Genomic DNA, 72,089 nt, shown 5'->3' on the forward strand with positions numbered 1-72,089 from the left:
AAATATCAGAACTTACAAGTGGCCTTGGTGGCTTGGACTGAAATCAACCCGTTTCACTATGCGTAGATTCTACCTCTTGCTCCTCCCAGTGGGCCATGTATTTCTCCATGAACAATGTCATGATTATGCAAACTTCTGGCACCCCAAAATCATGGCAACACTTTAAACTGCTCTCAGTATATATCCCAGTTTTGTAGTCAGTAGCTATCGCAGACTGTGGCCATTTCAAACTCTTTACCCCCACCTTCTCTCAGCCTCAGCAGCTAATCTCCCCCATCCCCTAACAGGTAATAAAGCATTAGACAGGAGTCCCCCATTGCACACCCTTACATACAACCCTTCCTCACCTCTTTCTTGTGCTTGTCCTGCCCAACACAAATCCCTTCCATGCCCTCAGTCCCTCTCCTTTGATCAGATGCCTTGCTCAATCTAGCTACAGCTTCTCACTCCTGGCACGTACAGCTCTGCATTTGAACATGTTTAAAGATTCCCTCTTGAAACGAAAATACCCTTTGACTACCACTAAAATACTGCCCTCACTTACACTTCCTGTTCATTAATTCTCAGTCCACTGAAGCATTGGTTTTTAGCCCTGGCTGCACATTAGGACCACCTGGGGAGATTTTAAAGAATCCTAATTCCCTCAACTGAACTACAGACCAATTACATCAGAATGGGGAGGTGGGACAGGCTTCATTCTTTTTAAAACAGTGGTGCAGCTGGGGCTGAGAACGACCATGCCAAAACCTGGTTGCTATACTCATCACCATTAAAGTTGTTTTTGCTGGGTTCACCAGTGATTTCCCGTTGTCAAAATTCACCCCTTTGGTTGATGGTTATGACTTCATACTATATAACCACTTCCTTTTTGGAATTCTGCCTGTTCTGACCCTGCTCTCCTGATTTTTTCCTCCACTTCTTTGCTTTTTCAGTCTCCACAGGTGGGCAGATTGGTTAGTAGGTCAGTCCCAACACAGACTGAATGTCCCTTTCTTCACCTCCAATACTTCAGTTAACACCTATGTACTAATGAGTTCCTTTGCCATACCACCTAATGCACTGACTTAAAGCCTGGACTTAGAGTGAAGCATTTACATTCCTTAATCATTGTAGACGTACGGGAAAACATGCTCAAGGTCTCTGCTTCTTCCTTTGTTTCTCTTTGTGTCTGTTTGTCCCTCCTCTAGGCCCACTGAGGTAGGAAGGTTGCTAACCACATTAGATTCTAAGATGGATCACCCCTATGTACTCTTGGGGTTGCCATTCATAAGAAGTCAGGCTTGAACTGTGGTCCCTCTTCTGCTTTCTCCTATCCAGGATCTTGGACTGGTAAGGAGACCTGGGCCCACTTCTACATACAAGGAGGCTACTACCCCCATCTAGTGCTCGCTTCAGTTTTTTACTTTCTGCTGCTGGTAAGAGTTTAGTTTGGGTTTAGGGGGTGAGACAGACTCATTTCCTCACCAATTTTTGACCTTTGGTACCATGTTGGATCTTACTTTATTAGAGAATATTTACTGGGGTTTCAAGCCCTAGCTCTAATACTAAGGTGGAACTTGATTTTCTACTTTATTACTATCATTACATGGTACCTCTGGAACTATATGTAGGGGTTCCACCCTCACCAGAAGGGATCCTGTGTGTTCCTGACTTCCCTGAATCACTAATTTCTGTTTCAGAGTCTGGGATGAATGGATCTGATTAGTACTCATGTGCTTATGTCCGAGCTGCAGGAAGTGAGAATGAGGTTATCTGGAATGTGTAGCTTCTGTTGGGGTTGGATGAAATCCTCAAACATAGAAGAACAGTTCAGGTGCTGGACAGCTGATAAGAATAACAAAGGTCCATGAGGGCCATTGTCCTATTTACTGATTCAACAAACGTGTATTAAGCACTCACTAAGCCAGTCTTCCTCAGGGACCTTTTGGGGAAGGTGGCCGCTGCCTAAGGTCCTTACATACACTCTGTATGAAACCAGTCTGACCCTTTCCAGAGCCCCTAATGACAGTAATAATGACTAAACGGAGTGCTTATTATTATATGCCATTTGTCAACAGCATCTCAATCTTCAACAACTCTAAGGTAGGTAAATTTATATCTGTTTTAAAGCAATGAAATATGCTTATAGTTAGAGATTAACTTGCTCAAAGTTACAAAGCTAATCAGTGTAAGCCAGCATTTAAACTCCAAGTCTGTTTGGTGGTAGACTTTCTGTTCCTAGTAACACCCTGTGCTGCCCTTTTCACAATATAAATGAACTGTTGGTGGCCATCTATATCTGAAATAAACTGGGTGCCACTGGGCCTGGAACTGGGTGTCTTGTGACACCCTTTTACTCCATTTACCTGTAGCTCCTGGTGAGCTGTTTCTCTATCAAAGCAACTATGAATGGGCTCATCTCTTCTTTGTGCCTACATCACTGAAAGATCGGCAGTTTCTGTGGCATCTTCTTAAAATGACCTATTCTTGGTTTTGGAAGTGACCACAGCAAAAGTCAATAAAGTCTTCCAAATCTATGGCAATAAACAGATATGGTCCTTTGTAGGCCAATACAAAATGGATCCCTAAGCCAGAAGGACATGTACTTTGGATTGTTAATGTTAGTGATGAACTGTGCTGAACATCTTGCTAAACATCTTACAGAGCTGCCAGCAAGATAGCCGTCTTAATGGTTTTGACCTTTATAAATGTCCCTTCACTCAGTAGATGTGAGTAGAACACATTTTATGTCAAGCACCCTGCTAGCTGCTGAATGTACAAAGAGGAAGGGCATTCCTGTTGTCATGATATTCATGGTCTTCTGAGGAAGAGACAAAGCAAATATTACAATGTAGAATGATAAACTTTGAGAAAGAATACCGGGGTATCTTGGTGGCAAGGAGTAAAGCACCCCAACTCAAACTGGGTAGAGGGAGGACTTAAAAAATACTGGACCGGGTCTTGGAGGATGAACAGAAGTTAAGTGAAGAAGAGAGGATGAGGCCACCCAGCATAAAGAGCATGGTTTGTACAGGGCACTGCAAGTATTTTGGTATGGCTGACAGCATATAGGAGCAGGGAGAAGTAGGCAGGAGACAAAGTGAAGGACCCTGTGTAAACTGGCTTGCTTGCTGATTAGGAGAGCTGGCACAGTATTCCTCTGCTGTATAGTCCTGGAAAGCCTCCTGCAACTGGCCCATTTTGCAGACAAAGCTGGAACTGAGATGTGAACAGGTTTCCAGCTCCTTGATCACCTCCCTGGGAAATACAACCAGATCTGTCTCTTTGTAGGAGCTACTGACATGCTTAGGAGTAGCTTAAGCTGAAATGGAAATAATCAGTTTGCACCATGGCTGACTGAATTCTTCATGCGTGCTATCATGATGCCAGTCTGAGGTTATTCCCCTTAAACTGCCTTATCTTGGTAGAATTTAATGCACAATGTGGTAGTCTTAATCCCTAGTACTGTTCTTCAGTAGCAAAGCCGCCACTCTAAAATATGCATTTGGGGCTTTTTTCCCTCAGTGGCCACAGTAAATTTGTGTTGATGAATCTACACTCTTTAGATGGGGGAACTTTGCAATCTTTGCAATCTCAATGCTGCAGAAAGTGTCCATAGGATAAATGCAGCTGTCCCATACAAAGCATTGATCCCATGATTTTGGTCTCATTAATACCATGCTATATGTAGCTGAACTCTGTAAAATGGAACGAATGTAGTGGTTTGGGCCAACAGTGGTAATGTATGGCCCTTTTTCTGGTGTTCCACATTAGTGTGACTCAGAGCCTCTTCACCACATTCTTTGGAGCTCTTGATTTAAAACCTTTTTTTAAAAAAATCTTTTAGTTTGAAATAAGTTTAGACTTCCAAGAAAGTTGCAAAAATAGTATAGAAAGTCGCCATATGTCCTTCTCTCAGCTTCTCATGTTAACAGCTTACATAACCATGGTACAATTATCAAAACCAGGAAATTAACATTGACACAATCCTATTAACTAAACTACCTACTTAGTTCAGTGTCACCCGTTTTCCCTGTAATGTCCTTTTTCTGGTTAAGGATTCAATCCAGGATCCATGTGTACTTGGGTCTGTTTCTGAGCCTTCAATTCTATTCACTGGCTATTTGCTTGTGCACAGTGGCACATTGTTTTCAATAACTGAAACTTTATAGTATGTTTAAATGTCTGATAGAGCTAGTCCTCTGACAATTTTTCTTCTCCAGTGTTTTCCTGGCTCTTCTTACATGTTTGTTTTTCCATATAAACTTTAGTATCAACATGTCTAACTGAGATTGCATTACATTTACTAGCTCACTTAGGGAGAACTGACATCTTTACAATGTTGAGTTATCCAAATTATCCACGAGTGGGGGATATATTTCCATTTGTTCATGTCTATTTTTGTGCTTTTTCAGGACTGTTTCAAATTTTTCCTTGGATAGATATGCATTTCTTGTTAAGTTTATCCCCTAGTATTCCATCTTCTTTGTTGCTACTAATGGGGTTTTCTCTGCCATTATGTCTTCTACTTGGTTATTGTTCTTATATAGGAAGACTTTTGACTTTTGTATACTAATTTTATATCCTGCTACCTTACTGAATTCTTTTACTTTTTGGGTGAGTTTTATCATTGATCCTCAAGGGTAAAAAAAAATTCTAAATGCACTGAACAGTAACAAGGAATGAAAGAACCTATGGAGGTCAAAAGTACTGTGAAAGCTCAACTTTGGGCAACAAGTGAGATGAAAGCCATTATTCACTCTGAAAGTATCTGCAGAGACCTGGCCCCCTTGGGCCTTCGTCATGGTGACTGTGATGAGTGTAGGAGATAAAGCTGGGCCTGCTCAATGCAGGGAATTTAGCCTAAGATCTCCCACAAAGTGGGGCCCCTCAAAGTGCAACACTCACAGCGTAAGCATCAATCCTAAGTAAACCCACCAAGCAGAAATAACAGCAAGGCCTTTCTTGACCTTGGCCGTGGGTGGAGGAAAAGTTTGTTTTAACCTAAAAATGTTTAACAAGTTGTCCCTTATAGAGGCTTATGGCCTAAGTTTATTCTACTGGTGTGGTCCAAAATACTGCAAATGGGAATTTAATTTACACTGGACCCAGGTCAGTAGTAACCTTAGATGACTAGCAGATGCAAACACAAATTCTCTCAGGAGGAACAAAACTTAAGTCACGGTATCAAAGAACTACCACAGATAGTTATAAAGAATATGGGTAGCTCACAGGTCAAAACCACAAATGAAAGAAGGAAACAAGAAACTATGAGTGAGAATCATTAGAAACAACATGCAGGAGAATCAGACTCAAACACATTAGATATTGTACTTATTGGCACACAGTATAAACTAAATGTTTTAAATATATTTCAAGAAATAAAAGAAAGGCTTCAAAACACCAGGAAACAAAAACACATAATTTTGAAAAGGGGTGATGAGAGTTACAGTGTTCTATTGCCCTTCAGTTGTTCAGGAGGAGTTAAAGAATCTTATTAATTTGGGGCCTTAGGTAAGTAGACATGTTAAAATATTTGGGGCAAGCATTAAAAGAATAAATATAGAGAATACAGTATTTAAGCTAATATGGGGGAAAAGAAATGGTAAAAAGACAATAAACTGGGAAGGTGAGAAAAAGCACAAAATAAGATGGTAAAAGAATTCAAATTTATTAGTTATAAGCGTTAATGAACTAGACCCTCCAGTTGAAAGATAAGGTCAATAATGCTAGATTTTAAATATCCACTTATATGCTGTTTATAAGAGATACATCCAAAACTTAGTCACAGGAAGACTGAAAGTAAAAGGATGGAAAAAATATAAGAGGAAGATAATCAGAGAAAGTAAAGATAATCTCTACGAAATAACAAACGTTGGCTCAATAACTGATAAGTGGTTCAATTTGCCAGAAAGACATACTAATTTTCAACTAAGCTTGGTAACAGAGCCTCAGTATACATAAACAAAAATGGGCAAAACTAAGTTTAAAATGTCTTCTTTAGTTGTTGATAATGACAAGTGGACAGAAATTGTTATGAATACAGAATATTTAAATAGTATAATAAGCTTATGGTCTAGCAGACATGAAAAGAATATCACACCCAACAATTTGAAGAATTATACATTATTTTCAAGCACCGATTGAACATTACAAAAATTGACTCTTAAGCCATAAAGCAAACTTCAGTGAATTCCAAAGGTTAGAGACACGCAGACCACACTCTGTAATCATGATGAAAAATTTAAGTCAGTAACAAAAAATGAATTTGCTAACATATTTGGAAATTTCATAGCATATCTAAACTAATGAACCAATGAAAAAGTCTTAACAGATATTGGAAAAAAGAACTGAATTGTATGAAAATTCTATTTTCATTAACCCTCTTGAGATGCAGCTAAAGGGGTAATTTGAGGAAAACATATGGTCTGAAATGTTTAAGTCAGAGAAGAAGAAAGGACTGAAAATTGATGAGTTAAACATTCTACTTACAGTTAGTAAAAGAATAACAGAATAAACCCAGAGAAGGCAAAATTAATAAAATAATAGTGATAAGATCTAAATTTAATGAAATGAAATAAACATATGATTGAAAAATCAACAAAAATTATGACAAATAAAATAAGCAAAACTTTAACAGCATTAAGAAAAGATGGAGAAGGCACTAACAATATTAGGAAAGAAAAGGGACACATAGTTATAAATACAGAAGAGATCTAGGAGATAGTAAAGTAATACCATGAAAAACTTTAGCCAGTAAATTTGAAAGCTTAAACAAAACTGACACGTTTCCAGAAAGATAATTTATCAAAACTCAATCAGGAGAAATGGAAAACTCAATTGGTCCTGTAACACTAATCATCTAGTCAGTAGTTTGAAATCTGAGACTGTATATTCTTCGTAGAAAGATTTTGTGTGACCCACCAAAATGGTGGAAATGTCTCGGGCTTATAAAGTTTATTTGGAAGACCAAATGAGCAAGACTAGCCTAAGAAAACTGGAAGGGAAAGGATATTAAAGCATATAGCCTTTAATACTGAAAGTGTGGTACAGGTACATGAATAGACAGACTGACCAATGGAACACAGTAGAAAATTCAGAAATAGGCCCAACTGCATACAGAAATTCAGGATACAATTAAGGTAGTGTCTCAAGTCAGTGGGGGGGGAAAGATGGACTATAAAAATGAATGGTGTGGAGGGGCACCTGGCTGGCTCAGTCAAAAGAGCATTTGACTTTTGATCTTGGGGTTGGGAGTTTGAGCCCCATGTTGGAGGTAGAGTTTACTTTAAAAATTTTTTTTTTAATTTTCAGAATGAATGGTGTTGGGATAACTGGATAGCCATATGAAAAAACAAATTTGATCTGTTCCTCACACTATATATCAGGATAATTTTTAAATTGATCATAGGTTTAATTGTACGATATTAAACCAGTAGCACAGTAGCACTGTGGAAAGATGCTCAACTTCTTGTTTTTGATTTTCACAACAACCTAATGCGATAGTTATTCTTATCATCCCCATTTTTCAGAGAAGGAAACTGAGTCGAAAGGAGAGTATTCTGCCTGAACTCAAATGCTAATCAGTTATGGTTCTAGGATTTGAATCCAGTCAGGCTTGCTCCAGAAAAGAGTAATTTACCTTGACTAAGTGAGGTTTATTTTAGGAACACAAGGATCATTTAATATTAAGACTAGCTGGGTGTTTCCTTAATATGATAAAATATATTTATCTCAATCCAAAGCCACCACCATGCTTAATTGAGAATTAGAGAAACAATTTCATTAAAGTCAGAAACAAGACAAGGATGTCCACTAATCATCACCATTATTTAAAATTGTTCTTCAGGACATAGACAAAACAATTAGACAAGAGAAAGAAATTAAAGGTAAAGAAATTAAGAAGAGAGGATAAAATTATAACTTGCTGAAGATAATTGGATTGTCAGCCTAGAAACTAAAAAGGACTAACCAAAAACTTAGAAACAAAATAAGAATTTAATAAATTAGATGGCTACCAAATTAATTTTCAGAATCAACAGCCTTTGTATACACAATGTCTGATTACAGCTATAAGGAAAGAAAAGACCTGCTTTATAAACATAAGATATAAAATCTTTAGGAATAAACTCAAGAAATATTATTTGTTGAAAATTCTAAAATACTAATGAGGGACACAAAACAAGACCTGAACAATTGTAAAGACATACCATGTTCATACATAAGAACAATCAGCATCCTAAAGATGTCACCTCTTGCTAGTTAATCTATAAATTTAATGTGATATCCAATAAAAATATAATCAGATTTTTTTTTTTTTTAAAGATTTTATTTATTTATTTAAGACAGAGAGAATGAGAGAGAGAGAGAGAGCACATGAGAGGGGGGAGGGTCAGAGGGTGAAGCAGGCTCCCTGCCGAGCAGGGAGCCCGATGCGGGACTCGATCCAGGGACTCCAGGATCATGACCTGAGCCGAAGGCAGTCGCTTAACCAACTGAGCCATCCAGGCGCCCTATAATCAGATTTTTAAAAAAGATTTACACAAACTGATTCTGAAGTTCATATGGAAAACCAAGAATATATAAGAAAGAAAGGGATGTTGTTAGAGGGAGATTAACTATAGATACTTAAAATTTATAAATCTACAGCAATTAAAACTGGTAATAATTTGTGAATAGTCAGATCAGTATAGCAGAACAGTTCAGAAACAGATCTAAATACATATGGGAATTGAGTGTATGATAAAGGTGGCTTTTCAATCAATGGGAAAAAGATTATTCAGAAAGTAGAGATAGATTACTGGGTAGTGTTCTGGAAAAAAATTAAGTTGGATACTTACTTAATTTACTTCACTGCTATATCGGATAACTTGCAGACAGTTCTAAGACTTAAACATAAAAAATAAAACTCTGTACTAGAAAAAAAAGGAAAATCTTCTTATGACTTAAGAGTGGGGAAGGCCTTTCTGAGTCTGCCACAAAACCCAAAAGCTTTAAAAGAAATGATTGCTAGATGAGACTTTGTAGAGATAAAGAATTTCTTCATGACAGTAGCATCATAAGCAAATGCAAATGAGAACCTGAGTGAGATATGTTTAACTCCATCAAGATAAGGGCTAATTTATCTAATGTAAAAGGATCCCCTCAAATAAAAAAGAAATAGATCAGCAATCCAATATAAAAATGGGCAAAAGAAATTAACAGACATTTCATAGAAGAGAAAATACAAATGACTTTTAAGCATATGAAAATATGCTGAACCTCACTTGTAATAAGATAAATTTTTCACCTATGAAAAATAATAAAGCTTGATAACACACTATAATGGTGAGCATGTGGTTAAATAGGCACTTTCACACATTGCATAAATTAGTACAAACTGTGGAGTCTGGCAATATCTATCAAAATTACAAAGGTACATTACATCTTTTAACCCAACAATCCTAGGAATTTTTCATATAGATAAACTTGTATTACATACAAAATGACCTATGAACGTGGCTGATCATTAGAATTCACTAGAGGTGAGTTAGTTTCAGTGTACACTCGGGGAAGAGATTATATAAGGGCTCGAATACAGAAGGCAGGGATCATTTGGGATCATCTTAAAGAGGCTGCTTACCACATGGAAAAATATTTTTCAAAACCTAACTATATATTGCTTTCAGGAGGCACACTTTATCTATTTTTAAAGATTTATTTGACACAGAGAGAGACAGTGAGAGAGGGAATACAAGCAGGGGGAATAGGAGAGGGAGAAGCAGGCTTCCTGCTGAGTAGGGAGCCTGAGCAGGGAGCCTGATGCGGGGAGCCCGATGTGGGGAGCTCAATGTGGGGAGCCCGATGTGGGGCTCGATCACAGGATCCTGGGATCATGACCTGAGCCAAAGGCAGATGCTTAACGACTGAGCCACCCAGGCGCCCCAAGGAGGCACACTTTTTAAGTGTAAAGACAAAGATTGAAAGTAAAAGAATGGAAAAATGTACACCAACCAAGGGCTAACCTAAAGGAGGCAGATGTAGCTATGCAATATCAGTCAAAGTAAATGTAAGTCAAGAAGCATTACTAAAGATACAGAAGGACAGTTCCTAAAAATAAAAAAATCTACCAGGAAGGCATAATAATTTTGTATTTTGATGCACCTAGTTCTATAGTTTCAAAACAGCAAAAATACAGAACTGTAACTAATTGATAATACAGTGAAAAAATCATTAACAATATGGAAGATTTAAACATAAGTAATACCTTTAATCTAACTGATGCACATAGCATACTACAACCAGCATTGTCAGGATATGTGTTCTTTCCAAGTGCCTGTGGAACATTTACCAAAATTTGCCATATGCTAGTCCTTAAAACAAGTCCCAACACATTCCAACGAGTGAAATCATCCAAAATATGTTCTCTGACCAAAGTGGGATTAAGGTAGAAATCAATAACAAAAAGATAACCAGAAACTCCTCAAATATTTGGAAATTAAGCAATATACTTCCATATAACCAATAATTCAAAAAAAATCACATTGGCAATATTTTGAACTAAATTATAATAAAAATAATGATATATCAAAACTTGAAGAGCAAAGCTAAAGCTATACTTAAAGGGAAATTTGTTTCTTTAAATCTGCATATAATAAAAGAAAAGAAAGGCTAAAAATCAATCTAAGTTTCTATCTGAAAAAGTAGAGAAAGAATAGGAAATTAAATCTGAAAATGGAAGAGTAAAGAAAATAATAAAGGTAATAGCAGAACTTAATGAAAAAGAAAAGAGTATATAAGAAAAATCAAATCTAGAGCTGGGTTTTTTGAAAAGACTAATAAAATTGATAAACTGCTAGCAAGAAAAAAACTACTAGATGAAAAAAAATAAGAAAAAAGGTACAAGTTACCAATATTCTAAGTAGATATTATGAAGAACTTTATACCAATAAATCTGAAAATCTACATGAAATGGAATTTCTATGAAAACAGTTTCCCAGCTGAAGAGGAAATTGAAAATCTGAATGTTTTATAGCTAAGAAATTGAATCTGTAACTAAAACTTTCCCATAAAGAAATCTCCAGGTCCAGATTTCTTCACTAAGCAAATTCTTCTAAACATTTAATGGAATGAAACTAATCTTACACAAACTCTTTCAAATCATAGAAAAAGAACAAACAATTCCCAACTCATGTTGAGGCCACCATAATTTTAATGCCAAAGGGTGACAAGTACATTATAAGAAATGAAAATTATAGACCAATACCTCTCTTGAGCATACTTAACAAATACCCTAAACAGAGTATTAGTAAGTAGAGTCCAATGATGTAATTTATTTCAGGAATAAAATGTTGGCTTAATATTACAAAATCAAGCAGTGTTTTCAACAGGTGGTTCTGGGACAGCTGGATATCTACATGCAAGAAAATGAAGTTGGATCTCTTCATATTCCACATGCAAAAATTTAAAATGGATAAAAAACCTAAATGTAAGAACTAAAATATAAAACTATTAGGAGAAAATACAAGTATAAATCTTCATGATCTTTCATTAGGCAATGATTTCTTACTTATGACACCAAAAGCACAAGCAACCAAAATAAAAATAGATAAACTGAACTTCATCAAAAATGTAAACTTTTGTGCTTCAAAAGACCGTAACAAGAAAAAGAAAAAACAACCCACAGAGTAGGAGAAAATATTTGTAACTCATATACCTGATAAGAGTCTAATATCCAGAATATATGAATAATTTTTAGAACTAAACAACAAAAAGATAAACAACCCAACTAAAAAATAGGCAGAGGGAGGAGCGCCTGGGTGGCTCAGCCAGTTAAGCATACAACTCTTTAATTTTGGCTCAGGTCATGATCTTCGGATCCTGGGATCCAGCCTCATGTCAGTCTTTGCCCTCAGCGGGGCATCTGCTTGAGGATTCTCTCTCTCCGTCTTTCTCTGCCCCTCTTCCTGACTGCGCGCACACGCATGCACGCATGCATGCATGCATATGTACGTGCGTGCGCGCTGCCTCTCTTAAATAAATCTTTTTAAAAATGTAGGCAAAGGATTTGAATAAACATTTCTCCAAAGAAGAGATACAGATGGCCAATAAGCACATGAAAAGATGTTCAACGTCCTTACTCATTAGGGAAATGCAAATCAAAATCACAATGAAATACTACTTCACAGCCACAAAGAAGACAATAATAGAACCATAAGAGACTATTAACTCTAGGAAACAAACTTAGGGTTGCTGGAGGGGAGGAGAGTGGGGGGATGGGGTAACTGGGTGATGGGCATTAAGGAGGGCACTTGATGTAATGAGCACTGGGTGTATACACAACTGATGAATCATTACATTCTACCCTTAAACTAAAAAAAAAAAAAAAAAAGGAAACTGAAAAAAACAAGAAAAAATACAGGGATGCCTGTCTGGCTTGGTCAGTGGAGCATGCAATATTTAATCTCAGGGTTATAAATTTGAGCCACACATTGAGTATAGAGATTACTTAAAAAAAAAAAAATCCTTAAAAAAATACAGACAATAACAAGTGGTGACAAGGATGTCAAGAAATTGGAGCTTTCATAAATTGCTGTTGGGAATGTAAAATGGTATAGCCACTTGGGAAAACAGGAGAAGATAAACTGTCTTTATTTACAGATGATATGATTGTTTAGGTAGAAAATCCTGAAGAATCTGTTTATTAGGAGTATTAGAAATATATAAATATAGCAAAGTCCCCAAATTCAAGGTATATATATTACTATATATATATATATATATATACTATAATACTGTATTCTGTAAATACTGTGAACAGAATATGAATAAACAATAAACAGAATAAAATTTTAAAATACCATTTACAATAGCATTAAAGCTATAAAACACCTGAGAATATATCTAATGAAAGATGTGTAAGGCCTACACAGAGAAAACATTATTGAGAGAAAATTAAAAAGACCTAAATAAATGGAGAGATTTGCTGTGTTCATGAATTGAAAAGCTCAAATGTCAATTCCTTCCAAATTAGTCTATAGAAGGAATGCAATCCCAGTCAAAATCACAGCATTTTGGGTTTCTTTTGGGGTAGCGGGGGGGGGGTGCAACTAACAAGCTAGTTGTAACATTTATGTAAAAAGGTTAAAGACCAGGGCACCTGGCTGGCTCAGTTAGTAGAGCATGGGACTCTTGATCTTGGGGTGGTGAGTTCAAGCCCCACATTGGGCATAGAGGTTACTTAAAAAAAAAAAAAGAAAAAAGAAAAAAAACGTTAAAGACCAAGAATAGAGCAGACATTCTTGAAGGAACAAAGCTGGAAGACTTACACCACTAGGTATCAAGATTTCTTATAAAGCTATAGTACTATGTCATATTATTGGTGCAGACATAGACAGATACACCAATGGCACAAAATAGATCAGAAGCAGATTCATACACATACACATAGAGTCATTTGGCTAAGGACAAAGGTGACTCGATTATGCAGTAAGGAGTAGATGACCTTTTCAGTAAATGGTGCTTACTCAGTTGGATATTCATTTGCAATATAAATCTTAATCCCTATTTTCACTACTTAAATGAAACCAGTTCCATAAAGATTGCATCATAAAGGGGAAAGGGTGGGGTGCCTGGGTGGTGCGGTTGGTTAAGCAACCGACTTGGTTTTGGCTGAGAGTGTGATCTCAGGGTCGTGAGATCAAGCCCCGAATCAGGCTCCGTGCTCAGTACGGAGTCTGCTTAAGACTCTCTCTCCCTCTCTTTCTGCCCCTCCACCCTGCTCTCTTCCTCGCTCTCAAATAAATAAATAATCTTTTTTAAAAAATAAAAGTGAAAAGGTAAAACAATAAAACATCCAGAAAAAAAAAGGAAAATATCTCTGATACCTTGAAGTAGGGTAAGATTTCTTGAAATATAAAAAGTCTTACCCAGAAAGATAAAGATTGATGCATTGGATTACATTAAAGTCAAAAGACCCCATTGAGAATAAAAAAGCCAGCCACGGGTAGGAGATTATACCTGCAATGCAAAGATCTGACAAGGGACTTGCCTCCAGAATCTGTTTTTAAAACTGCTACAAATCAATCAAAACAAACAGATAATCCAACAGAATAATGGGGAAATGACTTGGACAAAACATCACAGAAGAGGATATCCAAATGGCCGATAAATATATGACAAAGTGTTAAATGTCATTAGTCATTTGTGAACTGCAGATTGAAACCACAATGCCATACCATGACACACTCAACAGAATGGCTGAAAATTAAAAAGATTGACCAAACCAAGTACTGGTAAGGATGTGGAGCAACAGGTACTCCCCTAAACCTGGCAAGATGTACATTGGTACAGCCGCCTCGGAAAGTTATTTGACACTATCCTTTAAAGCTGAACAGGTGCAAACCCAACCACCTAGCAGTTTCACTCTTAGGTATATATTCAATAGAAATGTAAACCTCTGTGCACCAAAATAAGTGCACATAGCAGCTCTATACACAGCAGACCAAACTAAAAATATACAACTGTCCATCAACAGAATGAATTCATAAATTGTGATATATGCATACAATGGAATGCTGTATAGAAATGAGGATTAACAAACCACATGCAACAACATGGATGAATCTCAGAAACATAAGGTTGAGCAAAGCAGCTGGATACATGAGAACATATTGTGTGATTCCATTTATATGAGGTTAAGAACAAGCAAAATGAAATTTGCTGTTAGAAGTAAGGAGCATGCTTGCCTGTAGGTGTGAGTGATTAACTGAAGGAGACAGAGGGCCCCTGGAAGTTTTGGTAATCTTCTTGCCTTTGTTTAGTGGGTATGTTCTCTTTATGAAGATTCGTTGAGCTGTATATTTATGACTGTGCATTTCTCTGGAAGTATGTTGTATTCAATAAAAACAACACAAAACAATCAAACAAAAATGTATGTGAACATAGGTGTTTTTGTGTGTCTGAGGGGTATGTCTGAGAGCCCAGAGCAGGGCATGTATCGATCTCATTTCCCCATTAAGCTCAGGACCTGGGCACGAAGTACTGGACAAGGCCCTCGCTCCTAGGCTCTCTGAAGTGTCCTCCCTCCCTGTGGTTTGGGGATCCTTGAGGACTCCTGGCATTTCCTTTCAGAATAGGCCATGGGGCCATACATAATTTGCCACATTGTTTGAAAAGGAACTTCCACAGCAAAGGCCGCAGTGGGACCCTGCCCCTGAGTCTTCTGGCCAGTATCTGTTCTGATGAGGATATGTCTCTCCCTGCAGGATATCCCTGGTATGGGACTAATTGACTGCTCAAAGATGTCTTTACCACCCCTCCCCCCAAACTCAAAGGTCCTGGGCACTTGTCTGATCAATGTGGAGTAGAGGAATGAGCCCTGGTGGCAGGGAAGTGAGGCTGATGGAGCCCCAGAGGAGCCGGGGACAAGGACCCAGGTGCAAATGACTGTGACCAGCTGAGGGGGGTAGAGTCCAAGGCATGAAGCAGATCCCTCATGGGGAGAAGAATGTATAGAGACACTGCCTCAAGACTCTTCTAGGATGTTCACGTTCCCCAGCCTCACTGGTAGCATAGTTTATAAGTCATTTGTGAAACGAGTAACAGAATTAATCCTGTTTCTGCTAGGATACAAGCTTTTCCTCTAAGTTATGAAAAAGTAGCTCATGTTTTGTTTGTTTTGTTTTATGTATTTGTTTATTTTTTCTTTTTTAGCTCATGTTTTTAACACATACAATCCTATACATATAGCAATGCACTGCTACAACTCTAGTGGAATTGGTTATCCACATTGTGTAGGTATGCAAAACACGAGCTGCTCCATTCTCCCTACAAGCAGAAAACAGACCCTCTGTCCCACCACTCTGGTCTGTACCACAGGGACCTGACACGGAATCAGAGAGTTGAAAAGCCCACTGGAGGTCACCTGGTCCAGCCGTTCCCAGGCAGAGAGCTCAGCTCATGATTCTCGGCCCCAGGGAGTAAGGTAAGTAGAGAAAAGTCAGTTCACTTCTCCTGGGGTAACTCCTACGTGAAGGGGAAAAACAGCAATAGATAATCCTAGAGCTTTCCAGAAGCAACACCACTTTGTGGGTCTATGGGGCTGCAATACTGAGGAGGTTAAATGCTAATAAAATGCCCTGTCTGGAACCAAAAGGTGAGTATAGCTCTAGGTATCAGGATATTACTGGTTGCATCCCCACTTCTAAGACAATAAAGTAGTATTGCTTTAACTTTATCCTGAGACCCCAGAGGGAACAAAAATTCCCCTTTCTGTTAAATCCAAGATCCTCAAGCATTTTGTTTCAAATGTTGGGCTCCTTTTGGGGAGCGAGGAGCATAAACACTTTCGGTGTTTGATTTGTGTGTGTGTGTGTGTGTGTGTACACAAAGAAAGGTTGCTTCCTGCCTCTCACCTCCCTGCAATACAAGTCTTTGCCTCTTTCTCTGAACTTGTAACTTTCAGCATTGTGCCAGGGGGCATGCAGTTTCTAGGTTGTCGGTTTTCCAAGGTCATCCTTTGAGATGAGCTGACTGCTGGATGCATCTGTAATAAGTCAGACAAGGGTTTCTTTGGCTGACTTAGTAGGCTCTTCCCCTCTGATCTGAACCTGCTGAGGAAGTCTCTGTGCATCCTGTAGCCTGTTAGTGACTGTAAATTCCTGAAAGAGAATGAAAGCAGAGTTTAATAATTCTGAGCACCTGGTCCTTCTCTCCTGTCCTCTCTTCTCCCTCCCCGTCCTTTGGTGAGTGTAAGAGGATGTGACAATGTCTGGAGGAGTTGGTGGGGAGAGAAACAGTGGCCTGTGGGTTGGCATTCAGAGAAAGAGGTTATCCTAGGATGAAATACAAACCATATCATTGATTTTCCCTTTGGGGGGCCCGGATATCACATCCTTCCATTTCCCTCTAGTCCCTGCCCGCCATCGACAGGGAAGCATTAACAGGGAATAATCAATGGTGTTCTGTCCTGAAAATAAAAGGCTTGTCATGTCTCTCCATTTGGTGGAATGGATGTGGGACCAGGGGTCATGTGGCCAGCTTCCATCTGTCTCCTGACAGAGGCACTGACTCAGACATGCTTTCCATCCAGAGGGCTGCAACCCACAGCCAGGTGATTGTAAACTCTCCATGGGCATCAAGAAAAAAACAAGACTTCAGTGTCTTTGAACTCTTGTGTCAGGAGCTTGGCTAACTATCAACATGGCAGCTTAGTAGCAGTTTTACTGAACTTTAATTTCTGGGTTACATAATGGATTGATGTTCCCTAACATGATGGATGCTATGCTTGCAGTCAAAAGAAGGCTATGTATTTACTGTTTTGCAATAGAATCACAGAAATTCAGAACTAACAGGGACTTAAATCTGTGGTCCAGTCCTATTCCCCATCTGATGTGTGAATTTGTTACAATTTTCCCGGTAAACTCAATGGCTGCCTGAATGCTGTTGCCTACCAATATTGTTCATCCATTGTCAGAAAGCTCAGCTCTTAGAAGGCATTTCCTTACATTAACCGAAATCTGTTATGGTGCTCATGGCCATTACCCTAGTATCCTCTCCATATGCTCCCACTTCTTTCACTTAGACCCAGTTTCCACTTGGTTCCCATCTGCTGATTCTCTGCTATTCACAATCCTGTTAAGTCCCTTTAGATTTAACCCTTATATTTGGTTATTCATCAAAGGCTCTGGCTTAGAAGCATGCCAGTGGCCCTTCCCCTTTCAAACTCCTTGAGTAGCCTCCCTGTCCCTGCCCAATCCCCCACCCTTCACCTCAGAAATAAGTGGGAAACATCCACTTCCATTTTCTGTACTTGTGTCCACTTAGCCAAAGACTCATTTTGCTGGCTTCAGAAGACATCCCTTGGACTTATTTTAAAATAACGCTTTTAAAATAAAAAGCAGCAGGATTCACTGTCCCAAACTTCTAATCTTGAGTAGATTGGTGTTAGGACAGCCTCCAACAGCAAGAGACAACATCAAATGCACACATTCCAGGGGGAGTGCCCTGACAAGACCGTTCTTCTAGCCGGCTAAGTCCTGCCCATCCTTGCCCTGCCACTCCTCCTTCCTGTCAGTTCTTCGAGTTCACTGATACTTTCCCAGGAAAGTCCACTGTTTCCCATCAATGGATGAAGAGTCTATTGCTTATAGCAATATAACTATAAGAAAAATGAGATACAAATTTTAAGAGTTACCAGGCTCTGACCCAGCCTATCCTGACTCAGGTTCTAGCTCCATGAACACAATTTTCCGGGTTTCCTGGTTGGCACCTCTTCTGACATCCTTGTTCCATCCATTAAGGAACAGCCCAACATTGTGCCAGATGGGAGGGGATTTGGAAATCCTTTGCTGAATTACAGATATACCATATCCAAGAGTCTAATAATCATGGCAAAGATAGAAATGATGTCAAGTGTGTGTGTTTTGTAAGTGAATCCATATAACATCCTAGTGTTTGCCATTTTGTTTTCTGAGTGCTTTTGGAGGTTATTTAGAATTTAAAACTCTTACATGGATGTCAATAATAAGCCCCTGTATTTGCAAAATGAACTAGTAATGGGACCTTGGGCAAGTCTATTTGAATCTTAATGTCTTCATCTATAAGATGGATGGAATAATTGTATCTATCCTACTATAAGTCCAAACCTCTGTTTGGGGCTTTACCATTTAGCATTTATTCTCTAATTTGATCCAACCATACTGTTTATTGCAAAGAACAAACAAGAATTTGTGTGAAAATGCTTAGTGAAATGTAATGCATTATATCTAGGCTGCAGTTTGTTATAAAAGCCCCAACCTCCATCTTCTAGAATCTTCTATTCTCCTGGCTGCCTCTAAGATCCCTGACAATAATTTAGCAATCCCATTTGCAAGGGTTATCAGCATCCTGGAAAGTAATTCATTGAGGTAAGCAACTTTAATTCATTAGAGTAGCTAGGGAACAGGTGCACTTTTTATAATCTCTTCACTCAGGGCTTTAATTCACTCTTATCAACATTTGTGTTACCCATTTCATGGTAGAAGATGTTATTTGACAGAAAAAAATGGAAGTAAATTAGGGGTGTAGAAGTTCTGCCTTCTTTCTGATAAAAATCACCACCATTCCTAAACAGTGGCTCCTGTCATCTTTGTTTTCCAACTGGCCCTAAACTTAACTTTAAAAAGCAGAAGGCATTTTTGATGCTTTTGGCTCTTTTTTTTTTGCAAATTTCAACTCATTGCTGGCTTCAGCCTTCTGACACTCTTTAAACCAAAACCCATCTTGTTTATTAGTTTTTGTTCACATTCCACTCTGCCAAGATTTTGAAGAACAGAATCCCATGAGAATAGGTGCATTATTTGGGGAAGTGTCTTGAGCACTCTATCAATTCAAGATCCCTTTGCCTCGATCAAGGACTGAAGCCTTAGTTAGTACTAACCTGGAAGTGATCCGAAGGGTTTGCCAGGCCATATGAACTGTTAGAGACTCACATGAACTACTATCATGAACATCTCTTCCCTAGCACTGCCTGTCACTGTTCTCTGCGCTTCATGCTTCCTGCTCTGTAGGTCCTTGGTTCTGTGTTTCTTCTCTCCACCCTCTATATTTGTGCTTGTCAGAACACCTGCAGCTGCTTAGATCTCCTTACATTGCATCTCCCTTTCCTTTTGGTGACATCTTTAGTTTCATAGGTCTGTGCTTTTGAGAGTGGTCCAATCAAGAGCTGTCTTTCTTATGCTATGGAACCATCGCTGCTAATATGGCTAAAATTTAGAAACTAAATACACACACACACACATACACACACATTTCTGATTATCAAAGTAAGTTATACATATTGGCATACTGTAGACCATTTGAAAAGTTTAGAAATATACAAATTTTTTTTTAATTTTAGCACCCCAAAATAGCTACTCATTGGCATTTTGGTATAATTCATTTAGACATTATTCTACATGTATTTCAATATTGACATACATATAGTAATAATACTATGCATCAAATATTTTGCACTGGACATGTTACATAGCCTCCCCCCATCAATATATAAATTCTTTATAAGTGCTGTATTTAATGCCTGCATAATATTGCATATGTGAAACACATAGTGCTGCTAATATTAAACTATTATTCTGTTGTTCCCAGGAATTTTTTTTATTTTGTAAATAACCCGTGCAAAGTTAGAGGGGGCACAATCCATAAGACTGCCCTCATTTCTTTTTAAGCTTTTTTTTTTTTTTTTTTGAGAGAGAGAGAGCGGGGCAAGGGGGAAGGGCAGAGGGAGAGGGGCAGTGGGAAAGGGAGAGAGAGAGAAAATCTTAAGCAGGCTCCATAGCCAGTGTGCATTCCGACTTGGGGCTTGATTTCACAACCCTGAGATCATGACCTGGGCTGAAATCAAAAGTCAGACGCTTAACTGACTGAGCCACCCAGGTGCCCCTGCCCTCATTTCTGATTCCAACTGCAAAGTTAGGAACAGTTTACAAGAGTACCTTCACTTGTGACACCACTTGTAAGTTTGGGAGTTCCCAAGACTGCCCTGAATTTTGATAATTCACTAGAGGGACTCACAGAACTCATTGGTAGCTATCATATTCATGGCTATGATTTATTACAGTTAAAAGATACAGATGAAAACAGCCATGGGAAGAGATTTCAGGAAAGTTCCAGACATGGAGTTGTTCTTTTCCCATGGAGTCATAGACAGCATTACTTTTCCAGCAATAATGTGTGACAACATGTGTGGAGTAAGTATGGCCAACCATGGAAGCTCTCCTAAGCCTCGATGTCCAAAGTTTTTATTGGAGTTCCATGGTTGACTGCCTGTGTGGCTGATCTTTAGCCTCCAGCCCCTCCAGATATAGATTGGATACAAACATGGCCCAACACCCCCATCATAAATCACAATGTTAGACTGTCTAGTGGCCGAGGACCCCAGGTAAACAAAGACACTCTTATCAGGCAGGACATTCCAAGCACCTAGGGATCACCTCCCAAAGCTGAGGGCAAAGACCAGACTGTTCTTTGGGTAAGGTGAATTCTCTATTATACATTCTATAATAAATATCTTTGTGCATAAGCTGTTCACTTTGAAGGCTATTTCTTTAGAGTACATTTCCAGAAATGGAATTATTGGATCAAAGGGTATGAACATTTTTAAGACTCTTGACATGTATCAGAATGCTTTCTGAAGAGCATATCAATTTATATCCTACCCCTTCCCCACCCCCTTCCAACAATGCATCAGAATATCTTTTTATCACATTCTCACTTGCAATGGATATCGTCACTAAAAAAAAAAAAATTTTCTGGCAATTTGATAGACACAAAGTGGTATCACATGGTTTTCACTTGCATTTCTATGATTACTATTAAGGGTATATACGAATATGTTTATTTTTAAAGCTTTTGTTATACAGGATTTTGAGCACCCACAAAAATTGACAGAATAGCTTATGAACTCCCATATGCCCATCATCCCAACCCCACCATCATGAATCCCTGGGAATTCTACCTCATTGATATCTCCACCTTCTCTCACTCCCATAGTTTTTTTTGTTTGTTTGTTAGAGAGAACAGGGGGATTGGGGTGGGCGGGAAGGGGCAGAGAGAGAAGGAGGAGAGAATCTTAAGCAGGCTCCACGCCCAGTGCAGAGCCCAATGCAGGGCTCTATCTCACAACCCCTGGGATCATGACCTGAGCTGAAATCAAGAGTCAGATGTTTAACTGACTGAGCCACTCAAGCACCCCTCACTCCCATAGTTTTTTAAAGAAAATCTCCTAGACATATTATTTTCTCTTTATTATTTCAATAGGAAATTCTAAAAACTAAGGACTCTTTATTAAAAGACCACAAATATAATTATTATACAGTTAAAACTAACAATAATTTCTTAATGTCATCAAATATCCAGTTAATATTCAGATTTCCAATGGTTTCATAATTATCAGAGACTTTTTTACATTAAAAAGATCAGAATCCAGGGATGCCTGGGTGGCTCAGTCAGTTTAGCATCTGCCTTCAGCTCAGGTTATGATCCCAGGGTCCTGGGATCGTGCCCCACATCAGACTCCTTCCTCAGCGGGGAGCCTGCTTCTCCCTCTGCCTGCCGCTCCCCCTGCTTGTGCTCTCTCTCTCTCTCAAATAAATAAATAAAATCTTTAAAAAAAAATCAGACGGGGTGGGGGGTTGGGTTAGCCTGGTGATGGGTATTAAAGAGGGCACGTATTGAATGGAGCACTGGGTGTTATACGCAAACAATGAATCATGGAACACTACATCAAAAACTAATGATGTATGGTGATTAGCATAACAATAAAATTTTAAAAATTAAAAAAAAATCAGAATCCAAATGAGGTCCAGATATTGAGATGTGTAGATATATCTTTTAATCTAACATGTGACCTTTAATTTACAGATAGATTCCCCCTCTCCCTCCCTCCCTTCCTTCCCTGCCCCTCACCACTTCCTTCTTAAGATAGGACTTGTTCACTGCTGTACGCCTGGTGCCTAAAACTGAGTCTGGCTCACAGTAGATGTGGTAGACAGGCTCTAAGATGTTCCCATGACCCCTGCCTCCTGGTGTCTGCCTCTTTATGTAATCCCCTCCTCTTGACTATGACTTCCTTCTAACCAATAGAATATGGCAAAGGTGATGAGATGTCACATCCGTGATTGTATTATATAGGACTCCATCTTGCTAGCAGCCTTTCTCTCCCCCTCTCCCTCTTCCTTTTGCTGGCTTTGAAGAAACAGGCTGCTATGAAGTAAGTGACCTGGTTAGAGAAGCTCATGTGGCAAGGAACTATGAGTGAGGACTCTCTAGAAGCTGAGGGTAGATTCCAGCAAGAACCTGAAACCTGGGGCATCTAGGTGGCTCAGTTGGTTAAGCATCTGCCTTCAGCTCAGGTCATGATCCCAGGGTGCTGGGATTGAGCCCCGCATTGCGCTCCTTGCTTACTTAGAAGGGAGCCTTCTTCTCCCTCTGCCTGCCACTCCCCCTGCTTGTGCTCTTTTTCTCTCAGTGAAATAAATAAAATCTTAAAAAAAAAAAAAGAAGAACTTGAAACCCTCATCTGGCAAATACAAGGAAAATCGGTGGGACCTTGAAAGCAGATCTTAGTGAAGCGTCTGATGAGACTGCAGCCCCAGCCAACACCTGGATTATGAGATCCTTAAGCAGAGAACTCAGCCAGCCTGTGTGCAGCCTTCTAACCTACAGAAACTACAGATTATGAATGTATGTTGTTTAGGGTTGCTGAGCTTGTGGTAATTAATTAAGTAGCATAGAAATGAGGGCAGCAGCTGTGCACTAAACCCATGTTGAATTGATTGAGTGACTATATAAGAAGGCTAGTTAGGCACTGGTCAGATACTCTGCTTTTAGTTGAGTAGGTCTTCCAGCCACTGACCAGATGGCCAAACTCCACCACCACCCCGATGCCTCTTGAGATGGTTTGTGCCCACATCTGCATTGCATGAGTTGGTCAGGCCCTCCGTCTAGCCAGGCAACTGTGGTATACTCCAGCATCACCTCAAGCCATTCCTGAGCCTTCCCACATCATCTCCTCTCAGCTTGCTTACACTGACCTCAGGGTGAGTTTCTGGCGGGTAAGTCCCCTCATGGGAGCCCTCCTAAGGGTCTGAATCTTCTCAGTAGACCTAGTAGTTCCTTCTGTAATGTGGACAACACTGAACAGATGGCTTTTGGGTGTCTGTCTCCACATTATTTGCCCCATGGCTGTTTCTGCCTTTGATAAAATTTACCTTCTCCTCTAGACACAGCATCCCCAGTATGTATACTGGATGGTTGTAAATTGCTCCAAACAAAAAACTTTTGAGTGGGACATAACCATGAAGCCTTTTTCTGACCCTGTGTGGTCACCAGGCAGAGAGGCCACCCTGGGAAACTTCCTTGTCCTTCCACCCAGCAGGGGCCATTCTCCTCTGTCTCCACAGCCCAGGGCTCCACAAACCCTCTGTTCTCATGTTCTCTCTACCACCTCCTTTATTCCAGCCTGGGTGTTTAAAAGCAATCATTGTCAGAATATGCCATTTAATCTGTTTTCATTTTTTATTGTAAAAAGAGGAAACAAGGGCTAGTGGTAAGATTGCAGATGAATAATGAAAGAATTCCTCACAGCTGTTCAGGGATATATATTTTTCCTGCAATGAAGCGAGACTGATTCCCATCACAGCTCAGAGACTTGTTCCATGAAGCCCCTCATCTGTCATGTTCTGAGGGGAAGGGGAAGGTGGAGAAGTGTCATTATGGATGTAACTGGGCTCAGAAGTGACTGGTCAAGGTTGACACTGCAGTCCTGATGGAGCTATTTATGGAAATTTTCCTGGGAGGCACTGCTGATTGGTGGCATGGGCAGCTCCACACAGCCCCTGCTCTGTGGCTGATTCCCAATTCCTTTCTAATAAGCCTGCCTTGAAGCTGACGGAAGTCCCTCCAAAGTAGCTACCTAAGAATACCCTTGATCTGTTCCAAACTAGATAGATAGGAAATCGAAACAGTAAATATTCTCTGACTTTTGCAATGAGCCTGCACCAGATGCCCCTAACTATCTCTATAATTTCCTGGCCCCAAACTGCTGGCCTGTCTCCCTGGCAACTCTGAGCAGAGTGGAATCAGGGTGGTCTCTATCTGTAGCTTGTGCATTATTACACGTAAAGCGAGAGATGCCTGGGATCTGGGTGCCCTGCATCAGGTTTGCCAATCCTGTGTGGATGCTGATTTCATCTTAAAATGAGAAGACTGCGGACAGAAATAGGTCCAACTTATAAGACAGAGAAGCCAGACCTCAATTTCCTCCCCCGCCTCCTTTCCTAACCTCAGGAAACAACTTGTGCAAAGAGCTTTTCTGCCATGAACAGCTGTTCTTACCCTCTCCGCTCCTGCTTTTTCAGAAGCTGACCCTTACTGCACTGCCTACCCCACCTCGGTTGTGGTTCAGCAGAGAAGGCCCCATCGGACCGATGGCTGTCACTCTGCCTCTGCTCTCAGGTTTTCAGTTTGCTTGAGGAAAGAAACTATACCCCCCCACCCCCCCACACACACTTTAAATGTATTTTCTTATTGCCAGCCTCATTCCTAAAAGGATTTGAAATATCTGACAAAAATATGAATGGTACAGCAAGGTAGATGGTAAGGAGGAATGCCAGGCAGAGGAAATAAAAGTAGGAAAAATAGCCTCGTGAGGCTCTTATGCTGAAGGCTGATTTATGATCACTTGCTAATTTGGCTCTGAGTCCTCTGGAAGAAGGAAGCATAGGCAACAATTCCCTTCATGGTGTGTACAAGTTAGAAAGAAAACCGCAGAGATCCTTCAACTTATGATGGGGTTATATCCCAATAAACCCTTCATAAGTTCAAAATATTGTAAGTTGAAAATGCATTTAATCCACCCAACCTACCAAAGATCATAGCTCAGCCTAGCCTGCCTTAAATGTGCTCAGAACAGTTACATTAGCCTGCAGTTGGGCAAAATCATGTAACACAATGCCTATTTTATAACAAGGTGTTGAATATCTCATGTAATTTTTTTAAGATTTATTTATTTGAGAGAGAGAGAGAGTGAGGGTGGTGGGGGAAGAAGGCAGGGGCAGAAGGAGAGGGAGAGAAGCAGACTCCCCACTGAGCGTGGAGCCCATTGCGGGGCTCGACCTCACATGAGCTGAGCTGAAATCAAGTCACAAGCTCAACTGACTGAGCCACCCAGGTTCCCCAAATATCTCACGTAATTTATTGAACAATGAACTGAAGGTGCAACACAGAATGGTGTGTGGTTATAGAATGCTGTCAGTCTGTTGCTTGTAACCCTAAGGACCCTGTGGCTGACCGGGAGCTACGGCTCGCGGCCACTGCTCAGCATCACAAGGAAGTGTTGCTAGCCTGGGAAAAGATCAAAATTCAAAATTTGAAGCATGGTTTCTACTGAATACATATCACTTTCTCACCTTCGTTGTCAAAAAAATTATAAGTTGAACCATCCTAAGTTGGGTACCATCTATAGTTTGGTAGAAAGTTCTGAAGTACCAGACATATCTCTGTTGGGATGTTTATTCTCTTAAACATGTGAACAATGCCATCAATAATGTTGAGTTTTATGGCACATAATATTATTTAAAATGTTTAACTTTCTTAAGGCTGCTGTGAAGATCACTGGTGTTTGTGTTCTGTGATTGTAGAAAGAATTGATGTCTTATGGACTCAAGTTTAAAAATACACAATTTTTTTCTCCTCCTCCCCCTCCTCCTCTTCCTTCTCCCTCACCCTTACTCTTCTTCTTGAAAGAACTCTAGACATTTTCCATTTTCTGGAGTCAAGGAACCTGGGCTCTTGCAGCTGACTCAGCGGTTATTGGCATCATTGTGCTGTGTGTGTTCTGATCTCTCTGTGTGTGTTTCTGCGATTGTGTGTTTGTGCATGAACAAGAATAAATGAAAGTGTCCAGCCAACTACTTTACCAATGTCAACCTTAAATAAACGGTAATTTAATTAAACAAAGATGAGTTTATTTGGGAATAGCAAGGGAATTGCAATTCAGGACAAGCAAACTATGGTGAACCATAGGCACATCCAAAGAGACAAAGGAGAGGGGGAGAGGCTAGCTTTCATTAGGTTCTGGAAGGAGATTGGGGAGGGTTGTTTTGAAGATAAGTTCACTGGAGGAGAATGAGTTTGAGGTTGTGATGGTTTCTCTCAGCTGCAAGTGGTGGGCAGTTTGCTGTTATTGAGGCATGTGGAAATCTTCCTTTTTCCTGCTGGTCATGTTAGTTGAAATGAATGATATGTGTGTGGGAGCTCTCCCTTCATAGCTTCTTGACTCCATTTTTTTTTTTTTTTGAGAGACTGAGAAAGTGTTGCACATGGGGTGGAGGGGTGAGGCAGAGGGAGAGGGAGAGAGAGAATCTTAAATTGGGTGTGGAGCCTGATTCAGGGCTCAATCCCACAACCCTGAGGTCATGACCTGAGCTGAAATCAAGAGTCAGATGATTAACTGACTGAGCCACCCAGGTGCCCCATTGACTCCACTTTAAATCAGGTTTCCTTTATTCATTTTCACACCAAGTTACCATTAAATTAAATGCAGTGAGTTGGGCATAGGATTTTTCTAAGAAGTGATTTTCAAATTTAAGCATGCATAAAAATCTCCTAAAAGCCTTGTTAAGACAGCTGGGCCCCACCTCCAGAGTTTCTGACTGAGCAGGTCTGGGATGGGTCCGAGACTTTGTGTTTCTTACAGGTTTCTAGGTGGTGCTGTCGCTGTTTGTCTAGGGAGCACACTTTGAGAACCACTGTTTTAAAGAAACTTCCTTTCATTTCCTTTCCCCTAAACCATCCTAGGTTGAGGAACCAGTTGTGGTCCATCTGGGAGTTCCCATCTGATTCTTCATCCCAAGCCAGGCAGAAGTAGCCATTGTCTTTTGGCTAATAATCTGAATAATCTGAACCCAAACTAGAAATCTGGCTGGGTGGGGTTCAGAGGAGCTCCCACTGGAGTTATAAGGAAGCAAAAGTTTAGACTGTGAGTGTGCACATACTATTCTATTCTATACCATCCCATACCACACTGTACCATTCTATACTAAACTATACTATTCTGTACTATTCCCTACACTATACTATACCATACTATTCTATACGGACTACTATTGGGTTTTTCCACAGTTCTCATTTGGGCAAAGTAACATGTGGTGCCACTCAAATGCTTGAGAATGTCCTGAAAATTAGAGAGATAACATTATTCATGTGTGTGTTAAAAATAAGTATATTAAGGCAGGTAGCAGACTAAAAAATCTATTTTGTTGGGTAAAGATTCAGGCTCCTTTCCCAACACTGTCATCTGAAACTAAAATCACTTGCTAGTCAGAGTCCATTTTGGACAGAGTCTGGCCACTGTCACCAACCAAATAGGGTTTCAGGAGGACAAAGAGCAAGCAGGGATGAAATTTCTTAGCCCCATAACACCTTGCAGTCTTTGGACTACTTGGCCATCTTTACTGATATATCTTCTGTGGTTCTGCTACTCGTGCCAGTCAAGTCAAGAGCAGGGAATCAATACCTACCTGTGGTGGTTTTAAAATATGTCCACTAAATTCTTTGATACTCCTCCCTTCAGAGAGTGAAGCTTAATTTGCCATTCTTTGGGTGTAGGCTCTACGTAGTGACTCTCTTATAATGAGCAGAACATGGCAGAAGTAATATTTTACCTGAAACTTGATAACTTTTGAAGGTGAATTATAAAAACTTTGCAGCTTCCTTCCTCCTTCCCCACCTCCTAGGATCATTCAGTCTGGGGGAAGCCAGCTGCCATGTTGTGAGGACCCTCAAGCAGCCTTATGTGGCAAGGAACTCAAGCCTCCTGCCAACAGCCTGTGAGTGAGCCACCATGAAAATGGGCCCTCCAGCCCCAGTCAAACCTTCAAATGACTACAATTGCGGAAAATGTTTTGACTGCAACCTCATGAGAGACCACAAGACACAACTGCCCAGGTAAGCTCTTTCCAAATTCTTGACCCACAGAAACTGTGAGATAATAAAAGTTTGTTTGTGAATATCTTCTCCCCTTTAATAGGTTGCCTTTTCATTTTGTTGATGGTTTCCTTCACTGTGCAAAAGCTTTTTATTTTGTTGTAGTCCCATAGTTTATGTTTGCTTCTGTTTCCCTTGCTCAAGGAGACATATCTAAAAAAATGTTGCAAGGCCAATGTCAAAGAAATTTCTGCCTATGTTTTCTTCTAGGAGTTTTATGGCTTCAGGTCTCACATTTAGGCCTTAAATCGATTTTGAGTTTATTTTTGTGTGTGGTATAGGAAAGTCCAGTTTCATTCTTTTACATGTAGCTGTCCAATTTTCCAACACCATTTGTTGAAGAGACTCTCTTTTCCTCATTGTATATTCTTGCCTCCTTTGTTATAGATTAATTGACCATATAAGCATAGGTTTATTTCTGGGTTTCTATTTTGTTCCATTGATCTTCGTGTCTGTTTTTGCACCAGTACAATACTGTTTGATTACTACAACTTTGAAGTATATCTCGAAATCTGGGATTGTGATACCTCCAGTTTTGTCCTTCTTTCTCAAGATTGCATTGGCTATTTGGAGTCTTGTGGTTCCATACAAATTTTAGGATTATTTGTTCTAATTCTGTGAAAAATGCTGTTGGTATTTTGATAGGGATTACATTGAATCTATAGATTGCTCTGGGTAGTATGCAAAAGTTTGTTATTTTAAGGTACTACAGTTTGAGGTAATTTGTTACACAATAATGTAAAACTAATACATTACAATAAGGCAGACCTTTATAACACCACTGCTGAGATTCTGATCCTGTCACATTCCTTAAAAGAAACTTTCAGTGACTCTTCATTACCTCATATTAAGTTCTCACTGCTCAGTTAGGTGACCAAGACCCTTCTACATTATCTCCCACAAATTTCCTAAACAGACCCAACTGAACTATTTGCTGTGCCTCAAACACCCCTCAGACTTCCATACCTTTGCCAACTAGTCTGAAATTATTCCCTGGCTCTTATCTCCACCTTTAAAAGTCCTTGTATCCTCCAGGTCCTATCCCTAAAGTCACCTTCTTCATGAAACTATTTTTTAGTCTCAACCAGATGTTTCTCCCATCATCCAAACCTCCATTGTGCTTTGTGCCTGTTTGCTGCCTACCCGGGAGTCTTTCCTCTTCGCTCATGCTGGCAGAGTCCTGGTTTAGTTTCCCTTATCATTCCTCATTTTGACTCTTGCAAACCCTGATTAGTTGAAGCCATCCATAGTGGTCCCAATGCCCTTTTCAGTGACTGATGCAGGAGTAGTCAGGTTATCGATATAATTCTGGCCAACGAATAAGGAGGCAATGTCTGCATTCTGGGAAAGGCTTTTTAAAATAAAGATTAAAATAAATATTTTAAAATAAAAAGATATTATGGAAGGAACAGTTCTGCCGGACATTATCGGTATGGGTATGATTTCCAGAATCATGGCAACTATCTTATAAACATAAAGGGAGCTAGCCCAAGGATGGATGAACACAAGATAGGAAGAACCTGGGTCCTTTATGATTTTGTCAGACCATGAATTAGCCATCTTGTTATTGCCCTATCTCTGAACTTCATGGTATGTGAAGTCCTCTTTTAGATATTCTAGATTAAATCAGTTAGATTGGTTTTGTTGTCACTTGCAGCTGAAAATGCCCTGATTAGCACAAAAACTTGGTGATGATACTCTTTAAGACTGATATTAAAATTATCACTGTACTCATTTTTCCTTGTATTCTGTTATAATTTGGAGTGAAAGGATTATATTTTTATTGAAGTAAGACATACATACAGAAAAAGATAAAAAGCCCCTTGGGAACCACAGAGAAAATACCTATAGAAGTTACACAAAAGAAAAAGAAGAAGGAATTGAAACCTATCAGTAATAATAATAATAATAATAATAATAATAAAAAATATTTTGCTTTAAAAGGAAGGCAGCATGAGAGAAAGAGGGACAAAAGAACTATAAGACAAACAGAAAATTGTTTTAAAAATAGCAATAGTAGGGGCAGCTGGGTGGCTCAGTTGGTTGGGCGACTGCCTTCAGCTCAGGTCATGATCCTGGAGTCCCAGGATCAAGTCCCGCACTGGGTTCTCTGCTCGGCGGGGAGCCTGCTTCTCCCTCTGACCCTCCCCCCTCTTGTGCTCTCGCTCTCTCTCTCTCTCATTTGCTCTCTCTCAAATAAATAAATAAAATGTTTAGAACAATAAAAAAATAAAAATGGCAATAGTAAATCCTTTCTTATCACTAATTACTTTAAATGGAAATGGACTAAACTCCTCAATAAAAAGATACAGAATGTTTGAATAGATAAAAAACCAATATCCAACTGTATACTGTTTATAAGAAACTCACTTTAGATCTAAAGACACACATAAACTGAAAGTGAAGGAATAGAAAGGATAGTCCACGCAGCAGTAACCAAAAGTAAGCAGGAGTGGTTATACTTATATCAGACAAAGTAGGGACACAAACCATAAGAGACTCTTAATCTCAGGAAACAAACTGAGGGTTGCTGGAGTGGAGGGGGGTGGGAGGGATGGGGTGGCTGGGTGATGGACATGGGGGAGGGTAGGTACTATGGTGAGCGCTGTGAATTGTGTAAGACTGATGAATCACAGCCCTGTAGCCCTGAAACAAATAATACATTATATGTTAATTAAAAAAATTAAAAGTTAAAAAAAAACAAAAATTGTCTCTAGAGGAAAAGAAGGCCATTATAAAATGACAAAAGGATCATTTCAACAGAGAAATATAACAATTATAAATATATATATACACCCAACATCAGAGCACCTAAGTGTATAAAAACAAATATTGATAGATCTGAAAAGAGAAATTGACAGCAGTACAATAATAATAAGAGACTTCAATACCCCACTTTCAATAATGCACAGAATATCAAGACAGAAAATCAAGAATGAAACAATGGACTTGAACAACACTATAGACCAAATGGACCTAACAGACATATACAGAACTTTTCTTCCAGCAGCAGAATACACATTCCTGCTCCCAACAAAGAAAAACCCAGGGCTAGATGGCTTCATGGCTGAATTCTACCAAACATTCAAAGAATGAATACTAATCCTTCTTAAACTCTTCTAAAAAATAGAAGTAGAGGGAATGCTATCAAACTCATTTTATGAGGCCAGCATCACTCTGATACCAAAGCCAGATGAAGACACCACAAGAAAAATGCACTATAGACCACTATCTCTGATGAATATAGATGTAAAATACTCAATAAAACACTAGCAAACCAAATTTAACAACGCATAAAAAAGATTATAAACATGACCAAGTGAGATTTATCCCTGAGATGCAAGATTTGTTTAACATATGCAAATCAAATGATGTGATATACCACATTAACAGAATGAAAGATAAAAACCACATGGTCATCTCAGTAGGTAAAGAAAAAAACATTTGGCAAAATTCAGCATCCAATTATGATAAAAACTCTCAACAAAATAGATATAGAAGGAAATTTTCCTCAACATAATAAAGGCCATTTATGAAAAGCCCACAACTGACATCATAAGCAATGGGGAAAACTGAAAACTTTTCTTCTAAGTTCCAGTACAAGGCAAGGATGCACTCTTGCCATTTTTATTCAACACAACACTGGAAGTACTAGCAAGAGCAATCAAACAAGAAAAAGAAATAAAAGGCATCTGGGTCGGAAAGGAAAAATTAAAACTGCTTTTATTTGCAGATGACATGATCCTATATGTAGAAAACCCTGAAGACCCCATAAAAAAAACAACGGCTAGAACTAATAAATAAATTCAGTAAAATTACAGAATACAAAATCAACATACAAAAATCAGTTGCATTTCTATATGCCAACAATGATCTAGAAAGGAAATCAAGAAAATAATCCCATTTATGATAGCATCAAAGATGGGTATCAAGGAGGGCATGTGTTGTGATGAACACTGGGTGTTATATACAACTAATGAATCGCTGAACACTACATCAAAACTGATGATGTACTATATGTTAACTAACTGAACATAATTTAAAAAAAAAAGCAAAAGAAAGAGTAAAATACTTAGGAACAAATTTAACCAAGGCAGTAAAAGATCTGTACACTGAAAACTATAAAATGATGAAAGAAACTGAAGTCATAGATAAATGGAAAGATATCCTGGGTTCATGGATTGGAAGAATTAATATTGTTAAAATGCCTGTACCACCCAAAGTGATACAAACATTCAGTGCAATCCCTATCAAAATTCCAGTGACATTTTTCACAGAAATAGAAAAACAATTCTAAAATTTGTATGGAATCACAAAAGGCCCTGAATAGCTGAAACAATCTTAAGAAAGAAGAACTAAGTTGGTGGCAGCATACTTCCTGATTTCAAATTATACTACAGAACTATAGTAATCCAGACAATATGGTACTGGCATAACACTGGACACATAGACCATTGGAACAGACTAGAGAGCCCAGAAATAAACCCAAGTTTTATGGTCAACTGATTTTTGACAAGGCCACAATGGGGAAAGGATGGTTTCTTCAACAAATGGTGTTGGAAAAACTGGCTATCCACATGCAAAAGAATGAAATTGGACCCTCATCTTACACCATACACAAAAATAAACTCAAAATAGATTAAAGACTTAAATATAAGACCTGAAACCATAAAACTTCTAAAAGAAAATATAGGGAAAAATTTCTTTGACATCGGCCTTGGTAATGATTTTTTGGACATGACACCTAAATCTCAGGCAACATAGGCAACAATAAACAAGTGGGACTACCTCAAACTAACATGTGTCTGCCCAGCAAAGGAAACAATCAACAAAATGAAAAGGCAACATATAGATTGAAAGGAAGTATTTACAAATCATATATCTATTTTTTTAAGTAGGCTCCATGTCCAACATGGGGCTTGAACTCATGACCCTGAGGTTGAGAGCCACATGCTCTACTGATTGAGTCAGCCAGGCACCCCACAAATCATATATCTAATACGGGGTTAATATCTCAAATTTATAAAGAACTCATACAACTCAGTAGCAAAAAACCCCAACTTGATTAAAAAAATGGGCAAGGGACCTTAATAGACATTTTTCCAAAGAAGACATGCAAATGGCCAACAGACATTTGAAAAGATTCTTAACATCACTGATCATCAGGGAAATTTGAATAAAAAACAATGAAATATCACCTCACATCTGTTAGGAAGGCTGTTATGAAAAAAAAAGATAGTAAGTACTGGTGCAGATGTGGAGAAAAGGGAATGCTTGTGCACTGTTGGTGGGAATGTAAATTAGTACAGCCATTATTGAAAACTTTATGGAGATTCCTCAAAAATTTAAAATAGAACTACAATATGATCAGCAGTCCCTCTTTAGGGCATGTACCAAAAGTAAATGAAATCGGTACCTTGGAGAGATACCTGCACCCCCATGTTTATTGCAGCATTATTCACAATAGCCAAGATATGGAAACAACCTAAGTGCTCATCAACAGTTGAGTAAAGAAATTATCACACACACACACACGATGGAATATTATGCAGCCTTAAAAAGAAGATTTTTCTTTTGCAACATTTGCAACAACATATATGAAACTGAAGGACATTATGCTAAGTGAAATAAGCCAGACACGGAAAGACAAATGCCTCATGATCTCACTTCTAAGTGGAATCTTTTAGTTCAAATATATTGAGGTAGAGAGTAGAACCATGGTTATCAGGAGTGGGAAGATGGGGGAAAGGGAGAGATATTGATCAAAGGATACAAAGCTTCAGTTATAAAAGATGAATAAGTTTAGAGATCTAGTGTACAGCATGATGACTATACTTAATAATACTGTATTATATACTAGAAATTTGGTAAGACAATAGATTTCAGATGCTTTCACCACACGTTAAAAAATGGTAACTGTGAGGAGATGAATATGTTGATTAGCTTAGCTAGTAATCATTTCACTATGGATATGCATATCAAACATCATGTTGTACATCTTAGATGTATACTATTTTTATTTTAAAAAGTAAAAACATAAAATCTTTTTAATAAAAATACGTGAAGTCCAAGTTCTAGCTTAATGAATGTTCACAAAGTAACACCTCTGAATAACTAGCATCCAGATCAAGAAACGGTACATTGGAGATGGGAACTCCAGATGTGTGCATTGACACCAGGCTCGACAAAGCTGTCTGGGCCAAAGGAATAAGGAATGTTCCATACCGTATCCGCATGCGGTTGTCCAGAAAACGTAACGAGGATGATGATTCACCAAACAAGCTCTACACACTGGTTACCTATGTACCTGTCACCACTTTCAAAAATCTACAGACAGTTAATGTGGATGAGAACTAATCGCTGATTGTCAAATAAAGGTATAAAACCACACAAAAAAAAAAAAAAAAAAAAAGAAACGGGACATTATCAGCACCCCGGAAACCATTCTTGTGCCTGCTCCAATTTAATCCCTCATCCCTTCCTCCCAGGGTAACCACTGTCCTTATTTCTGACAACATGGAACAGTTTTGCCTGTTTTTAAACTTTGTGCAAATGGAAACATAGCACATACTCTTTTAGTCTGGCTTCTTTTGCTTATTATTATGTCTGTGAGATTCGTCCAGTTTGTTGTATGTATCAGTTGTTCACCACTGAGATATATATTCTATTGTATAATAGCCCACAATTAATATGTTCATTATACTGTTGATGGACATCTAGGTTGTGTACAGTTTGTGGCTATTACAAACAGTGTAGCTATTTGAACATTTTCGTACATTCTTTTAGTGAATATATGTACACATATCTAGGGGTTGGAGTGATGGGTCATAGCGGGGGGTATGTACTCAATTTTGATATATATATTGCCAAATGGTTTTTCAGCTGTTGTCTTTTTTTTAAGTTTTATTTATTTATTTTTAAGTAATCTCTACACCCAGTGTGGGGCTCGAACTTACAACCCCGAGATCAAGAGTTGCAGGCTCCTCCAACTGAGCCAGCCAGCCCCACAGCTGTTGTCTTTTAAATTCGTCTTTGTATCCCTACTCTTATGCTCATATTCTCTTGTATGCTCTCTTGTCCCTGTCCTCTCCTACTTTGCACATAATGGGTACTTAACAAATAGTCATTATATAATTACATGTATATACATACACATACACACATGTGTGTGTACTTAAATATCTCCGTACTGTATGTAATGGAATTAAATACAGCAAGCCTACCCTAGCAGGCCAACTGTCAAACATGCTATGCTGGGGTCACAAAGGGTATGAGGTCAGCTGGGAGTGGCTGGGGATCCCCACTCCCATTTGGAATTTGGGTCAACAATGGATTCATCCATAGGTGTAGTTCAGTTGCCCTTGGTCTGAATTCTGGAAGTTCTGGAATTCTTTCTCGTGGTAGTTGACAAAATGGAAGCAGGCCTTTGTAAGGAAGAGTCCTTAATAAAGAAAGGGCTTTCTTTCTTCCATAGTGCTGGAATGGGGGAAGATGAGCCAGGTTAGGATGATTGGAGAAGAAAAACAAATTTTTGTGTGAGAACAGTCCAGTAAAAGCTGCCAGGCCAAGGCTCTTAGATGTGGTATTGATTTTCTTAGAATCATTTCTGTTTTCAACAAACTACCTTTTCCTGAATGCTTTTCCTCATTCAAACTTTAGAAAGAAATTGGTTTGCAAAGTGATATTAATGCTGCTCTTCTGTGAACTGTCTCCCCAAACTAGAAACAAATTTCGGAATTTCTGTAAAGGGAAACATTACAGTGTTGGGGAATTTATTTTTGTTTGTTTGGTGTTTCATTTTTTAAATTAATTACCTAATTTAATTAATTTAAAACTAATTAACTAAGTTAAACTAATTAAGTTAAAACTAATTAACTAACTGATTAATTAGTTAACCTACTAATGCTCGGTGGGCTCCACACCGAGCGTGGGGCTTGAACTCACAACCCTGAGATGAAGAGTCGCAAAGCTCCACTGAAATGGAGGCAGCCAGGCACCACAGGGAAAAAAAAAATTTTTTTTTTTATCACAGGAGTACGCACTAAAATGTGTACTACAGTTTGTTTCAATCTTGATTGGTCCTAAGAAGGTTATTAAGGATTACTGAAATTTCATATTCATGAGCTTCCATTAGCACATTCCCAGGGTTCACTGGGGACTTCTAGTCCAGGGCCTAGAAGTGCTAAGCTATCTGGTATCTGCACAGTCCTTGGCCACATTGCAGGGTAACTCCTGAACACGCATGCACAGAGTCAAGATTCCCACAGCTTTGGGAAAGGACGATTTATTATCAGTGTGCCATCAGTCATCAGTGTTGAGTTGGTCAGCGTTTTCAATACTTGTCATATGAAAAAATTCTTTGTGGTTGCTCATCATCTGCCTTGAAGAACCAAGAAAGGACTCTTGCTAGTTCTTGGCCCAAGAGTGGAACTATAGTTGCTAAGAAGCAGAGTCCTGTACTACTTGAGTAAATAGGAATAGAAGTCCTACTCCTCTTTGTGTGGATGTTTAAATCTTCCTGCAGGACTTGTGTTGTATGGTAAGAGTTAAAGACATACCCCAAAGGAGCAACCACAGAGTGTAGCACTGGTCATGGCTACGCAGACCCGGGAGTATTAGTAGTTAATGAGTTTGGTTGAGAGGATCAAGTACCAAGGATGTTGCAGTGGGGGCTAGGTGTGGGTGTTGGAGGTGGCTGAGGTTGGAAAAGGCCAGGTCAATACATTGTTTTATCATGTCTTCTTTTTTACTACAGAAAGATTTTCAATCACCTCCTACAGCTTATATATACCCCTGTCAGATAATTTCCTTAAAAAGTAATCACTAAGCCAGGAATTGATTTATAGCTGAAGTCAGTTTCTATGTATGTTGCTTGTTTCCAAATATATATTTCAAAGCCCTATGTGATATCTAGAACCATACAGAGATCAGAAAACATACAAAGATCAGATCCTGTCATTTGTGAATTTGGTGATTTATGCCATTTGAATCATCACTTGAAGGTGTGTTGTCCTACAAATCTTATGCACTTCTCAAAATAAAGGTGGTCTTCAGATAGCCAGCTGTCCAATTGCCTCTTTATTTTAGCTACTTAATATATTTTGTATTAATCTCCACTTTGCCTTTCTTTAGTCCTCAATAGCTAAGCATTACTCTAACCAGAGTCCCAGTTGATTATTTTTTAAACAAGTGTGCTTGTGAAGGTTGCTTATAAAGATAGTTGCACATCCTGAGCTCCTGCCGGGCATCAAAAGACAGAATTAGACATGAGCCTCCCCTTCTGTGCTCACCATGAAAATATTAAATAGGGTAGAGGCCTGAGGAAGGCACAAGAACATGCACCTTTGTAGTTGGGTTTTTCCACTGGAACCTGCAGATCAGTCTTCATTTTGTGGAATATTTTTACAAATGTGTTTATTGACTGAGTTTTAGAGAGGTAGGTATACCTGTGGTTTATCCTATGTTAGCTACCAGTAGGTTTAGGATTTCCTGCCCAATGTGTTAACTAGGTGTCATGAACCTGTCATGCCCCGTAAGCAATAAAAGGCCACCAGGACCTGAGGAAATGCCTAGTGCATGGATCATAATTGACATATCTAGTTTGGTCTTGGATCAAAAGTAGACAAATTTAGAAAGTCCGCTTTATTTCTGTGGTTGATATGTCTTTATTCTTTACTCTAAACTGCTAAAGAATGTTCTACCAAACACCAATTTTTAGCATTCCAACCTGTGGTAGCGGCATTAGAAGTTGCCAAATACCGTGCAATTATTCTTTCTGCCCTATGAATGGAACTTTTAAACAGAGTCACTTTCTATACTGGCAGGGGGAAATATGAACTTGGCTATAATTACTGCTCTAATATCTTCTACTCTCCTAAATGTTTGGGGTCACCCAAAGCTCGATTGAAAGATACACTTGGTGAATATGAGAGTCTACTGGGAATGACTGGTGGGAATGAGAGTGTTTGGATTTGAAGAAGGAAGACAGAGAATCGAGTAGAGGATATAGCTGTCTCAGTGATGGATTCAAGTCCTCAGGAAACTGGAGGACTAGCTCAGAGAACAAGCACCAATGTGCTGACACACTTTAGGCAGGAAGAACCTTGGGACTAAGAGTTCTTGGTAAAAGCCTTCCCCTTACTGTGCGTAATGTCACACACCCAATGGCCAGGGTGCCTTTGCAGTCTGGGGAAAGGAGAGATCATGGGATAAGCAATCAGAGCTGCTGTCTCCTCCTCCAAAGGGACTTTTCTACCTGAAGGAAGATGGCCCTCTTCTTGGATTCTTGGAGCTCACTGCTCAGAGTTGGTTACAGTTGGAGAAAGGGAAAGAGGGGGAGGGAGTGTCACTGTTTCTATATTCACCCCAAATGTCCTAATACCATCTGTTCCCGTCATCTGAGTGACTCCTTTTGTTTTTATAAAGTGTGTTTGTTTCATGGAAGGTCTTTATCTTCATGCTCCTTGCAGATAGAGCTTTCTACTTGTTTCTAACCACACTTCAGTGGCAAATAATCCAAGAAAGATGATGAATTAATTAGTGTTATTGACTTCCTAAAAGGGTGAGCAGTTCAACTTAGAGTCCAGTAATTTTCTAAAGTGAGAGGAAAGGGTTTGTGCACATAGAGATGTGCATATATAATGAACTTTCAGATGTATAGAATGTAACACACACTAGAACCATTCTTAAAAAATTAAACAGACCCTCATTTAGTTTTGTCACATATCCAACCAAGTCTGGAAAATGGCTGATATGACTGGTCAGTTAAGCAAGCTCTAGTCCTGGTTCCAGAGTCAATGTTAGGGTGGCCCTTTTAACATACGTGAGACAAACACACAAACAATTCAACAACACGCATCATTTTAGCTAACAGATTGAACCTCTTCTTCCCCCCCCCCCCCAGCCTCCCTACCCCAGGCAATATCTCCCAACTCTTCAATTCAAGGCACTACAATAACATTAACACATTTTGGCCTCATTTCCCTCTTTTTTCTATCATTCTTAAATGGATATTCTGGGGAGTATGGAAGCAGTGAAAAAAAATATTGTGGGTGATTTTTGGAGGAAAAAAAGATCTAAACAGAGTAGGAGTGCCTTTTATGTTGGGATTAGTTATATGGACTCAGGAAGTATGGGGCCAATCCCTCACCTCCCTCCTTCTCCTTTCTCCCCTAAATCCAATTCCGTTCTCCCAGCCCTATCCCCAGACTTATTCACTGTTGGTCATCTTAAAGTAGAAATTGTGAGTGGGGAGGAGAGAGCCCACCTGCACACATAACTAGTCTTGACCTTGTTTGTTTATGGCGTATGTGTTAGTGCGTGCATCTGCACGTGCGTATTTCTTTATTCTCTTTGCATGTACCTCTAATTGATCTTGAAAAGAAGGGACAGTTAAAGAAGACGTTAAGGTGAAATGAAGCCATAACTGCAGCTGGAGACTTTTATTAAGTGTGGCAAAGTTCCCTGGGCTGCGCTGAAATTGTTTATTGATTTTGGTATGGCTGGGTGCTCGGGAGTAATCGCCCAGAATGCCACTAGAGAGAGCGTCTTGTTAGCTCACGCTCGGCGTCTCCTCAGCACAGCGCAAGCTCTGGAGCTTGCCTCTTTAACCTGTAAATAAATACCCCTGGTTAACTCCTGAGATGCCTCTGCCTGAGACCAAGCTGCTTCTGACCTGAACATGCACACCCCCAGCAGCATTTAAAGACCAAGAGGGTTTAATTTCTTCTATTGGGAAGGGTTGCCTTGCCGAGGAGGGAAAACAGGATTCGGTTTGATATTAAAGACGCATATCATTTTCCATTTTTATTGTGTATTTGGCTTGTTTCTTCTCATTTGACTTTTAGTATTAAGGGGGAAGTTTGAAGAAACAAAATAAATTGAGATTTTTCAGCAGTGGTTTCACTGTCCCATCCCTGTGTCTTTCCTTTGTGTTTGTCAGTTTCATGGGTGTTGCCCATGCCTGGATCTTCCTGTTTTCCCCTCACTATAGCTAAACTTTCCCAGGGTCTCAATAGGGCAGGGGTGCCACGGCTGCTGTCCAAGCAAGCAATCCTGCAAAGGGCAGTTGTGTGGCAAGAGCAGGTGTGCACCAGGTCCCGTGGTCCGTGCCCTCAAACTGGCTTCCAGGATCATCGAGGGAAGGGATCGGATTGTGGGAGGAGAATGAGGATGTCTGGGGGAGGTGAGAGAGGGCTGGCTTACCCTGAGGACATCCTGACTCCCAAGATAGGTAAGGTTAGTGTCTCTTGGGGACGCCAGGTTGACTCTGAACAGAGTCACATTCCTAAAGGTATTTTGCTTCAGAATTAGGGTCGGCGGTGATCGGGAGTTGCAATGATGGATATTATTCCACACCATCCAATGAAATACCCCCACGGTTGTTCTCTCCTGACCTTTGCGATCCGTCTGCAATTCCTAAGCACTATTTTTTTGCAAGCTCCATGACCATGCTACTTGCAGCATTGTACATATGGCTCTAAAATAACAGACCTACAGAGCACCTGGGACCAGAGACTTACAGTGGAATTCTTTGGAACCAGTAGCTATTCAAAAATCACATTCTGCGGGTTGCTCCTTTCCTAGTTATCCTTAAGCAATCTCTCTCAAGATGCTGATGTAATGTCATCACCTTTGTAAATCCCTTTATATTTCTCTCTGTCCCCTACTTAGCAATTATTTCTTCCTGAAATCAAATAGTAGTGTATATCTTCATTCCGTTCTGACCACAATGAGGTTTTTTTTTTTTTCCCTCAGAGTTATCAGTTACCTGTTCCTATCAGTTATCCAGTGATCTGAGAGAAACAGAGATTCTTTGGAAAGCACCACATTCTGAATATTTTTAGTTTTGCCACCTCCCTCATCCTGAGTATTGTGTTAGCTAGGCCAAGTGTCTGAGGGGATGACTCTGCTTCCAAGGAAAGGAGTGACATGAAACACAAAGCATAGAACACGTGGGTTCTACCCCTCAACCACTACTGGTTAATGCTTGTCCCTGCTTTCTCATGCCTCTATGGAGCGCCCTGTAAGAAAGGGTTCATATTTATTCCCCATCCAACTTGTCAGTGTTGGTCAAGACGAAGGAGGTAGTTGAAGCTATGAAGATGATATGGACCAAAAGTTAATTCAATGACAAGAGCCATCACCCTGAAATCTCAGTATAATCCAAAGGTTTCTAAGCCTAAGATGATATCTTCCTTAACCTCAACAGCTTCTCAACTAATGACATTCTGGTGACACAGTGGGGTTTGAACAATCCTTGGGCCAAGTTTAACTTGTATAGACATATGATTTAATTAGCTATTTGACTTATGCAGATGGCATTATTCAGAGTGAACATAGTATCTTCTCCTTCTCCGCACACACACGTCAAGGGGAAGATTTTGTGCATCAAGCAGACTTGTATTCAAATCCCAGCACCATTTTTTTTTTTTAAAGATTTTATTTGTCAGAGAGAGAGGGAGAGAGAGCACAAGCAGGGGGAGTGTAAGGCAGAGGGAGAAGCAGGCTCCTCGCTGAGCAAGGAGCCCGATGCCAAACTCGATCCCAGGACCCTGGGATCATGACCTGAGCTGAAGACAGACGCTTAACACCTGAGCCACCCAGGCATCCCAACCAGCACCATTTTTAAATCTAATCCTGAGGAAGTTATTCAGCCCTTAAGAATTAAAGTTTACTTATATAAAATGGAGATGTGAGAATTAACTAAGATCCTAGAAACTTTTTCTGCCACAGGCCAGATGGTAAGTACAGCTTTGCAGGCTACACGATCTCTGCAGCCTCTACTCAACTCTACCGCTGTAGCAAAACAGTCATAGACAATACATAAATGTTCCGGTAAAACTTTATTTACAGAAACAGCCAGTGGTTGGATTTGGTCACAGTTCGCTGACCCCTGCAGTAGACGAAGTATTTGGTGGATGATCTGGTCTTCATATACATGAAATGCCTTCCCTTTCACTGATCATAGAATAGCTGGCTAACACTTAAACTGGATTCAGCAAATTGGTCTGGCCAGTATGAAAAACTAATTTTTAAAAATCTTCCATAAGCACTTTTTCATGTGTCTGTTGGCCATTTGGATGTCTTCTTTGCAGAAATGTCTGTTGACTGATGAATCACAGACCTGTACCCCTGAAACATAATACATTATGTTAATTAAAAAAAAATCTTCCATTAGCTTGTGCTAGGTGTCAATCCTGAATTGTAATCCATTTTATCTTCCTAGTTAATTTTTTCTTGTCTCCCTAAGCTTGTATGTCACAGACCTCATCCTGACCCTCCCTCCCCAAAGTCTCCAATTTGGCGTTGGGCTACCTCGGTCTTCCATTACTTCCCCAGCCCACACCTTTTAGAGAATTTAGAATTCCTGTTAGAATTCCTCAGTCTGTTGCCTCCTTTGGAAAGAGTTATTTTTGACCTACCCTGACCCCGTCTTGAACAACAATAAAATGGGGATTGGGAGAAACGTGACACAAATCAATAGGTTATCCCAACAGACGTGATCTTTGAAGCTGTTTTTTCCCGGACACTTGCAGCAGTAACAAAGATAAATAGCAACTCCCTCACATTGCCATCTGAGCAGTAGGTGGCTCGGCAGATCACAGCGTGACCTCTAGTCTGGGTGAGCAGCAGGTCTGAGCAGGATGAGGGACGGGGGGAACAAAGATTCTGGCCAAAGGGAAGAGAAAGGGGGGACAGCCAAAGGACAACTGGTACCTCAGTGTCTCGTTACAGTTGTTGGTGCCCATGGGTTTCCTACCTGCTTTTCAGTTTGTTCTGCTCCCCCACTTTCTCATTTATCCCCACCCCCTTATTTTACAGCCATTCAATGAACACTTATTGAGCACCTACTGTGTACAGGGCACTGACATGATCACTCGGGCATCATAGTAGCTGTAGTGTTTCTTTGCCTGATTCTTAGCAAAGTGAGGTTGAGAATTGATTGTTCGTGGCTGATTCCAGGACACTGTGGAGAGGGAAGGGGAGAGGAGAATCACCCAGTGCCTTCCTCTTCCACCTTTCTGGCTACATTAGCTGGCTGGAGAGTGGTCACGAGCAGGCAGAACAGATGCAGGAAACTACTGCTCCTTGTATGGGTTGTGTGCCTGCCCCCCAAGCCCCGTTGTACTAGTAGTTGTGGAACTAGCAGAGGTGCTACTACTAGCAGGGATGGTAATAGGTGACAAAAGTAGTGATCGATGACTTTATACCAGGGATAGCCTAGTCTTATTACCTCTATTTACTCATCTAGTTCTCGCAACACCACCATGGGGCAAGTATGGTTATCATTCCATTTTATGACAGAGTTGAAGGCACCTGTCATCGCGTGGCTAGGCGTTGGGAGTGCTGGGAGGGGAAGCCAGGCAGTCTGACTCGCCATCACATTTGTCTTGTTGTGTCATAAGCACCTGTGTGTTCCTGCTTCCCCAACTTGACTGTGAGTTTGTTGGTGGTATGAGCATCAACCTTTTTTTAAAAAAAAAAATTTTATATTGTAAAGCAAAGCAAAAATATTTTATATTGTAAAGCAAAGCAAAAATATTTTATATTGTAAAGCAAATATACAGAAAATTGCATAAAACTAAATTGCTGTGAAACAAACATCTCTTGTATTCACTGCCTATATATTACCAGCACCCCAGAAAATCCCCCCAGTCCCCCTCTTGTTACACCTCCACTTTCCCCCCAAGTAACAGCTCCCCTGCTCTCTGGCATCACAGTTAGTTTTGTCTGTTTCTGAAGGAGAGCTAAATGGGGCCATAATGCAAATTCTCTTTTGTGTCTGGCCTCTTTTGCTCAACTTGATTTTGTCCCATGTGGCTGTAATTCATTTGTTTTCATTTTGGTATAGTGTTACATTGTAGGAACATATCACATTTGATTTATTGGGTCTATTGTTGAGGGACATTGGGGTGGTTTCTAGCTTTGGGGTGTTATGAAACACCATGTCCTTTGGTGTTCCTGTGCACATATTTCTCTTGGATGTAGATCGAAGAGTGGACTTTCTGAGTCAAAGTGTATCTCTAGGTTCACTATTGTTTTACAAATTTCTCTTCCTCCGCAGCATGTGAGAGTCCCTATTGCATCGTGCCTCCTTAGCACTAAGGATGTCAGGTTTTTAAAGTAGATAGTGGTAACTCATTCTGACCTTAATTTCCATCTTCCTGATTTGTAATGTGATGGACATTTTCATATGTTTATTGGCTCTTTCAAATCCTCTTTTTGAATTGCCTGTTCAAGCCTCTTACCCATTTTTCTTTTTCATGTTTGCCTTTTAAAAAAAAAACTGATTTGAGGGAGTTATATATTCTGAATACAAGTCTTATGCTGGTTATACGTTTGGCACATAATCTTCTCTTAATCCATTGCTTGCTTTTCACTCTCTTGATGGTGTCTTTTGATGGACTGAGGTTCTTAATTTTAGTAAAGTTAAATATATTGATCTCTTCCTTTGTGAGTAGTGCTTTTTGTCTTATTATCCTCTAGAAGCTTTATTGTTCTGTTTTCTTTATAGAGCTGTAGTCTACTTGGAATCAGTTTTTGTGTATGGTATGAGATAGGGGTTGTCTTTCTTTTTCTTTTCTTTATTGATATTGAATTGGCTCAGTACCATTTATTCAAACAACCATCCTTTCCCCACTGCTTTTCGGTGTCACTTTTGTTGTAAATCAAGTGACCCTATATGTGTTCTGTTTATGGACTCTATTTTGTTCCAAAAGTCCATTTTCCTATACTTGTGCCAATACCGTACTGTCTTAATTACCGTAGCTTCATACTAAGTCTTATATTCAGCAAAGGAACTCCCACCTAGATCTTATTTAAATCCTACCTTTGTGTCCCCAGGGCCAAACATAGTGCTTGGCACATTATAGATGCTCAATAAATACTCGTTGGATGAAAGGGCCTCTGGTGCTGGTTTCTGTGGATTTACCATTGCAGAAGGTGGTCAGAGGAGGGCGACTTCACTCTTCTCCAAAGATGGAGGTTGGATTTGGAGGGTGTTTTGGACACGTGGATGGTTTTTTTGGGGTAGCAAGACCTCAGTGTCTCCATTAGGCATATTCAAAGAGGCCATAGGGGTTAATGGAGCTGGGAAGCTCTGACAGAAATTGGCATTAGGGGTGGGGCAGAAATGATGGGGTGGGTTAGCTGGATGCCCTTAGCGGTGACAGTGGCATCCAGCTGTGTCTCTGGCAGGAGGCAGAGGCTTATAGGGGAAATGCAGGAAGCATTAGCAAACTGAAGCTTCCACCAAATCTAACCCTAAAGCCTTCCATCAGCCTCCCCGCCACCTATGGAGACTTTTCCTTTGCCTGGAACTAGACTTTGTCTCAGACAAATTGGTTGGTTGCCTCCCCCTCTCTTCATGTCCCTGTGAGATTCTGGCAGGGATCCATATTTCAGAGATGGGTTCCCTGACTCTGGTCTCCCCTGTTTCCACAGGCAGCTAAGCTTCCTCAAACACCACCTTCAAGCTGTCACCTCTCTACCCCAAGACCAACAATGAACTCTGTCATTTACAGCATATATTCCAAACTCCTCAGTTTGGACTTTAAGACCCTCCATACTCTAACCCCTAAATACCCAGTCTTCCTTTTCTCTCCCAACCATTCCCTGGTTAGTTTGTTGAATTATTTTATTTCCCGTACATAAAATGCTCATTCCCAGCTGAGTTGTTCCTTCTACTTAAATGCTTTTATCTTTTCTTCTATTTATTCTAGTGATTCTCTAAAATCCAACCCAGGTTTTATCTTTTTCCTCAAGTCCTTTCTGACTACTTTAGCTCCCTATTCTCTCCTATCTCTGAAACTCCTGGCATATTCATATCCAGTATTAAAAGGTTGCTATTTATGGTTCTCTTCATAGACTGCAAGAAAGGAAAGATGTATTAGTCAAGATTCTTCTGGTAACTATATTATCTTGCTAGAGCTACTATATTAACCAGGGTTCTCCAGAGAAATAGAACCAATAGGATAGATAGATGATAGATAGATAGGTAGGTAGGTAGGTAGGTAGATAGATAGATAGATAGATAGATAGATAGATAGATAAAGAGATTTATTACAGGAATTGGTTCACATTGTTACGGAGGCTGAGAAGTCCCACAATCTGCCATATGCAAGCTGGAGAACGAGGAAAGCTTGTGGTATAATTCAGTCCAAGTCCATGGGCCTGAGAAACAGGGGAGCTGATGGTGTAACTCCCAGGCCTAAGTCAAAACCCTAGAGACGGAAGTCCTGAAAACCAGGAGCTCTGATGTCTGAGGGCAGAAAATGGTGGACATTCCAGTTCAAGAAGACAGAGAGAATTCGCCTTCCTTTGCCTTTCGGTTTCATCCAGGTGTCCCCACATAGTGGAACGTGCTGCCCGTACTGGCGAGGGCAGATCTCTTTACTCAGCCCACAGAACTGAATGCTAATCTGTTCCAGAAACACCCTCAAGGATACACCCAGAAATTATATTTTACCAACTATCTGGGCATCCCATAGGCCAGTCCAGTTGACACATAAAATTAACTATCACAGCTGCCATAATAAAATACCACAGACTGGTGGCTTAAACAACAGAAATTTATTTTCTTATGGTTCTGGAGGCTAGAAGTCTTAGGTCAAGGTGTCAGGTTTGGTTCTTCTGACGCCTCCTCCTTGACGTGCAGATGATCATCTTCACTCTGTGTCCTCACATGGCCTTTCCTTTGTGTGTGCCTGTGGTGTCTCTGTATGTCCAATTTTCTCTTATGAGGATACCAATCATATTGGATTGGGGTCCACCCTAATGGCTCCATTTTAACTTTATTACCTCTTTAAAAGTCCTTATCTCTAAATCCAGTCATATTCTCAGGTACTGGGGATTAGGGCTTCAACATATGAATTTGGGAGAGACACATTTCAGTCTGTAACAGGAGCCAACTCACAGTGGATAAAGCCAAAGAGAGAATTTATCATCTTCAGTATCTGAAAAGTTGAGGTTGATTAAATTGTTAGAGCCGGATCCTATCCTATGTTGTCTAGAACCTTGTGCTCTCCCTTACTCATCTCCACTTTTTTCTGTGTTGAAATCATTCTAAATAGGCTTCCCTTCACTTGTGGTAAGATGGCTGCCGGAGTTCTTGGCTTGTTATTATACCAACTCATCAACTCTAGGAAAAAGAAAGCTTCTATCCCAGTGGTCCTGGGAAAAGTCCTGGGGCCAATTCTCATTGGCCCAGACTCAGTCATGTGTGTATAACTGAACCAATCAGTGAAATTCTAATTAGCTGGATTTTGGCCTATAACACCGCCTCCCTCACTGCCCATTCTAGACAAAAGGTAGAATCAGCTCAATCAAATCATATAGCCTAAGAGTGGGGACAGTGGTTCCCTAAAGAAAAACCAAGGCATTGTTATAGAAGAAGGGGAACAGCATGCAGAGCAAGGAAAATAAATATCCATTCCAGCTGCTTTCCTATTCATCTTATTTTGATCCACACATTAACCCTGAGAGGTAGGTTTTGTTATTCTCATTTCATAATTTAGAAATGGAGGCTCAGGGAGGATAAATCAATCAAATAGCTGGTATATTGAGAGCTAGATTTAAGTACCAATCTGTGTGACTCCAAAACCCCCATCCTTTCCCCTACTATACCATCTCCTTCAACTTCTAGGCAGGGATTTAGCTTCTAGCTTCATCAACAACTGGCCCAGCTGTAAGAAATCATAGGAGCTCAGTAGATGATAGAGGCCAGAGGTTGATTATAGTTGGTTGCATATTGGACATGCTGCAAAGTGTGTTAAGCCTCAGGGTCTGAGGTGGGGGCAGGTAAGGCTCAGGGCTGAGTACCGAGGGTGTGTGAACAGGGAATTCTGGAGTGAGAGAGTGTGGGGAATGGGGAGGAGAAAACTGGGAAGGACATACAAATAGCAAGTTGGTGGATGGAACAGGTACAGTTTTTCTTCCTATGGCTTTGCCTGGACACATGTGGCTCTTCTGGAAGACTCCCCTGCTTTTTCTCCCCTCTCCCATTTCTCCCCTCTAAGACTTGAGTTCTGCTTATGAGTAAGTAAGGATGGGTCTGCCTGGCTCCTTCAGGTCTTTCCCTTTGTTCTTCTTTGCAGACACCTTTCCAGAATTCCAAACCCAAGAACATGAAATTCAGAGATTGCACAGTTCATTGCAGTGGAATGGGGTGAGATACCAGCCTAGAGGTGGTCTGCTTGGCTCTCTGCCACTTAGCTGTTGTGTGACCTTGGGCAAGTTATTGAGCTCTCTGGGCTTCAGTTTCTGTATGTGTAAGATAGGGAGAGGAAGAGGTTGGTGTTTGAGAGCAGAAACAATATTCCAAAATTTCTCAGGACAGTGTGCCACTCTGTACACTCAGAAATAAAAATATCAGGCATTACTGACTCAAGGCTGAGAAGCCTGGGTGGACAGGGGGCTGCTCAGCCCAGAGCAAAGACCCTGAGCAGAGGTGAGCTGGCTCCTTGGTCAGAATGTTCCCACAAACTCAACTCAGAGTTTCTGTGTCCTTTGGGAGAGGGCTCGTGGGCAGGCAGGCAGGGTTACATCTGAGTTTGCTTTCCTTAAAGAAGGCTTAGAATAGGCTTCTCAGAAGAAGTGAGTCATAGGGAATGATTTTAAGAAAGGGGAGGTGCAGATGAATGGAGTGGCATGAAACTTCAAAAGCTGACCTCCAGAAAAATTTAGCCAGTAAAACGGAACAATTTTACACCCCCCCCCCACCAACTGAGGGCTCCTTTGCCATGGAAATCTATATCCACTGATAATCCCAAATGCACCTTTGATTTCAGAATACATTTATATATAGATTTGGCAGTAGATCTACTTCCTAATCATGTTTATAGCTTAAATTAGTATGGAAATTAACCCTGAAACCCCAGACCATTTCAAAGCACTGGATTTTACAGACCTTGAGCTACTTTAAAATAAATGTTGAAAATGTGCACTGCATAAAAAATAAGAGCTGATAGTATTAATTTAATTTCATCTCCATTAAAGATATCACGAATTATTTATTGAGCTTTTAAAAGTAAAAAGGCAGGGACGCCTGGGTGGCTCAGTCGGTTAAGCATCTGCCTTCGGCTCAGGTCATGATCCCGGGGTCCTGGGATCGAGTCCCGCATCGGTCTCCCCGCTCTGTGGGGAGCCTGCTTCTCCCTCTGCCTCTGCCTCTCTCTCTCTCTGTCTCTCATGAATAAATAAATAAAATCTTAAAAAAAAATAATAAAAGTAAAAAGGCATATGCTCTGTTATGGGTACATGCCACTTAGAGCTGCAGGTTGTTTGAATGAAAAATAATGCTTTTGCCAGATGCTAGCTTGTGGCTGGATCCCAATTGGAAATAAAATTCTGTGGGTTTCACTGTAATGATAATGTCTATGAACATATCTTTGTGCAGAAACATCTCCTATCTTTAGCAATATATAGCTACATACCATGTTTCATCACATTCCTGGTTCTGGGGAGAGTAAGTTTCAAACCATCTTTCTTGTGATTATGAATTTGTTCATTCACAAAGATGTACTGAACACTCACTATGTGCCCTGGTCTGTGTTATGTGTTTACTGAAAATAGTGGGTAAAGAGAGCAGATGTGGTCTCTGCCTTCCTGGAACTAGCAGCCTGGGGACCATGTGTTAGCATGTGTTAGCTCAGGGTGAGGGTGGGTAGGGACTTCATAGGTAGGAGTCGAAGCGGGCATCATTCCCAGCTCAGAGAGGCTGTCACCTGCTCCCAGCCACGCTCCTGGTAAGTGGCATAGCTGACATCTGAGCCCGCATCTCGGCCTCAAAGCATGTGTTCTTTCTTCACAAGACAAGGCCTCTCAGGAGAGAGGGGGCCCCCCACCCCCTTAAATTCCAAATACTTCATCAAGTGCTTCCCTGCGGGCGGTTGGAATTTCAGCTGCCTTCTTCAGTTTAGGCCGAGACAAATGGGTCTTTTTCCCTTAAGAGCCGCCCTGGACCAGAAGACCCGAGCTGTGGCCTCACCCTCTGAGGCTGTGTCTGCTGGCGCAGTCCAGATGGATGGGCAGCCTCCATGGAACAACTGTAACCGAAGCCGAGGAGCTCCTTTGGATGTTGAGAGGTTTCTGTAGTCCTTCTCTTTCCCACTAGAAGCCTGCGAGATAATTGGATCATTCAGGGTGATGAGGCTGGAGGCTCAGGATAACTGGACTTGCCTGAGGGTGGAGAGCAGGTCTGGGGAGTGCCGGGTGTCACCTGTAGGTCGGCCACACCTGTGGGGGAGGGGAGACACGTGGCATTCTAAGCCCCAGAGAAGAGCAGCTCCTGGACTTCTCTTCTTTTTTTTTAAACTGACACCAAAAATAACAATTCAGTTATAATGCACACATGATAAAATGCACAGATCAGTTCAGTTCCACGGATTATGACAAGGGGTACACCTATGAAATTGCCACCCCAAACAAGGTATGGAATATTTCCATCACCCCAGAAAGTTCTCTTGTCCCCCTTTCCAGTCAGTCCCCTGGCCCCACCCCAGCATAGACAACCAGTGTTCTGACTTCCTTCACCATACGTTAGTCTGGTCTGGTCTTGGATTTCACTTACGTGGAATCACACTGTATGTAGTCTCTAGTATCTGGCTGCTGTCTCTCACCTCATGTTTACGGGGTTCATCCAACTTGTTGCCCATATCAGTAGCTTGTTCCTTTTGTTTTTTGTTTTTGCTTTTTTTTTTATTTTTTATTTATTTATTTATTTTTTTTTTTTTTAAGATTTTATTTATTTATTTGACAGAGAGAGACACAGCGAGAGAGGGAACACAAGCAGGGGGAGTGGGAGAGGGAGAAGCAAGCTTCCCGCGGAGCAGGGAGCCCGATGCGGGGCTCGATCCCAGGACCCTGGGATCATGACCTGAGCCGAAGGCAGACGATTAACGACTGAGCCACCCAGGCGCCCCATGTTTTTGCTTTTTTTTTTTAATTTAATTTTATTATGTTATGTTCCTTTTGCTTGCCAAATAAAATTCCACGGTATGGCTATACCATAATTTGTTTATCCAGTTTTAGTTGGTAGATATCTGGGTTGTTTTTGGTTTGGGGTTATGATGAATAAAACTGCTATGAACATTTATGTTGAAATATTTTTATAGACATACGTTTTTATTTCTCTTGGGTAATCTAAGAGTAGAATTGCTGGGTCATAGGGAAGTTGTATTTTATGTACCTTTCTTTACTCTAGCTTATATTGGAAAGAGAAGCAGCAGGGAGATGGAATCTCATGTGCTCATGGCTTTGCTGTCTTATCCGATGAACCTCAGTAGGTACAGTGTATTTATGACCAACCCCCACTCCAATGCTGATCAGACAGCCTTGAACAAATGCCTGTGGACTCTGGTCAGCAGGTGCCACAGACTGGAAGGGCCTGCGCTCACCCTAAAATCATCTTTCCTTGGCTTCACTCTCTGTCCATTCTTGGTTCTTTAACCCCAGTAGCTAGGCCCATGTCCATGTGTCTGCTGTTCTTGCCGTAGGAAGGCAGCGCTGTGTCATTGGAAAGTTCTGGAGTCAGGCAGATTTGGTCTGTCTTCTGGCTCTGCTATTCGCTAGCTGAGCAAAATGAGTAAGTTACTTAATGTCTCTGGGCCTTGGTTTCCTAGAAACAGTGGAAAACACCTGTTCTGAAGAGTAGTTATAGGAATTGCATCAACGCTGCCAGGTACACCTTGTGGAGGTTGCTCTTGCCCAAAGGACCCACCACATGCTGTGCTGCTGAGCCCCGTGGCTTCCATGTGCAGCTGTCTCAGCAGAGAGGAAGGGGCATCTTTTACAATTTATCTGCCAGAGGGGGAAAGTTTTTCAAATTTTTCCAGCCCACATAGGATGTCTCCTTGTCATTCATACAAAGGCAGTTGTAGTCATACCACGAGATGTACAATGTTCCACATTCAGAAAGCACTAAATACATGGTAGCTATTATAATGCAAATTGTATCAGGCAGGATTCTTGGTTGCAAGCAATAGAAATTGGCTCTGGCTCTCTTACAGATAAAGGGGAATTTTCTAAAGAGACACTGAGGACTCACAAATTTATTAGGAGAGGGGAGAGCCAGGCTTGGGAATGTCAGGAACCAGGGGCAGGGGGCTGTTTTGAGGATTGAACAGCAGGAACTTCAACCAGAGCCAGCTAAACAGGAACCGGCTGGTCTGTGCCCTGCAGTGTTTTTGCTGAGATAAATGTGGCCTCCAGCTGTCCTACATCTTTGTCTTACTTGCTCCGGGAAAGCGTATCTGATTGGCCAGTTCAGACTCACATTCTTGCCCACTCTTGGAGATGGACTGAAAGAGTCAGAATTGAACTCCAGCTTCCTTAATAATGGGCAGGCGCCCACTACCCTGAAGATATCACCCCCTGGGAAATCCCCATAGGTGCTCCCTACCCCCAAGATGTCACCCTATGGGGGATTCTCCATTGTGATGGGCAGGGGCTCTCTTTCCTAAGAAGGTACCCCATGGGGGATTCCCTGTAAATGATGGGCAGATGCTCCCAAGAAGGTACCCAATGGGGACTTTCCACACTGGGATGGTAACAGGTAGGGGGATTATATGCTGGACAGCCAACAAAATGATGAATCCACTACTTAGGTATATTTTGAGAAATGAAAGATGTTCTGATTTATTGCCAGGAGTCGTCATCACTTGGTAAACCAAGCCTTAAAAATGCAGGATCCCATTAAGCCAAGCATTCTCTTAAGTTGATAGAGGGATAATGACCCTCAGACAGAGCAGGACACAAAGCCTCAGCCTTTCCACTTTCATTTTTGGAAAACATATTCATTCATTGTTATTTTTTTTTTAAAGGCAGAATCACCTGAAAAGATACCATTTGAGTTCTTGGAGAGCTGCCTGCTGACTTCTAGAAGATTTATTCCTCACATTAACGACTGTTAGCATAGCAGAGAGAAATGTGCCTGAGAAGCTGTGAAAATAGTAATGATCATGGTGGTGATCAAGGCTGATAGCAGGATGCTCTTGGGGAGAGTTGAGGATTTGATTTACAGCCTTAGCGTCAAGGAGTCACGAGCATCACCATTGCAAGCCACCTGATATTAATCATGGGACAGGGTGGAGTCTTGCATCTAGAAGGTTGCAAGATGACTAAGTTTTTGGAGGGGCACAGATGCCAAGGAAAATGTATTATACATTCTATGCTGGGGTGACAGTGTGGTGGGGTAGGAGGATAAAGGTAGGGTGAGCTTCATGGTCTCAGTTCCTAGAGAAAGAAAGCCAGCCTTGTGGAGCAGGGGAAAAGAAGATGCTAATAATAGTTGGCCATTGTGCCTGGCACTTCACCCATGTCAGCTTGTTTACCCTCTCCACAACTGGGAATAATAAGTATTATTATTATTCCCATTATACATATAAGGAAACTGAGGCTCAGAGAAGCCATGTAAATTGCAGTATGGTCTGATTTATGTGGAGTGATATGTGACTAGAAATTCTGAAGGAAGTCTTAGAACACTGCCCCACGGTTTAGATCTGGAAATAGTGGGAGGAAAGGATATTCTAAACTGCCACATCAGCCAGAAGAGAAGACACCTTCATCACCTCTGCATTTTGATGACTTTTCATGGTCATTAACGTATCCTAGTGGCCCTCAACACAGGTTTTCAAGGCAGATCTCCCCTGGTGGCGGGAGAGAGCATGGAGCCCTCCCCACCACTGATGGCCTCTCCTACCCGGAAGGCCCAGCTGCTGCTTGTCAAGGAGAGATGGAAGATGGGGGAGGGAGGAAGGGTGAGAGCCGATAGGTCCTCAAGCCCCCAAGGCTCTTTTCTCTAAGCAGACAGCCCGGAAGTGCCACAGAGAGGCCTGGATTTTGCTGATGCCGCAGGCTGCATTCTTACTTTCATCCTAGAGGCTGTAAACAGAAGTGGCTTATCCTTCCACCCCATGCCTCCCATATCTTGTGTGTTCTGAAGAGACGCCCTGTCCCAGGGCTGGGACACCCCCAACCAGCTGGAGAGTGACGGTGATTATTTGGTTAGTAACTGCCTCCGCTGTTGAACTTCCAGGAACTTGCTTCTGCGGAAGCTATCCAAATAATCATTCATTCCATCACCCATTCCTTCATCCCACAAATACTTACTGAGCACCCGCTATATGCCACTTACCATGGGTATGGCAAGCAATGTTTGTCCTCAAGAAACTTACAGTCTAATGGGGAAGACAAAGCATTCTCTTCTGTAGCCTCCCCCACCCAACATCCATGCTGTTCTCTCCCACATATCCCCATGCTTACGGCCCCTGGGTCATCCCGGCAGGCCAGACACCACGATGACAAACACTGGGCTGCTCCTCAAAGACTCCATTGAGAGCTGGTCACCACATGCAGAAAGCAGCAGTGTTAGTCCTGAACCTGACCCGGGGCGGGGAGGGGGGAGCAAAGCTATTATCAGTAGTGTTCTGACAGTCCTTGACAGCAGGTGTCTGTCAGCCCTCCATTCCTCCCTCCACCCTCACCCCACTCCCCAGGCTCCAAGTGTCACTTCCATTTGGAAGGCATGGAAGAAGCAGGTGGAGAGAGGACCTGGTCATCACTCTGCCTGCTGACCAGGGACGGAGGTCAGGTGTGGCCTGAGGACAAAGGCAGCTGTGCTGAAACATCCCAGGGGTGTGATACAGCCCTCTGCCCTTGAGGATGAAGGCGGCTGGGGTCGCAGCTGGGGTCAGCCACAGCACTTCCCTCTGCCCATGCTTTTGAAGAGGGGGCTTTCTTCCACGCAGCTCTCATCAGAGCACGCCTTCTCAGTGTCTCACCCAGTGGAAATCAGATTTCTCTGCATAGGAGAAGGGTGATAAGTGGAGGGGAATGCCCTGGTTAAGGGTTTGAGTTGCCAGAGACTGATTTTAAGGGAAGAAGAACAAAATGAGCATAGGGTAGTAAGTTAAAGCTTTGGGGTAAGACAGACCTAGACTCAAGTGCAAAATAAAATCCAGCAATTCCCCTCCTAGGTATTGATCTACCCCAGAGAAATGAAAACATTTGTCCACACAAGGACACGTATGCAAGTATCCTTAAAAGCATTATTCATAACAGCCCAAGAGCAGTCATAATACGAAAGTCCATCAACTGATGAATGGATATATACAATCTGATAGATCCATACAGTAGACTACGATTCAACCATAAACAGGAACAAAGTGCTGATGCATGCTACAACATGGACAGCCTTTCTGCTAAGCAAAAGAAGCCAGAACGCAAAAGTTCACATGCTGTATGATTTCATTTATATCAAAGGTCCAGAAAAGGCAAATCTCTAGATACAGAAAGCACATGAGTGGTTGCCTGGGGCTGGGGATAAAGGGTAAGGGCTGGGACAGGGAGTGACTGCAAATGGGCACAAAGGTGATCTTTTTAGGGGGGTGGAAATGTTCTAAAACTAGGTGGGGAGAGTTGCACAACTTGTAACTTACTAGAAATCACTGGATTGTACATTTAAAATGGGTAAATCTTACGATATGTAAATTATACTTCAAAAACAGCTTTTAAAATCCTAATTATGCCACTCACTAGCTACAGACCTGGGGCAAGTTACTTAACTACAGAGTATCCCCATCCGTAAAATTGGTATAATGAGATCTACTTCACAGGCCCATTGTGAAAGTTAAGGGCCTGATTCATAGTGAGCACTCAATAAATAAGAGCACCTATTGCTACAACTTCTGTTTTTGTTTTTTTAAAGAAGTGATTTGACTTTTTTTTTTTTTTAAGATTTTTATTTATTTATTTGACAGAGAAAGACACAGCGAGAGAGGGAACACAAGCAGGGGGAGTGGGAGAGGGAGAAGCAGGCTTCCCGCTGAGCAGGGAGCCTGACGTGGGGCTTGATCCCAGGACCCTGGGACCATGACCTGAGCCCAAGGCAGATGCTTAAAGACTGAGCCACCCAGGTGCCCCTAAAGAAGTGATTTGACTTATAAAAAGAGACAGATACCAAGACCCATGGATAGCAGTGAAATTACAGGGTTTAAGGGTTTGTGAGATGTGGCCTCTCCCTGTACCACACAGATTTTTTTTGTAATGGTCTGCCTCCATATACATTTCTGAATGTTTCTCTGAATGCCAAGGAGTCTGGCTAAAAACAAAAACAAACTCACCCCAGCCAGAAGCATAATGGAGATGCAGGTCTTCTATTAATATTAACAGCAAGGGGAGTGAATTACGCTGAAGGGATAGTGAGGGCAATCTTTGGGGTTCAAGTGGTGTCTAGTGCTCCTTCCTATGCCAGTTCTTCATCTTTATTTATGAATCCAGGAATGTCTTTGGAGTTTACTAGGAGCCGCGGATGGCTGAAAAATCTTCCTGGGTCAAGACTCTTCTCACTGCAAGTGCAAAAACACAACCCAGACTGGCCAAGGCAAAAAGAAAGGAAAAGAAAAGAAGGAAGGAAGGCAAGACACACAGATCTAGAGATAGAAAGGGCTTTAAGTTTGTCTGAATCTAGGGTCTCAAGTGCGGTGATTCTGACCCCTCTCTCTCTTGGCCCTCCTTTCCTCTGGGTTAGTTTCAGTCCCAGAAAACTGCTCACCTACTGATGACAATAGGGTTTTCAGCAACCCCAGGCTCATGTTCATTCAGCTTAACAACCCCAGGGAAACAACAGTTCTTTCCCAATGGTTTCAGCAAAATCCCCAGGGTTTACTCCCCTCAAGTGTACTGAGATCTCATGCTCATCCTGAACCAACCACTGTCTAGAGAACCTGCCATGCTGATTGGCCAGACCTGGGTCACATGTCCGTGGGTAGGCAGGGTCAGCGCCCACATAACCCACACTGGTAGCAAGAGGGGAGGAGGTCCTCAGAAGAAGCTTAAGTGATTCTTGCCAGAGGAAGCAGGAATAACCGATGGACAGATAAAACACAGATGTCCAGTGTGACCATCCATCTTGGGGCTCTCCCTCCCTGTGCAGGTCTTGGAGGGATGCTAAAACTGTCGTGTGAAGAACACTTTGGCTCTGTTTGATGGGTTCCCTTAGTCTGTTGTTTTCCAAAAGCCCCAAAGCTGGCCTTCTGTTCAAGCATGAGTACTGGTTTAGCAACTTCACTTTCATAAGAGGATGTTAATCCCACCTCCCGTCTGGCTCATTTTCAAAGCATATTATGTTTCAACACTTAACTAGAAGCACAATATCTGTATTACAAATTCTTGATAAGGAATATAACCTCAAAGATTTAACTGGCCAATTCCTATGAGAATTTTTATTTCAAAATGTAAGTCTCATGGAGAACTGTCTGGAGCATTTATAGTCTGATAGTTTCTCCAGATATTCCACACTGCACCCCTGGGTCAAGCCAGAACTACCCGAGAGCTGTGTACTTCGACTGGATGGCTTCACAAACCCCCCTCCCCAGTACAACCATCTCTTGGGAATATGCCCGGGGCTTTCACTACCGTATGCTATAAAAAGCAGTTGTATTAGTCAGGATATCCCAGGCCATGATGCAACAACAAATAAACCCTAAATTCTTAGGAGTTTAACACGGTAAAGCTTGACTTTGTGTTTACCTCACAGTCTGATGTGGGTCAGGTGGTTCCCCTCCAAAACAGGCTCGGGGATCCCGGCTGCTTCTGCCTGGCTCCCCAGCTATCTCTGACTTCTTTCCTTCTTGAGGATGAAGGGGCCGGGAGGAAGGGAACAAGTGAGCAGAATTTCACTGACCTTACATCCCCACTCCTGAAAATTCAGCCACTTGATCCCAAACGACAAGGGGGACTGGGAGGTCTAGTCTCCGTGAGTGCCTAAGAAGAGAAGTCAGGCTGGCGAACGCACAGCTCTGTCTGTCACATTGGCTGTAGGAAAAACACAAGCATATTTATTATAAGAAGGCTGTTGAGACCCAGGATTAAGTATAGCAAACAGAAACATACATTTATTACCATTCCTTCCCCAAACCCAGCTAAATGGGCAGTAAATAGATTTTCAAGAGGCGTGGATCCATAAGGATAACGAGAATGAGGAGGACATGCTAGTAATTAAATATTGGAAGTGGGAAAACAAATGAACAGTGGCTACTGACCACTTCAGGGAACCCAGAGTGGTGGTCGAGGCAGGTTCAAGAGGGGAACCCAGGGACAGCTTACGCAGAGCCCCAGAAGAGCTTTAAGTGTTAGAGGCACCAGGTATTTTGAAAATGAGAAGATAGATGGTACTAAAAACAGAGGACTGGTTAGACAAGGGATTTCTCTCCCCCACCCCAGAGAGAGAAGAGGGATTTATTTTCTAGGGAAGCTGAGCCAGAAAGGCTCTGAACTCACGTGTCTGGAGCAGGGAGCCCAGGTGTGGACAGCAGGAGGATTGGGGCAGGTGTGCACACTGACAGTTAATCCCCTCTGCCCCGTCCCCATTTGGCTCCCAGGACTCCAGCAGTCAGATTTCATACAACCCAAGCTGGAGAGTGGAAGCGTTCCCTCTGAGGGAACCCACGAAACCAAGAGAAAAGACCCACACGAGCTTGATGGTTCCTTTATTGCTCGGCGCCCTCTTGATGGGCCTCAGGAGCAATTCCTTTCAAACCTTTGTTGTGCTTCTATTGAACAGCTGAGGAACACTATCTTAGGAGCACTGTGAATTTTGTAATGAAGGGACTTCCCGTCTTTGCTTAGTCTCTAGGAAACTTAACTCCAAATTTTCTACCCAGCTCAAACAGTTGTGTGTGATATTCTGGTATATATTTCTGGGCACTGAATTTATTCCAGACTTTACTCTGCCTCTTTATGTTAATTTCACCCTGATTTCCATCTGCTCATCTCCTGACTCAGTAATTCAACAAACATGGGTATACTGAATGCATTTTGTGTGCCAGACAACAGGCTTGGTGTTGGGCCTGTGGACTTGCTCCCAAGGAACTTACACACTGGCATTGTATGCATTCTGGTAAGTGTTCTCAAATCCATTTTGGAAGTACGGGTGGGTGTATAATCATTATAAATAAGTACATATATGAAGAATAGAGCTGATCATTTCATGATGATGCTGGAGACTGTGCCTCATTGCAGGGGCAAAATTCCACTGGTGTCTAAATATATTTGCAGCCATGATGTTTAGGCATGGAGGGGCTATGGTGGAGAGGGGAAGGTTCTGGGAATAGTGTGCCTTCTCAGGAGGGACCCCATACTTCGAGGAATCTAAATAAGAGAGGAACAAAAGAATGAGCTCTTACCTCTTGGGTATATCTCCAAAGAGTCTTTACTCTGGATTTATGCCTCTGGGTCTCTGAGTAACCCTGCAAGACCACAGCATTGCAGAACATCCCTAGCCAATTTCAGGAACACCACCGTGGGCCAGTTACTGCTTCTCTCCATGTTGATCTCTGCTATGAATGGGGGTCAGATCTGCCCAGATCTCCCCCTGTCCCACCGCCCCTTATTGGCTAGGTGAGGCCAGGGTGTGCAGAACTCGGGTGACCTGCGTCTAGGATATACATGCTCTGGTCCAGATGGGTCTGAAGATTGGTCTCACTTCAGGGCGGTGTTAACAGGACGCCCTCTTCCCCCCCCCGCCCCCGCCGGTGCATGTGCATGCACGCCCATGCTCACATATGTGCACACCCTATAGGGAGGTTAATAGAGATCTACAGCCCTTGTTACCATTTGCTTTCATAAATAAATATATTAAATAAGTAAGCCAAATTTATTTCCGGCAACAGCTTGCTGGCTACACCTCCCCCTCTTATTCACAGTTCCCAAAGCAACTCCAGCCTCTTCCACCCCACCCCCAGGCGTGACTTTCTCTCTTAAAATTTTATTTTTAATTTGTTGTGATGAATGAGTGACACCTCTGACAGCCGATTCGCGGAGATTAATAGAAACGACACAATATTTACGTCGGCGCTACGAACAATTATCCCGCCATCTATCTCTGAGATTATCTTCCTGATTGAAAACTACTCATCCGTGTAATCGGAATTATTTGGAATTAGAAGGGAATTTATAGCCCCCCTGGAGCACAGTCTCTCCCCTCCTGTCTATACCGAGGTCTCCATCATTCTCTTGTCCCTCCTCTGGGCCTTTGGCCTTCTCTTCCATCTTGGTGATGGGGCAGAGAAAATTCTCCTCTCCTCCAGGAGGGCCGCTTGTCAGGGCACCCAGCATCCTGTTGGTGTGTTGTGGGGGTGTGTGTGCTAAGGGGTCTAGACCTAGTGGTCGGTGGGAGGGAAGGTCTCAGTGATGTTCAAAGGATTAGGGGTCAGCAAGGCCAGCTCATGAGCTCAAGATAGATGAATATAATCTCAAGAAAGGTTTAATGTGAGGGTGGAGAAGAAAGGTGACTTTGGAAAGCGTGTGGAGTCAGATTGTGCCCACCGCAAGAAATCTAAAGGAGCAGAATAGGGTTTTCGTAGTGACGCTAGATAAAAGGGGGAGGAACCTGGCAAGCTGGGCTATTCCTGGAGCCCAGATCTTTGCCTCCTACATGGGCCCAGTGTTCAGGTTTATCTTACCGGCGGCATCTATGTATTGTGAGCCTTTCCTAGGTACTAGGAACTGTGAGAAGTGCCCTGCAGACACCATCTCATTTAATCTTCATGACATCCCTGTCAAGCAGGTACTATTACTACCCTCACTTTATAGACCGTGTATACTCCTGTGGGGAGGATTGTAAATTAGGGATTTAGAGATTGAACATTGAAGCTCAGAGAGGTTAAGAAACTTGCCTGGGGTCGCACAGCTCTGAAGTGGCACAGTGAGGAGTCAAACCGAGGTCCGTCTGGCTCAAAGCCTGTGTCCACTGCAGGGACAGGCAGGGGCCAGAAGAGACCAGAGAACACACTCACAGCATCTCCATTCTCTCCTGCTTTGAATCCCATGGCCTGGCCTCCTCAGTGTGACAAGCAGGTTCTCTGGCCTCTCTGGATCTGCACATGCTCTATCCAGCCTCCTCTCTTCCACCCCTGCAACCCAAATGTAGCCCTTACTAGGGTCGAGCTCCAGATAACCTGCCTCAGCCCCCTCGACCCCTCATACCACCTGTCTTAACAGCAATCTCAGCGTCACAACATCCTCATCCTTATGACCTATCAACCGCACCCACCCACCTCCCGCTCTGTGGCTACTGGAAGGTCATCTGCAGCTGCAGCAAAACAGGTAGGAGCCTAGTTTGTTGGGTGCACACTAGGATCTCAAACCTGTTCTGTTATTGCCCCGTCCTCCTGCTGCTGGCATGTATTGAGCACATACTCTTCCCAGACACTGTTCTGAGTTCTTTACCTGCATTCATATACTTCATCCACACAATATCTCCAGAGGCTAGGAGCTATTAATTATCGACATTTTACAGGAGGAGAGACTGAAGCCCTGAGAGGTTGGGTAACTTGCCAAAGTCAAATGACAAGTTGGGTAGGCAGCCTCTAAGATGCCCGCACTGATCTCTACCTCCGGCGTTCATACCCCTGGGCATCCTTGGGCGTGGGCTGGGTCTAGTGACTTGCTTCTGATGAACAGAATATGACAAGAGTGAGGGGATGATGCTTTAGAAATTCGGTCACAGAAGACTGTGGCCTTTGTCATGCTCACTCCCTCCATCCCCTCTCTTCCCAACTCTTCTTGGGTCACTTGCTCTGATGAAGCAAGCTGCCCCATGGTGAGTTGCCCAATGGAGAAGCCTCGGGGACTTAGGGTGGCCTCTGGCCAACAGCCCACAAGGGACTGAAACCTGCCAAAAACGATGTGAGTTGGGAGGTGACTCGCCCCCAGTGGAGACTCGAGATGACTGCTACAGCTGCTTGGACACCTTGCCTGTAGCCTTTTGAGTGATGCTGAGCCAGAGCCACCCAGCTCGGTGGGTCCCAGACCCATGCAACTGTGAGATAATAAGTGTTGTTTGAAGCTGCTGAGTGTGGGGATTATTGGTTATACAGCAATAAATAACCCATGAGCAAGTAATAGCTGAGCCAGGATTTGGACCTAGGCGGCTAGACTGTGGAGCCTGTGCTCTTGACCTCTTTGCTATATGGCACCCGAGGGGTGCGCCACTCAGGTTCTTAGGTCATCAAGTGAGCTTCCATGGCTTTCTCATGTCACCTCAGACATAGATTGAAACAGAGATTAAAATAATGACTTGGTGAAAAGAGATTTGCAAACACCCCCTGGAGAAGGTCTCTTCCCCTTTAGGAGTCCCTGTCCAAGAGAACAATGGGAACTATGTGTTCTTTAGGTCTAGAGGAGCTTTATTCTTTAAGTAGCTGGTAGCCAGGGAAGGCAATGTTATCAGGGGAGTCGTGGGCCCTGAGCAGGTGAAAATAATCTCTGATGGTGTCCTCAGAAATGCTTCCAAGTCAAGGAAGCCTCATATGATATAGAAGATGGCCCTGCCTCGAGGGTTGGCAGGACTTTGTCCACAACAGGAAAGTGATCCAGATTTTACCTCACTAACACTGGAAATAAGAGGAACTAATCTGGATTAAATAGCATGCTCTTTAAATAGTAAAATTCTGCAATCTCTCTCCTGGAAGTAGGGATAACATAAATTTGTTATTATGAAATTATTCTTCCCTTTTAATGAATTCTTCTTTCAGCTCTGGAAGAATTGGCAAAGTCTCCCAGAGGGAGACTGTGGAACCTTTAGAATTTAGTCCAGAACTCATCCTTGAGAACAAGGAAAACCAATGTCAAGGCTAGGATAGTGCGTTTGTTTGCTAGGTGGGACCCAGATGGAGCAAGAAGGAGAACAAATACTTCGTTCAGATACTAGGAAGCACCATCTGAGGGAAGGGAAAGATGCCTTCATAACCGAGAAAACATTGCTCTTTTCAAGTTGGGTTTAGACTGTGTTATCCCCCCAAATTCATCTTTTGGGGGAACTATGTATGTGTCTACTTTAACGGGCCAGTAGATGAAGCATCCACCTTTCCTGTAGCTTATGCTGATTTAGCTACTGAAGAGGGGTTTTACCCAGAGGCACCTGCATCCACCACAGGGCCCAGAGTCCCTTTGTCCTCCCAGTTTGGGTGGATTGCACTTAGGTGGATTCAAGTCCATCCTGACCATCTTGTCAGGGTTTGGTCTACTACTCCAGAACGACAGGCTTAGACCCAGGGGACACTGCACAGGGACAGGAAGGTTAGAGCCAGGAGAGAGAGCCTCTCCTGTGTGGGCTATGGTTCCCAAGGGAGGTGGAGAAAGTTTCTGAGAAACAGTCTGAGAAGAAAGAGACTCAGGGACACGACAAGGGAAGAGGAATGTTAACCTTCAGCCTCCTATTTCATAATTTCCTTCTAAAATCACCCAACCTCTGAATAAAGAACATTCCCACCAACCTGCTGTTAGGAAATAAGAGGGGGAAGGGAGGTTTAGACTGTCCAGGTTTTGTAGTCATCATCTCCATAGTTGTCTGGTTGCAAACCATAGAAACGCCCAACAAACCTAAGCAAAACTGGAATGTACTGGAAGGATGGAGGAGCTTGCAGGAAGGGCCAAGCCTCAGAGAGGCCAAGAGCTAGGGCCGCTAGCCTTTGGGGCACCTGGTTCAAGACTCAGCACCACGGAGAGAGCATCCTGTTGGCCTAGCTTAAGTCTTGTTACTGACAGTCCTAAGGCCACAAGAAATGGGCGTGGGACAGCTCTCCAATGCAAAACTGGAGTGAAGTTACCAGGAAAAGGGTATGCTGAGCAGACAAAAACAATTGGTCATCTGCTGCATTACAACACACACACACACATGAAATCTTTGTGTTTGTCTGATAAGTTAATATTGGGCAAAGACAGCTTTCTTTCCATTGATCCCAAGCTTATCCAACAGAAATAAATTCATCACCATCTCATTGTAGATGACCCTCCCTCCCTTCACAGACACCCATCAACACCAAGTCCCCCTTCCCACTGCCCTTGTCCAGTGTGCATTCTGGAGAAATAAGCAGACAGGGCAGAAGCTACTAGGGAGAAAACATGTGTGAAATGATGTGTGTGGTTGCCCCTTTCTTAGGAACCTCTTCGGATGCAAATAGACAATTCTACAGAGGACCAGGGCAGGGCCCAGGGACAGAAGCTGAACCTTATTTAAAACGACAGTGAGATGTCTGTATTTGTTTGGGAGTGTGGATTGCGGGGGCAGGGGGCACTGCAGTGAGGTGTGTGCTATTCTGATGGGGCCTGGGAGCAGAACAGACAGGGCCACTGGTGTCTCTTCCACCCTGAGCTTAGGGGCGTGAACTCGCCTATCGTTGGGCAGCACCTGGTACTGGAGGAAAATCAACCTAAAGCACGTCCTCAGAGAACAGCCTCTTCATGAGAGGGGCCACCGGGGGCATGCGAGAAAGTCATCAGGGTAACCAGCCTTAATAAAGGTAGAAGATGAGATGCGAGAGGGGTGGGTTGGAGCAGGGGGAGTCAGGGGGAAGGAAATGATTGCAGGGAAACAGATGCAATTGAACAAGACTTGTGGAGATGGATTTCCCTGCCTTGGTCCAAGCTCAAATCCCTGTGCTCAGATTAATTAGCAAGGAAATATTTTCCTGTCTGCAGAAAAAGGCTGCTGGATTGCCAGTGGGACATGAGGGTGGGCAGTCTATCAAATAACTACTAATTAGGTTACTTCCCACTGCTGTTGACATGCTGGGGACACGTTCCTGGGCCAAAATAAAGCAGGGAGGAGGGGAGAGGAACAGAGATGGAGAGAGAGGTACAGGCCAAGATCCTTCCTGCGCATTGTAGAAAATCGTTGGCTGGAATTCAGAAGGAGACCTGGGTCCAGAGTAGTCCAAGGGGGAGAGGACACAAGAGGAGCAACGTGCTGATTAGCAGATAGCCTATGGCCGAGACCTGCGCTTAGTGCTTGTTTTCCATGGCTGTCTACCACTGCTCTGAAAACATGCACAGTGTGGCTAGTCACAGGTAAGCCCTGGGCGGGACTGGCGTCGGTGGGGTAGGACTTTGGGTGGTGGTAATAATGACAAGAGCCACTTTTTGAGTGTTTCCTACCTGTCAGTGACACTGCACACATTCATTCACTGCACAAGAGTGAGAAGGGGATGAGGAGATTAACATACATTTGCCTCATCGATTCTCATAACTTTGGGGAAGGTATTTTAGCCCTTTTTTATAGATGAGAAGATTGGGGCCCAGAGGGTTTAATAACTTGCCCATAGTTACACAGCGAATAAAAAGTGGTAAAGCTGAGTTTTGAACCCAAGATTAGCCTGACTCCAGTCCTGCCTGCCCTTGACCACTGCTCAATGGATAATGCACATTGGACAATATATATTGTCTTCTTTTGTGTTCCTTTGCCTAAGTTCCCTAATTCTGCCCTAAAGTTCTCAAGGCATATTCTTCAGTACATCACCTGCAGGAACTTGAACTATTCTGCAGGAGGGGTACCACCATTTTTCCTGAGATCTGAGACTGAGGACGTCACCTAGTTCCCTATCTTAGAGACTGCAAATGAGGGTTGGACAACCCATTCCAGTGGCGACACCACCAAGCCATCTACATTGTGCCTGTGTGGAGTTTGCCCTCTTCCTTATGTCTGTCTTCACTAGAGACAGGGCAGTGAATCAGCAGCTGCGAGAAAGGGCCCACGGCCATGCCTTCTCCTGGGCAGATCCACCACCCTCCCTCCACCCCTTCCTAGTAGGCAGAGTTGGAACCACAGGGTGCCCCACTGCTCTGGGTAAGCCTCCTGCCTGCTGAGGCCTGTTCTTCACTGTTGTTTCTTTCCTCAAAGCTCTTTGTTGTTCCTCCTGCTGTTAAAGTAGTTATTTGTAGCTTGTGTACTAGCTTGTGAGTTTCTTGAGGCCAAGGACTCTGTGTTACTCATCTTTGTGTCCCCTGCACTTCATAGCGTATCAGGGACCTAATGATGAATATTCCATGAATATTTGCTGAATGAGGGAGTAAGTGCCTGAACAGCTCTATCTGGCTGGCATCCAGCCTGCCTCTAAATGTTTCCGTAATTTTTAGTAGTGCACCAGACACCCCAGTATTCCCTGCTAAGTATGGCAGAAAGATGATAGTGCCCCCCCCATGATGCCATTTTACCTTGCATGAATCCAGTTTCCCTTTTGACATTAAACACAGTGAAGACTACAGAAGGTGTTGCTCCTGCTACAAATGGAGATCGGAGGTGATCTGCTTTCCATCTCACACTTTCGAGAACCAGGCCGAGACCTGAGGGCCTGGGCATGGGGATGCTGCAGGGTGGTATGGGGAGACACACCAGAGTGGCTGGGAAGGAAAGAGTGTACCGGAAACCTGCTTCCTCCAAGCGAGTCCTGTGCAAGCAGAAGGAATCTATCCACAGAGCGGTGAGATAGCAGAGCAAGTGGGTTACCTAAAAATAGCAGTGCTGGTTTCCCATGTTTAGAGATGGGTCCTCTGCGATTCATCTTGGCTGGTTTATGCAAGTTTGCTTATTTGTCGAGAGTCTGAGAAAAGGATCAAATCATACACCCTGAGATGGAAATCTGTAACCCCTTCTACCATGAGCAAGCAGACAGGTGAGCTGAGTGAGAAGCTCCTGAAACACCAGAGGCCTGGGGCTTGCTGTGGGGGAGGTAGATCTGTCCAGCTGCTCCCTCTTAGCTGGTCTCTGCCTTCAGGGCACCGTGGATGGTGGGCAGAACCTCACCTTGTCATGGGGACTCCTGTGGAAAAGGTACGTATTTCCATGCAAGTGAACATAGAGATGTACGACTGTGTATCTCTTTGAGGGAGTAGATGAGATACTGTGCGTAAATCACCTAGCCCAGCACCAGGCACACATTGTAGGGACTCAGTAAATGTTAATTAGGGAGTCAGTTAGGTGGGAGTTGAAGTCAGGGCAGGACGTGGCAGGGAATGAGGAATATAATGTAAAATAGCCTTAGTGTTTTTGAAGTAAAGGGATGGATTTTGGAGGGAAGAAGTTGTAGGTTCATATCCTAACTCTGCCACTTGATAACATTGTAACTTCAGGCCAGTTTCTTTACCTCTCAGAATCTCAGTTCTCAACTATAAAGTTAAAAAATGAGAGTCATAACACCTGTCTCATAGGATTTCTGGGATTGTTAAGTGAAATTATATAGAGAAAATATCTGTACAAGCCTGAGTTCAATAAATATAGCTATTTTTTCTTTTTGATCATTTGTTATAAATATCATCAACAACAAGGATCCTAAGATTAACAGGATGTTACCATAAAGAAGAACTCAAAGATGCCAGTTTTCCCCCAGATCAATCTATAGAGTTAATGAAATTCCAATCAAAATATCAGTAGTCTTACTTAAAATCAAAATTGACAATTTATTCTAAAACTTATATGAAAATGCAAAGCCTCATAATAAACCAAAACAATTTTGAAAAAGAACAAAGTTGGAAGAGTTATGCTACCATCTTTCAAGTCTTAAAAGCTACAGCATAAAATACTGGCATAAGGATAGGCATACTGATGAATGAAATAGAATGGAGAGTTCATATGTAGACCCATAGACATATATAGTCAGCTGATTTTTCTACCAAGGTGCCAAGTTTTTCAATGGGGAAAGGAGAGTATTTTCAACAAATGGTGCTGGAATGGCTGGATATCCATTTGGAAAGAAAAAAAAACCCAAAACACTAAAAACTCAATTCTTCTTACCCCACATCATACACAGAAATTAACTCAAAATGGACTGTAGACCTGTGATGATTAATCTTATGTGTGAACTTGACTGGACCATGGGGTGCCCAGATATCTGGCCAAACATTATTCTGCACATTTCTATGAGGGGGTTTCTGGATGAGATTAACATTTAAATCAGATAGACTGCATAAAGCAGATTGCTCCCCCCAATATGGGTGGGCCTCATCCAATCAGTTGAAGGCCTGAATAGAACAAAAAGCCTGATGGTCCCTTGAGAAAGAAGGGATTCCTCCTGCTTGATTGCCTCTGCACTGGGACGTTGGCTTTTTCTTGCCTTCAGACTTGAATTGCAACCTCAGCTCTTCCTGAGTCTCAAGCCTGCCAGCTTTCAGACTGGAACTATACCCCTGGCTCTTCTGAATCTCCAGCTGGCCAACTCACCCTGCAGATCTGGGGACTTGTCATCTTCCATAAGTCAATCTCACATGAACCAATTCCTTATTAAAAATCTCTTTCCATAAAGATGTAGATATATCTCCTATTGGTTCTGTCTCTCTGGAGAACCCTATTACAGACAAAAACTTCTGTTCATTGAAAGACACTATGGTGAGGGTTGAATAATGGCCTCCCCAAGATGTCCACATCCTAATCCTGGAACCTGTGAAGATGTTACCTTACATGTTGCCTACTCCAAGGTTATAAAGATATTCCCCTGTTTCCTGGGAAAAGCTTTATTCCTAAAGTGAAAACTTAGATTATTGATTTTATATGTTTCTTTTTTTCTAATATGTGCATTCAGTGCTATTAATTTCCTTCTGAGCTCTGCTTTCACTCTATCCCACAAATTATGATAAGTTGTGTCTTCATTTTCATTTCATTCAAAGTATTTTAAAATTTCTTTGGAGGCACATCTGGGTGGCTCAGTCAGTTAAGTGTCTGACTTCAGCTCAGGTCATGATCTCAGGGTTCTGGGATTGAGTCTCACATTGGGCTCTGCCCTCAGTGAGGAATCTACTTGTCCCTCTCCCTCTGCCCCTCCCCCCACTCATGTTCGTTCTTTCTCTCTCTCAAATAAATAAACAAAATCTTAAAAATATTTCTTTTGAGATTTCTTCTTTGACCCATTGCTATTTACAAGTGTGCATACTGTCTTAATTACTTGAAATTTATCAAAATTCTTGACACCTGCTTATAGCTCCTCAAGTTTGGTTTTTCTACTTCAACACTGGCCTTTATTGAGCCTTTGCATTTCCATAAAATTTTAGAATCAGCTTGTCAATTTCTTTAAAAAGCTGCTGGGTATCTGATTGGAATTACACTGAAAATAGAGATCATTTCATGAACAATTGACCTCTTTACAATATTGACTCTTATTTTTTTTAATAGTTTTTTTTTTAAGATTTTATTTATTCATTTGAGACACAGAGATACAGAGAGAAAGAGAGAGCATGAGCAGGGGAAGAGGCAGACAAAGAGGGAGAAGCAGGCTCCCCACTGAGCCAGGAGCCCAATGTGGGGCTCGATCCCAGGACCCTGGAATCATGACCTGAGCTGAAGGCAGACACTTAACCATCTGAGCCACCCAGGTGCCCCACAATATCAACTCTTATAATTCATAAACATTGTATATACCTCCATTTATTTGGATTTTATTTTCTCTCAATAACTTATTGTAATTTTCTATGTAAAATTGTTTTCACATCTTTTGTTATATTGATTTTTAGGAATGTGATTTTTAAAATGCTATTTTGTAAGTGGTAAACGGTATCTTTTTTAAAAGTACATTTTGTAATTGTTTAGTTCTAATATAGAGAGGTACATTTGGCTTGTGTATTGATCCAGAGATCTTACTAAATTCACTTATTAGTTCTAATAGTTTATATGTGTGTGTGTTTTGTATTTTCTTAGACGTTGCCTGCCAAAAGTGACAATTTTATTTCATTTTTAATTCTTACATTTTCTATTTCTTTTCCATGCCTTACTACTCTCAACAGTACCCCAGTACAGTATTCAACAGAAGTAATTTTAGTGGATAGCCTTGTTTCATCTCCAATTTCCCTCTTCCTCTTCCTCTTTGTATTGAAGGAAGGTTTTCAATAATATATGATTAAATATAAGGATTTTTTTGTAGGATTTTTTGCAGATACTCATTTTTATTTTATTTTTAAATATTTATTTATTTGAGAGACAAAGAGAGTGCACACATGCAAGTGGGGGAAGGGGCAGAGGGAAAGAATCTTCAGCCTCCCCACCAAGCACAGAGTCCAATGTGGGGCTTCATCTCATGACCCATGAGATCTCTGACCTGAGCCAAAGCCAAGAGTCAGACACTTAACTGACTGAGCCACCCAGGCGCCCCTGCAGAGACCCATTTTTAAAGTATAAGGAAGTTCCCATTTATTCTTCGTGTGTTAAGAGGTTGTTTTTTTTTTTTAAATCATGGGATAAATTTGATTTTTCAGCCTCTGTTAACATGACCATATGTTTCCTCTCTTTTGTTCTGCAAATATAGTGAATTACATTGATTTTTGAATGTTAAAATAACCTTGCTTTCCTGTAATAATCCTAACAAGTTGTGATGTGTTTTCCTTTTTATATAGTTCTGGGTTCAATTGGCAAGTATTTTATTTAAATTTTTTTTGCATCTATATTTTTGAGGGAGATGAGCCTGTATTTTTCTTTTTTGTAATTTCCTTATTATATTTTGTATCTGATTATGCTCGCTAAATTATGTTTCCCCCCAGATAAGAAGTTGGGCAGTATTTCCTCTTTTCCTATTCCCTGGAAGAGTTTAGGTAAGATTGGTGTTTTATTTCTTTAAGGGTTTTTTGGTTTTTTTTTTTTAAGATTTTATTTATTTATTTGACAGAGAGAAAGAGCCCAAGCAGGACGGGTGGCAGGGAAAGGGAGAAACAGGCTCCCACAGAGCAGAGAGCCTGACATGGGGCTCAATCCCAGGACTTTGGGATCATGACCTGAGCCCAAGGCAGAGAGAGGCTCAACCGACTGAGCCACCCAGGCGCCCTTGGGGTTTTTTCTTCCTTAAATCTTTGATAGCATTCAACAATGAAGCCACTTGGGCCTGGAAATTACAGATATAAATTCCTTAATACATAAAGAGAATTATTCAGATTTTCCATTTTTTTGTTGAGTTTTAAGTTTTACTTTTAAAGGAATTTGTCCTTTCATTTAAATTTTCTAATATATCAGCACAAAGTTATTAAAATCTTCCCTCTTCTTTTTAAAGTCTGTAGGATTTATAATGGTGTTCCTCATTTTATTCCTGAAATATATGTATATATTTGGGGGGACAGGACAAATATATATATATATTTGCAGGGGATGGGACAAATCTTGCTAAGGATTTATCAATTTATTAGTCTTTTCTGAAAACCAATTTTTGGCTTTGTTGATCTTCTCTTATCCACATTTATTTCCTATTTAAAGAATTTCTACTCTCATCTCCATTATTTCATTCCTCTACTTTGTTAGGACTTAATTCACTCTTGATTTTTAAAATCTTGAGATGAATTCCTAGTTCATTTGCTTTCAGTCTTTCTTGTTTATAATATATACAATTAGGGGTACACATTTTCTTCTAAACAGTTTTAAATTCACCTTATAATTTTTGATTTACCACATTTTTATTATCATTTAATTATCAATATTTTCTAATTTCCATTGCAGTTTCTTCTTTCACTTATTGGTTGTTTAGTAGTGTTTTACTTAATGTACTTGATTTCTAAACATGTGGGGGTTATCTAGTTATATTTGTGTTATTGATTTCTGGCTTACACTGCGATCAAAGAAAATAGTCTGATTTATTTTAGTCTTTTAGAATTTGTTGTGAGTTGATTTTATAACTTAGCATATGGTCAATTTTGTAGACATTTCATGTGTACTTTAGAAAACGGTATATTCTGAAGTTGTTGGATAAAATGTCCAATATATGTCAATTAGTTCAATTTTGTTAATCATGTTGGCAAAGCTTCTGTATTCTCATTGATTTTTTGTTTGCTTGTTCTATCATAACTGTTGTTTTTTATAGTCA

General features: G+C 41.4%; 1 long non-coding RNA gene across 1 annotated transcript; it reads left to right on the forward strand.

Annotated features, from left to right (window-relative positions):
* Positions 1 to 1,369: 1,369 nt before the first annotated feature.
* Positions 1,370 to 28,485, forward strand: LOC144382797 (uncharacterized). Its single transcript, XR_013450199.1, has 3 exons — positions 1,370 to 1,415; positions 15,838 to 15,943; positions 28,236 to 28,485. It is a non-coding gene; the product is annotated as an uncharacterized LOC144382797 (long non-coding RNA).
* Positions 28,486 to 72,089: the final 43,604 nt, after the last annotated feature.

The sequence above is a fragment of the Halichoerus grypus genome, chromosome 8, assembly GCF_964656455.1.
Source record: "Halichoerus grypus chromosome 8, mHalGry1.hap1.1, whole genome shotgun sequence".
In the NCBI taxonomy this organism is placed as follows: Eukaryota; Metazoa; Chordata; class Mammalia; order Carnivora; family Phocidae; genus Halichoerus; species Halichoerus grypus.